At 38.7% G+C, this 67,513-nt stretch overlaps 1 protein-coding gene and 1 pseudogene across 2 annotated transcripts; both read left to right on the forward strand.

The window, feature by feature from the left end:
* The window catches only part of LOC127980948 (complement C3-like), a 30,474-nt pseudogene extending 26,628 nt beyond the window's left edge, over positions 1–3,846 (forward strand).
* An 18,208-nt stretch (positions 3,847–22,054) lies between these two features.
* Positions 22,055–60,579, forward strand: LOC127968308 (CD209 antigen-like protein C). 2 transcript variants are annotated; one of them, XM_052569431.1, is made up of 5 exons: positions 22,055–22,435; positions 22,520–22,765; positions 27,220–27,347; positions 51,834–51,940; positions 53,284–54,187. In XM_052569431.1, exons 1-5 carry the CDS (start codon positions 22,312–22,314, stop codon positions 53,411–53,413), a joined length of 735 nt encoding a protein of 244 aa, XP_052425391.1. In that variant the 5' UTR covers positions 22,055–22,311; the 3' UTR covers positions 53,414–54,187. The 2 variants fall into 2 exon arrangements, with proteins under 2 accessions (XP_052425391.1, XP_052425399.1); XM_052569439.1 differs by lacking the exons at positions 51,834–51,940; positions 53,284–54,187 and adding an exon at positions 60,304–60,579.
* The last annotated feature ends 6,934 nt before the right edge of the window (positions 60,580–67,513 follow it).

Genomic DNA, 67,513 nt, shown 5'->3' on the forward strand with positions numbered 1-67,513 from the left:
AGTTGGATTCCCATGATAAACACGGACAAAGTTTCAAAATTAAGTTGTACGTTTGAAGGAGTATTTTTGTTCCCAAAATACTCCTTCCGGTTTGTCACAAGTTTCAGAAAGTTTTTTTCGAGTATGGCTCTGTGTGACGTTAGAAGAAGCGGAATTTCCTTATATGGGTCCTGAGGCACTTCTGCCGGAAGAGCGCGCGCTCCCGTATAGCAGAGCACTGAGAGCACAGACATTCATCGAAAAAAGTCACAAAAGAAGTGTGTTTTTGGTTGCCAGGGCAAGACAACCCTGCACAGATTACCAAAAAAAATTAAGGGACCAGTGGATGGAGTTTATTTTTACAGAGCATCAATGGAGTTGTGCAAGTGTTTGTGTTTGTTCCCTGCATTTCGAAGATGCTTGTTTTACAAGCAAGGCCCAGTTTGACAATGGATTTGCATATCGTTTATTTCTTAAGGATGATGCAATCCCAACGAAAAAGGGTCACGATCGTGTGTTGGAACCACAGGCGGTGAGTAAAACTGCTTAAAATATCTCTGCCTCCTTGTTAGTGCGTCCCCTCCCATGCCGGAGACCCGGGTTCGAGCCCCGCTCGGAGCAAGTCGTTGCTGCTGCTGCTCTCCTTCAGTTTCAGCCTCGGGATCTGATTCTGGATCATAAATAAACGGCTGAATCTGACTGTTAGCCATGGTTTGTTTTGGATGAAGGTTTTTTTTCCTCACGGTAATGTCACAGCTTCCAAACGCTCTCAACGCAAAAGCTTACTGGCGCTCATGATTCTTTAGCTCCGCCCACACGTCACGTCTCCAGCCGGTTGTGTTTTTCCGGGAAAAATCGGTACAGACTATCTTTCTCTTATGAATATAATAAAACTAAAGACTTTTTGGAGTTATGAAGGATGCAGTACTACTCTATAGGTACTCAAGATTAACAGGATATTGAGTGAAAACGAACATTTCACCCCCCCTTTAAGTACAAGCCTCATAACTCACACATGACATCAGAGTAATTCTCCATCATAAAAGTGCTGTATGTCCGAGACACTGAATCACACTCCTTAAAGGAGTTTAGCGTTCAGCGCAAATCCCGCCCTGCAACTGATTCTAAGGCCGGCGACACACTGGATGCGTGGCGGGAGCGTGGCGTTTTTGCTGCATGTCAGTTGCTTCGCGTTTTTTGTGCCTTCACACTGGCAGTTGAAATCAGCTCCGATACGGCTACGAAACGACTGGAAGTCATTTATTTCCTATGGAGATTCGCAGACCGCATGCGAATGGCTACGCACCGGGTCCGTACGAGTGCGGTGCAGAAAAAAATTGTGTCCGTTGGTCATCCGGATTCTTTAAAAAAAAATTGAACTCTTGCGAAAGACTACGGACGGTTCCTATCCAACAATTCCAGCAGAAATTGGCGTTGCTCTGGTACTGATAAACAAACCTGAACTCTTACATTTTAATAAAATAAATGATTTTATAACGATATGTTGTCATGGCATTTTTTTATTTTCATGATTTTCTAACATTATAAGGGCAGTTAATACAATTAAAATGAATAATTAAATATTGTGGCCCCCCGCTCTCAGACACACTCAGTCTCTCTCGCTCGAGTTTAGGGTTGTTGCAGCCCTTTTTACCACTATATCACATTTAGCTGACCGGAAATGCACATTCAGATACATACAATGTCAATCGTTCTAATCTCTGCGCCATTTTTGTTCTACTCGCTTCCGAAGCTTTCCGATGCTTTTCAACGGTGTAGTACTACGTCCACTGGGTGATTATTGCGTATCATGGAGCTGATTTCAATTGCCTGTGTGAAGGCGGCGTTACACACACGCTGTTGCTGGTGTAGGTGACATAGAGGAAGACCGCCGACAGACCAGGCTCTTGTGTTCACGATAACAATATCTATACTTCATGTTGAGCATAAATATAAAGCCTACTGATAAAGGACACCGTCAACTGACGGCAAAATGGACTATGTTTGACAGGTGCAATATGCCAGTGTATCACCGGCCTAAGGTTTTCAAAAGGCATCATGCGAGTGTGAACACTCTACAACTAGGGGGAAAAAACAATTGTAATTCAAACGCAGCTCCCATCGGCATTTAAACAGACCTTTTGCTCTTAATTCTGATCGGTCCAACGCAATAACGAAATCTGAACAGGTCTAAAAACTGAAACTGCTGATGCTGCACTGTACACTTTGGAAAAGTTATATATTTTTTTTAAATATGAGCAGGCCTACAAGCTGGGATTGGTAATGCTGCACTGTAATCATAGTTATTTATTTAGATTTTTCATTATATTTTATTATATGATATTGGTTTGAGACAGAGTATTTTATTTAGTGGAGAACTTTTCAGCAGTATTTTATTTCTTTTTTTTATTATAAATTATATTTTATTAAAAAGTATTTTTTTTAAAAAGTGTAAACAAATTGTTAAAGTTTATAGTAATAAACAACCTGCAGTTTAATGTTTGCATTTCTTTCCCTTACTGTACCGAAAATGAACCGAACCGTGACTTCCTTGCAGTGGTATGTTTACTGAATAAATAGTTTGTAGAAGCCTTCAATACCAAAAATATTAGCAGGAGTCTCATTTTTCATGATAATTTATTCAGATTTGAAATAGAAACTCATGAGACATGTTGCTTTCAAACCATTACTTTTCTAGATTGCTCCAGGACTCATTTCATGTATTTTATATCAAATAAAAAAATATTTAAGAGTGGTAAAAAATAATTCAAGGCACTTCAGTGTCTAGAACTTTTAATCAAATCTGGTTGATAAAGCCCAAAGGGTCTTCTTTCTAAAGACACCAAAATTATGTTTGTAACACTGACGTAGGAAACTATTACAATTATAATTCAGGTAGAGCACTTTCAGCTGTGAGTCCCATAATGGGGGGTTGCTGGCTAACAGATTAATGGCATTTCTTAAAGATATCTTTCCAGTATTTTTGAGACCTTTTCCTCTTCTTTTTCCTCTTAACTGTCTGTAACATAAACCTTAACTACTACATTGTCCATTTATCATTAATCTATTTCTAATCTATTTCTACTCTACTTATACTCTTTCTACTCTAAATCAGTCAATAAATACATTGACATCATCGGGAACCCATGTGTAGGGAGGCAAGGATTCGGATCCACCCACTTCCAGCAGTGGTGAAAAGCCAAGGTCCGACACCTGGAGGAAAAAAGGTGTCTCAAGGTGACAAGGTTCTCTTTGCACTGGCTTACATCTTCGAGCAGTAGAGGCAGAAAAAGTGCCAGACCAGTACAAGGCCGAGGACATGCATGCAGTTCATCAGAGAAGGGGAGAAACCAGCAGCCCCCAAGAAGATCAAAAATAGCCTCTTGCAAGCAGCACAATCCTGGGAGATGGGGGTGGACCTGGGAAAGAAACTAGTCTTCCACCAGGTTGTGCAAACACTGCTGAGGCCGGACATGGTCTTATGGTCTGAGGAGGCAAGGAAGATCATCTTGATTGAACTGAAGGTCCCGTGGGAAGACGGGTGTGAGGAGGCCCATGAGCGGAAAGCCACAAAGTATCAGGACCTCGCTGAGCAGTGCAGGGCCAAAGGGTGGCAGACCTGGCTATTCCCAGTGGGTTTCCCGGCACAGTCTGTGTGGAAGACACTCACTGCTTTGGGTATAGCAGGAAGGGAGAGGAAGGCAGCTGTCCGAAGGTTGGGTGAGGCAGCAGAAAGAGCATCTTGTTGGCTCTGGAGTAGGAGGAAGGAGTTGGGCTGGGGGCCAGGAGGAGGAGGGCAGTGACTGGCCACCACTGCCGACCCGCCAACTGGAGGGTGTTGTGGTTCAGGATCGAAACACCCCATGAAAGTTGGACGCCACCTGATGAAATCTTAAAGCAAAAGCAGTATTACTACTTAGTAGAAAGCTTAGTTTAGTTTAAAGAAAAGCAAGCATTAATCAAGACAGTACAATTATGCTGACTGATTTCATCCTAACATCTTTAAGCTACGATACTTTTCAACATATTTTTTAAACTTGCTATATTTTGCAAAGAGCATATATATATATATAGGGCTTAAAGTATTCCGGCACCGTGCCGGATCTCCGGCGTGTGGCCGTGAGGAAAAAAAATTATATTTGAGAGCCTGCGCATGCATTTGAGCAAATTTATTTCTTCTACCAATCATATGAGAGGAACGCAGCTTTAACTAACGTTGCAAGCCTATCAGAAGCAGAGAAGGGCGTGTTCTTGCAACACAGTATGATTGACGCCCATACATCAATATCACGTTAGCGTTGTCGGAGAAAAAAAAATGGAGCGCAAGTTTATGAAGCCTGGGGATGCTGTCCTAGACTTCTAGCAATAGATAAAGGACTCAAAAATAAATGGCGCTTTTTGGCAGTTGGTGCAAGAAACCGAGAGCCCTGGGCTTGTTTCTGCATTACTTGTTCGAGGAAGCTTCTGTATGCCGGCAGCGGTAAGAAAGTGCTTGCTCGCTATGATTTATGTTGCGTTCCAGGCAACCCGTTACCCATGTTTTTCCAACCTTAAACCCGGGAAAGTGCACTGGAACGGCAGTCAAATCCGTGACTTCCCATCCGTGAACTCGTACTAGATCGATGTACTCTTGGTTTTGAACTCACAGCACGCGAAACAACAGTGACAGCCCCTACGGATGCAGTGTTTATGCAGGTGGTACATGTTGAAAATTACATTTTAGGACACTGTAACGTTGCAATAAAATTAATAATCTAGCTAAATTTCCTTGCGCACAGAAAGTTTGGCGTGACTTGCCTGGAATGGTACAAAGTCGTTAGTCGTGGTTTGAAATAGTGACGAGCTCAAAAACCTGGCAGGAACGCAGCACCAAACTCCGGTCATAGAGCCGCTGCCTGTGCACTCAAACTTACCACGACGTTCTCCCGCTCCCGCAGCAAAATCCCGCGGGTAAACGTATAGTCTTAGACTTAAACGTATAGTAAAGTCTATTTTATTTTATTTTATTATAAATAAAGGTCTATTTGTTTCTAGTTATTTTATTTTGTTAGATATTTCCACTTTGAGGGAGTCCCGCAAATAATTTTATTTTCCCGCAACCCGCACACAATAATATCTTGCCGCCCGCATCCGCATTCACCCATCAATTATTGTCCCACGCCGCAATCGGTGCACTGGGTCCCGCGGGGGTGCAAGTCTCTAGCCGGCAGCAACTATTAGCTGACACACCGTTGTCTATGACTGACCATGTCTGCGATTAAAAAATAAGTTTGTGCACATTTATACCAGAACATGATTTGTCATTCAGAATTTCGCAGCCACTGGTCACCCTGTGTATAAAACTGGCAGAAGACAAAAAAAAAGCGTTAACTAGCCTGATGGGTTCAAATCAACATGCGAGTTATCCCAGAAAAAAAAGTGATAATAGCCTGGATTTCACTTCTAATCTTCAGTTTAGCAGTTCAGTTCTTTAGCACTTTGAGCACTTCATTATTTAAGCACTTTAAGCACTTGTTATTGTTTAGAAGATAACACTTTATTTGACATAGTACTTTTAAATAAATGGTGCCAAACATAATTATTGAAGAGATTCATGTCTATCTCAGTCTGTTTACCATTTTTTAAGCACTTTAAGCTCTTGTTACTGTATCTGTGTTATTATCGTCAATATTTGAATGGAGTCTGTCTTTGGAGTTTCTCTCCAAACACCCACCAGCCCACCCCCCCCCAAAAAAAGTTCAGGCTCAGGATTATTTTTCCGCTTTAACCCCTGTATATAGTACCATCATGCATCAGTAAGTTGTTATGAAACACATCCATATAGTTCCAATCTTGTTACTGTGCGAATTACTGGTGTTTTTACTATAGTTTGGATATTAATATCCAGTGCAGATTTGATGTTAAACGGTTCGTTCAGTGAATCACAGGGCATCTCAATGATCAGTCATGAAACAGTGATTCTGTTCAAATTCCCTTTCAAATCTTAAATTATTCCCTTTGAGCTAAAGTAATGTAATTGAAACATTAAATTTATTTTAAATCATTAAATTTTCTCTCTCAGATCATTTCATATGATCATTATTTCTAGTATTCTCTTTGGGGCCTAATTATTTTAAGATTGAATAAGCCTTGAACTTTGGAAGTTTAAGTAAACCTATTCTACCTAATTTATTTATTACCCATCTGAATATATTCTATTCAGACTTGTACTTAATGCGTTTTACCCCTCTTTCTTCCTGTTTTCGTTATACACTTAACCACTATTGTTTTATTTATTGATTTCCTCTATTTAATTTCATTTTCGCTTATTTTGCCCATTTATTACTTTTTAATTTTACAATTTCTTTCCTCTGTGTATCCTAGCTTGGTAACGACACACCTGAGACCTAAAAGCAGACATTGTTATCCCTCGCTACGAGTTCAAATAAATTAGAAAGCCAACTCTCTTTCACTTAAAGTTGATTTAGTTTGATTAGTTGTGCAGCAACTAAAACAACGCTCTCCTAATAGTTGAGATAACCGCTACTGAGACTTATCTGTCTCCGTCCCATCTCTCCTTTCCTTTCCTCTTCATTTTTAACATTTGTAGTGACATGTAAGAACCATCAATCAATTTTAAGTGTATGAAATACACAATCATTTCAAAGACGACGAATCATCCTTATGAATTTGATTGTAATCAACTCCTCCTTTGTTCTTCCTAACCTGCCAACATTTGGAAACGCAATTCAAGTTTTAGCATCTCATCCAATGCTGAGATCAATTGCCTTCGCAGCCTATCTGGTGATCGGTCCAACTGTAAGGTGTATGGTGTCAATCCTGTCAGACTAAGGAAAGAGATATCAGCATTATTATTGTATTCTTTTGTCCAAAACAAGATATTTAATAATATTGTTTACCTTTTTGATAACATTTAATTGCGAAAAATTAATTTTCCTAATTTGAAAAACATAAATTTTTGCTTGTCAATGAATTTGCTTTTCACCTCTTTCTCTCTTTTCCTCTTCCTCATTAGAGTGAGAAAGTCTTCGCATCTCTAGTCTACTTAGACACCCTTAGCCCTTTAACTGCCTGCTCAACCAAATGGTTGATTTGTCACTTTATGGTAAATGTAGAAAAGCTAAGCTAATGTTTTCAGATAATCCTTTCTGCTGTCAGAATGTACTATTTGCTGAGAAATATAACTTTCTGATCATTCATTATAGTTCATATTTTCTGATTTCCATAGTATGTGTATGAATTCCGGTACTTTTGCCATAAAGTGACATATCAACCATTTGGTAGAGGCCGATATTTTAAAATTTATGGGACGTGTTGAAAAAAAAATACATTGAGTAAGGTAACTAATGACATAAGGAGATAAGAAATGCAAACAAAACATTTTTCAAATGCTTTTTTCTTGGTGGGGCAGTTAAAGGGTTAAACCAACACCATCATCACCACTCTTCACTAGTGGTTCACAATCACTGATACAACACTTAGTTGTCCCACAACACATAGGCTTTTACTCCACACAGATCTGTGTCAGTCTCTCTTCTCCCCAGCATGCCAACATGCCGCAGACTGCAGACCCCATTGCCCATGGGGAAGATGTGAACACTTGGCTGAAGGGGCATGACAGACAGCCTCACTCCAAAGACATTTGAACTGTTATTATTTAGTAATAATCATTATCCTGAGAAGATTCCTGACACAAGATTCAAGCCAGAACAACAACCACGAGGAGCTAGTCAAGATCACCAGCTCCCAAAGCTGTGCCTTTGTAGCCGGTTCGACCTGTGTGTCCCTGTTACCACAACTCGGCTACGACTCCGCGTTGTGTTGTGTAATAAATAAAAACTGGAGTTCAATGGCTAGTTCAGAGGTTCTTTATCTGCATGAGTTGAAAAATACAGTAATCATTTGTTGCATTCAATGTAGTGCATATTTGATCAGCCTTCTCCTGTCAACAGCTCGCTCTGCTCAGACCTCCCGCGGACTGAAGCTAGAGCTCACAATGCACACTTACTCATTTACAATAATAAAGAATATAAAGAAAATAGTAATAATTAATATCACATTGGGTGTATCAACGGTCAGTGAAATAATACAATATGTATTTATATACATTGACACTAACCAAACTCATAAAACATCTCTAAATCACCCACATTCCAGCATTTTATATAACCAATTAGGTTGAACAAAGAAATCATAAAACCAATACATAAACATACCTGCATGAGTTGAAAAATACAGTAATCATTTGTTGCATTCAATGTAGTGCATATTTGATCAGCCTTCTCCTGTCAACAGCTGAACATTAGATAAAAAGAGATCAGCAGACACGCTTCACAGGCCAACATTCACATTAACATACAACATAACTTAATACTGCATTCACTCGGTTAAACTCATCAATTCATGCAGGAAAAACAGCTTTAACAGGCAAGATCAGATACTTGTGCATACTCATCAACATTTTAACAAAACCGATCACTTAATTAGTGATTATTTCACTTATAATACTCTTTTGAACAGGAGCGCACACAATACATACCTCGCTCTGCTCAGACCTCTAGAGCTAGAGCGCGTGCAACACGCCAATGATGTCACAACTGCGACGAACGCAAAACTAAAAAAAATATTTATTTTCTCTTCTTACAGATATAGCAGAAAAATTTGGATTTTGTGTGAATTTAAAATAAACACAAATTATAATTAAAACCTGTTACACCTTCACAACCCAGCTGAAACTGAGTGACAAGCACATCACCCACCTTCAAGAGGAGCTGACATGTGCTCAACATCCCATAGACAAGCTGGAAGTAAAAGTTCAAGATCAACTCAAAGCACCCAGCGAGAGGGAGCGGGAAACAACGGAACAAGTTAAGAAGCTCCAAGCAGCCCTGGCAGCAGCTCAGCTCGACCAGCAACATGCAATGGCTGCTCAGAAAGACCTGGTAAACAGACTCCATGCTGAACAGCTACTAGAGAAAGCCAAGCTAGACATCAGAAACAAGAATTCTGAAATTAGTGCTTTGGAAGAACACCTTGAAAGGTACAGAACTGAAACTGACAATCTGATCCAACAACTAGATCAGGGATCTTCAAATCTGGACCTCGAGATCCACTTTCCTGCAGAGTTTAGCTCTAACACTAATCAAACACACCTGAGCATGCTAATCAATGCCAATTAATGTCTTTGGGATCATTAGAGAATCCCAGACAGGTGAGGTTGATCAGGGTTGGAGCTAAACACTGCAGTGCATTGGACCTCCAGGGCAAGATTTGAGGAAGGGGGAACTAGATGATACCAACGATGAGATCTACGTTGTCAGAAAAGAACTCCAATACGCTTACAAGCAGAAAAAAGAGCCAAGGAAAGAGAAACATCTCTTAGCCTCATCACTGCTGAGCATAGCAGATTCCCACGTCCAATAACTGGCATACGACGAAAGAGCGAAGGGCCACAACCCAAAACCTAACCTGCCTTCGCCACACAACCATTTCCTGCCAACGAAAGAAAGCCTCCCATCCAAGACCTTGGAGCTGCACATGGGATGACCATCAAAGACCTCAACAAGCTGTCTGAAAACATCAGCAGGTTCAAGCCGAACTCAACAGAGGACCACGACATCCAGGCATACCTGCAAGATATTGAATTTCATCTGGAAATGAGACCTCAAGTGACTGACAGAGACCGGTTATACTTCCTTAGAGCCTTATCGACTCCTGAGGTACGAAACTTTCTAGAACGACAGCCCAGTCAAACTACCAGAAACTTTGTGAGGCCCTGTTTAAATAGTTTACAGACCCAGAGTCTGAACATGGACTGTTGACTGCCTTGGAAACCAAACAAGGTCAACAAGAGACTCATCAAACGTACTACAACCAACTCCGACAAGCCTACTTTGGTGCACACAACAAGCCTGACCTTGAGGAGGATGTGAACTTCAAAAGCCTCTTCCTAAAGAATATGCACCCGGGGTCATTCACCATATAGGCGTCATGGCCTGTCCACGCTCCATGACCATTCAAGAGTTGCTTGACCTAACACAGAAGGCCTATAACAAGCAGAAGATGGCCTCAAAGAAAGGTAACAGAACCCCCAAACTCTGGAACTCTGTTAACAAAGACTCAAGCCTTGCACTAGACGACACCCAGTGGCATCACAACACTAGTCTTCCTACAAGAGCACAGAGAACTTGACACCCATGTACACAACCGTTTTCAGCCCAAACGTTCTAAAAATCCATGGGACCAGCCACACTTCTCAAGAAACCAAAAGGATAAGAACAACTGGAAACCTAACCAGACATCCAAAGGTAATCACCGGACTCATCCAAGAGCAACTCGGGTGGGTAAGCGACAACAAAACCCACCTCAGCGCCACTCAGACACGCACAGTGTTGAGTATGCACAAGAACATGACAGCTTACAGTCACAAGCCATGAAACAAGTCATGAGACAACTGAAAGAGTTCCTTCAAGACCAGTTACATGCATATGACCAGAAAGTTGAGTCATGCTCGCTATGACCAGCGACAGAACTGAAGGACGGTGATCATCTGGTACACCACATCAGAGGTGACAAGCACCTGTTCAACAACCACCAGGAACGAACAAGTGTTTCACGGCCAACCGTTGACGAAAAATCTGATGTACTAAAAACAACACCTCAGTAACCCAACGCTCCCTAACAAACTGTCAAATGAACTCCAACTCCAAGAACCACATTCCTGTCTGTGCAACAGCAACCAACAGAGCACAGAAGGTCATAAAGTCTGCTACAGCCAGAAGGCATCACAAGAAGTTTTGCAACCCAGCTTCACACAGCCATGCCAAACTGCCTCCGACTGTCTGCTAAAGAACTTCCTGTCTTGCTGGACTGACCCCCATTAGACCAGTGGTTCCCAACCTTTTTAGGGGACTGTACCCACAAAACACTTTATCCTTCCTGAAGTAACCCCACAAGCGCATGTGATCGATTTGGTGTAAATTTTAGGTTTGCAGAGTGTAACATCTAATTTACCTGTAAATAATATTTTTACTTCCTATAATAACTCATACTTGTCTTTGTTCAATATTTGTATGACTTTTATTTTCACATCTTCACATGTCCAGACCAATTATACAAAAACAAAGATCACATTTTATATACATGGTAGCAGCCTACTCTAAATACGTTTAGACGTGTATGACACAAAAGGACTTAATTAATGAGAAACTTGACCCTGTCTCTCACTCATAAGCTTGGTCAGTCTTGGGGGCAGTGTGGCAACAGCAGCTATCAGGCTTTGAGTCTGTTCCTGTGCTTGGACTTGATTACAGCCATGGATGTAAATGTCACTTCACATAAATATGTAGATCCAAATGGCAGAAGTTAAATCAGTGCATGTTTCCCCAAATCAGGATATTCCTTCTCCACATCACACCAGAACTGTGACAGGTTTGTTTCTGAGTACCTCATCTTCAGTCCATGGTCTTCAGTTTCTTGTAGTCTGGTTGGAATGTTGTTATCCGTACTTTCAGTCATGAAAGGATTACGGACCCAGTCAAGTTTGGCAGACTTGCTTTCAATATCAGGGAAGTAGTGGTTGAACTCAATGTTGAGTCTGGATAAATCTGTGCTTACTAGTTGCACTATAGGAGCTCTGTCAACATCACCTGCAGAAAGGTAGCTGTTGAGCTGCTGGAAACAACTTGTGTCCCCATCTTCACATTTACTCTCCCACAGTTTGATCTTCTTCATGAATCCACACACTTTATCATACATGTTTAGGACGTGTGTGTCTTTAACCTGCAAAGTTAAATTCAGGTTGTTCAGTTTGCAAAAGAAATAAGCGAGATATGCAAGGCGGGCTTCCCAGTCTGTGTTCTCCAACATAACAACAAGGGGATGTGAGTGTTCTGCAAGAAAAGCGTTTACTTCGTTGCGCAGCTCCAAAAGCCTCTGTAGTGCTTTCCCTTTCGATAACCAACATAGGTCGGTGTGAAGAAGTAGCTGTTGGTGCTCAGCGCCACTGTAATGACATAGCCTTTCAAACAGTCTGTGATTCAGAGGCCGCGATTCGACAAAGTTTATCACTTTCACTGCGTCATTCAAAACTTCATGTTACTCGGGACCCATTCTCTTAATCTGCGCTATTTATCCTTTCACCCTCCCAGTCATTTTGTGTCATTTGTGCAGCAGCATCCGTGCACACATGAATACAGGACTTCCAATCCAGATTGTGCTCTGAGAAAAAGCTGTCGATAACGTGAAACACATCTTTACCGGTAGTGCTCCCCGTTAGCTTCTTGCAGAATGGAATGTGCTCGTTAATTTCAGAAATGTCTCTGTATGGCACAAACGCAATAAGCTGAGCTTCCCCGGTAACATCGGTTGATTCGTCCAACTGCAGCACGAATGAACCAGACAGTTTTAACTTTTCCACTACTTGATCGACAATATCAACGGCACACTGTGTTATTGGACAATGGTACCGTTTTCAGTGCATCAGCTGCTTTCTTATCAATTATTGTTTCTGCAAAAATTACAGCAGCAGGCAAAATTAGCTCCTCAGCAACAGTAAATGGCTTTTTGGATTTAGCCACAATTAGCGACAACAGCATATGAAGCCTCCAACGCTTTGGATGACACTGCAGTCTTGACTTCTCTTAAATTCCGATAGTTTTCTTTAAAAAAAACTCTGCTGTCTTTCCGACACAGGAAAGATGCTTGGTATTTAGGTGTTGTTGTAAATGGGCTGGTTTCAAGCTATTATTACAGAGCACATCCCCGCAGAGGAAACAGCGGCTGAGGCGGTTCAGTAGATGTGGATGTAAAACCGAAAACGACATACTGTTCATGAAATTGACGGTACTTTGACTCGTCAGCTTTCTTCCTTTTTTCCATTGGTTCACTTGAGCTGCCGCTAGCACTGCTGCTGTTTGTAGCGGCACATTTTTTAGCCATTGATCCATGGCTAGCTAGTGTTTCTGTTTTACTCAAAGCTATACTCTCTGCCTGTTTTTATGGTTACACTCCCGCCCGGCAGCGCGAACAAGCGAGCTGAGAATCAGTTGGGGGGAAGGACAGGGTCACTTAACGGAATGGTTTCCATATTATAACATGATTATTATAATGTTTTGAGAATCATCCCACGTACCCCATGGGGACTGCTCATGTACCCCCGGTTGGGAAACACTGGATTAGACCATGGACATGCCCTCATCCAAGCCAAGGATGCAGAGATCCAGTCTTCAGTGACACACTAGACAAGGGGGGAGACAACACCGACTGAAACAGATCTGACCACGCATTCACTACACCATCAACACGCACAGCATTACCACCAAGAGGTAACCACATCTACTGATAACACATTCAACAAACGTATTCTTCTCACAGGTAGAATGTCCAACTTTAAGCATAACAAAGTTACATATACCCACTATGAAGAAACGTGCAGCCATCCTCACAATAGGTAGAACACCTGACACTAAGTTAAGGCACATGACATCCTAGCTCAATAGTAGTTGGAAGCCATGCTAGGAAAACCCACAGCAGCTTTGTTTTGTTTAGTTCTTCTTTTACCTATCCTTCTCCTTCCCCTCTTTCCTGAGTAGGTGAAACACCTAGACACACCCTGCAAGGGTCAAAGGTCTGATATTAGGATTGAATCGCCACACCTAATATCCACCAGCCACTCTAAACTGAATGGAAGCCAGAGTGCTTCATTCATGATAGGTCACTTCATTTATTTGAAAATGAGGTTAGAAGAAAACTAACGGTAAACATTTAAATTAAGACAACCTAGAAGAACCAAACAAAGTTGATTGATGAATCAAAATAAAACAACGATTTTCAAAACAATCTAAACTATCCTCAAAGTGCTAAACTACATTGATTAATTGAACTTAACCACGTGTGCCTAAATAACCTGATGCCTACACTGATACAGTAACTGTCATGGAGGTGTGTTGTCTTGATGTTTGCCGTGTTTGTCTGCTTCTTCTGCCTTTGTTTCTCAAGCGATCAACGATGTCTTCAGCTAAACACCTTGCCAAACGAAAGGGGGAGATGTAATGTATCAGACCTGAACCAGACAAGTTAAAAAGTTGATCAGGACTGTAGTTGAAACATGAGCCGAATTCCTCAGAAAGGCAACAGGAGGTTGTAAATCATTCCTAGTGCCACAATTCAGAAGCAAGATAACTTATGATATCCCAAACAAAGTCAATATCTAATTGGTCAAGACAACATTTGAGGTGTGGCCAAACGGCCAGTTTAAATACTAAGACTTTTTTTTTTATTTACCGTTTAATAACAATAGCATGCATTTGATCCTTTGTGTAAAGGTCTTCTTTTAATTTTTGATGAGTAGACTGGAGCCTAAGACTATACTACATTTTGAAATTAACTCACTGTAATTTTTTACAATGTTTTTTTAAAGATGTTACAATGTTATATCATGTTATTGTTGTTTTACTTCCTCCTTTTATCTAATTTTACAATCACATTCATTTCGCAATCTGTCCCTTTGCACCACCTGGCAGTAGTTTCGCGAAAGATTTTAACACGCAACTGACTTGCAGCTAATGGCGCGGTGGCGGTACGTGTGATGGTACTGCTCATTTAGGTTGGCCACCTACTGTATTTACACATGTAATACCTCTATTTAAACTTATTATGGTATGTGGAATTACTTTCTGATATTTTTTATGTCCATATTGGCTGACTTTTTACCTTAAAAGTTAATGGTCAAGGTAATTTTCCTATTCTTAAGACCTTGGCCATAACTTGGACATTATTAGGATTAAAAACTGATCCAATAAGTCTAATTATACTAATGTGACACTTAAAATTCATATTTTTTTTTTTTTTTGTACAATCAGGATGGAGGTTTGCAAAAATCTCTACCAACAGACCATCAAAAATCCCTGTTCCAGAAAGAAGTTCACAAATATAAGAGATTTCTACCATGAAGAAACTGTATCTTTCATAAAATATCATGAAAAAGCAAGGGGATTTTGTCTGTCCTTTGCGAAGTGCTCGTCTAACTATTTGTGTGGAGATGTCCACAGGATTTGGTAGAAAAGGTGAAGCAATTACAACAGACACTGGGATATGTGACATCACCAATATGTTTCTTTGCTCACATCTGATTGGTCCAGCTTCAGTTTGAGATCTCTAACCCAGAACATAACCTGCCCCGGAGCATGTCAGCCGTGATGTGTAGGTTACTATGGCAATGAATGCTGCTAAAAGCCATGCCATTTTCATGGTACCTAAAACCCAGGATTGGTGCAAACTAACCTGAAACTTACCTGGCTAGCCAGCTAATCTAGCTTCATGGTACAGGTAAATCTGTTACAGGTCCCGGGCAGTCGGGAAGACTGTAAGCAGTAATCAATTTGACATTAGATGACAGAGAGAGAGAGAGAGATAGAGAGAGAGAAGAATTGGTTGTTTCCTTAATGGTCCTCTTTGTTGTCTGGGGATGTGCTGCAATCGTCATGGTAACTCTACTCTCTCAACTGTCACCCAGAGTTCAGAAAATGCAGCTGAACTACACAGTGCAAACTCATCATGTATTTAAAGGGGGGGGGGGGGGTGAAATGCTATTTCATGCATACTGAGTTTTTTACACTGTTAATGTCACGATCATTACATGGAGTGCCCATGAACTTTTATAGAGGGCACTCCAATCAGGACAATTCCACACTCACCACCAGATGTCACTCGGACTCTAGCACCTCTTATCTGTTGCACCACACCCTAACTACATTTCCCATTAGTCTCTGCATCACAATCACCCTGCCACACCTGCACATCATTCCTCAGTCAATCTCCTTGCCACACCTGCACCTCATTTACACACACATATAAGCAGCACACTCGCTCTCACTCTCTGTGAAGTCTTGTTTAGCCAGTCTGATATTTCCGAGCGTTTTCCTTGTTTTTTCCTTCTGTACCTGACCTTTGGATTGTTTATACCGACTCTGATTCTCTGCTGCCTGCCCCCGACATCTGCTTGTTCCTGTTATCGATTCTGATTATCCCTCCATACCTGACGCCGTTACTGATCATTGCCTGTCTGACCATTCTCATTAAAAGTTCTGCACATGGATCCGAACCTCTCTGTCTCATCATTACAGTTAAAGAGTTGGATTCCAATGCTAAACATGGACAAAGTTTAAAAAATTAAGTTGTACGTTTGAAGGAGTATTTCTGTTCCAAAAATACTCCTTCCAGTTTGTCACAAGTTTCGGAAAGTTTTTTTCGAGTATGGCTCTGTGTGACGTTAGATGGAGCGGAATTTCCTTATATGGGTCCTAAGGCACTTCTGCCGGAAGAGCGCGCGCTCCCGTATAGCAGAGCACTGAGAGCACAACAGACATTCACTGATCAGAGCGAGAGCGTCGCGAAATGTCACAAAAGAAGTGTGTTTTTGGTTGCCAGGGCAAGACAACCCTGCACAGATCACCCCCCCCCCCCCCAAAAAAAAACAGCATTAAGGGACCAGTGGATGGAGTTTATTTTTACAGAGCATCAACAGAGTTATGCAAGTGTTTTTGTTTGTTCCCTGCATTTCAAAGATGCTTGTTTCACAAACAAGGCCCAGTTTGACGCCGGATTTGCGTATCGTTTATTTCTTTAGTATAATGCAGTCCCAACGAAAAAGGGTCACGATCGTGTGTTGGAACCGCATGTGGTGAGTAAAACTGCTTCAAATATCTCTGTGTTGTTAACTTAGCTATCGGCGCGTAAGCACATCAAGTAAACAACATGCGATGTTGTCATCAAACTGCACTTTCCGAATGTACACCTTAAAAAAAAAAAAAAAAAAAAAAAAAAAAAGACATAAAGTGGAACTTAGTCATTTTCCAAAACCGCTAAGCAATTATATACAGTTTCAATACATACCACATAGAGACGTCGTTGCTGATACTGCACTTGTTAAATTTCAGCCTCGGGATCTGATTCTGGATCATAAATAAACGGCTGAATCTGACTGTTAGCCATGGTTTGTTTTGGATGTTTTTTTCCTCACGGTAATGTCACAGCTTCCAAACGCTCTCAACACAAAAGCTTACTCGCGCTCGTGATTCTTTAGCTCCGCCCACACGTCAAGCCTCCAGGTGCTCGTGTTTTTCCGGGAAAAAACGGTACAGACTATCATTCTCTTATAAATATAATAAAACTAAAGACTTTTTGGAGTTATGAAGGATGCAGTACTACTCTATAGGTACTCAAGATTAACAGGATATTGAGTGAAAACGAGCATTTCACCCCCCCCCCCTTTAAGTAATTAAAATAAAACTTATATTTACATGTTAATAGAAAGGAACGTGTAAAAATAAAAATTAAATATATATATATAAATAATTTCATTTGTGACCCAAACGATATGTAGGGTGGTACAGGTACATGGTACATGCCCCTGATGTGGAGGATGTACTGAAAAAATATGACTGAAAACGTACTCGTATGTGACATTGAGACAGACAGTAAGAGAGACGAGACTGTGTCCCTTCTGACTGACTGCAGTAGAGTTCAGCATTGACTAGAGATAAAACTTTGTTCATTCTCAATATGAACTTTTGTAGACATGTAAAAGAAACCGAGTCAAACTGTGTAGGAATAAGTTAAGCTGCTTCTATACACTCAAGTACAGACTTCTATAAACACCAAGCGGGGTTCATTTAATCCTGAGAATTTTGCAGAGTATGAAGTGAGAGTCTGTTTTAACACTTCGACAGCACACTTCCTCTTATCAGTTACTGAATACATGTCACTTTTCACACATCATGTTTTTTACACATAACTAAACTTATAGCATCTATATACAGTCATTTTAGTGCAAGAAGAAGAGTGAATTGAGCTGTATTGCTAATATTATTGTGTGTAAATATGTCATTTGTAATATGTAAAATGTGTATACTGAATGTGCAATATATATATATATATATATATATATATATATATATAAAATGATATTTTATATGGTGTATGGGTTAAAAAAAATGGAACAAACTGTAATTTTGATTGCAATAGAAACACCAAACATCAACTTTTTGATTGACTTTCTGTTTGACCTCTGACCTCTTGCCCCTAGGGGATCGCCTTCCGTTTGACCTCTGACCTCTTGCCCCTAGGGGATCAACTTCCGTGACCTTGAGATCAGCTACATCAGTTCACCTTTCACTCCCACAGAGGAGCAACAATAACGTACATTATGTGGAAAAGAATGTGTTTTTTAAACCTTAAACCATATAAACACATCGCATTACACTAAATACACAAAATGTTCTTCTTAGCAACATATTAGCCCTTTAATATAACTCTGACTAGATTCGTCTGAAAGAAGGAAGTCATACGCCTAGGATAGCTTGAGTGTGAGATAATAATGAGCTAATTTAAATTTTTTATTTAAAGAAGTGCCCACTTCTGCTGAAAAAAAGTCAGATCTTAACTGCAGGTCAGCGGTCATTTTCTCAAATATATATCCGTTTTGAGTCTTTGTGTTCCATCTGATCATAGGTTCATGCACATTCTGCCATCAGTAATATATATAATACAAATAATAATACAAATAATTATATTTGCTAAACTGATATGAGAGGAAATCATCTATGGGTGTTGATATATTGCTTCCTAAAATTTTACCCACTGCCAATAAAATAGTACTTTGGGACATTCCCAGAATAAATGCACTTAGACCCCACCATTCCTCATTCTCTCCTACACACTGATAATGGTGATGTACTGTCAAATTTGACAACCACTAATGGAGCTCTGAAGAATCTCATTTTCATTTTCTAATCAAATTCCTTCCACATTTGACTAAAAATACCCTTATGACAGCCAGCACATATATTTTTTTCCACATCTCATCTTCTATTACAGTATTTAACTCTAATTCCCAGTTTCTTTTGATATGAAACGTGTCATCAGATTGGTCCTGCATTAACGTCCTGTAAATATGTGCTATTTGATTTTTAATAGGTAGACCAATAATATTAATAAAATAGTTGTTTATAAAATATTTCAACTTAAACCTATAACATAATTGAGTAAAATATATTATCGTCTCTACTTCAAAAAAAAAAAAAAAAAATTCTCTTCAGTGGCAATATTTGTGTAGTTGATGTTTATTTGATCTGATATTTATTAGATGTAACATTTTGTTTATTTTGTTTTCCTTAGGATTTCCAGTTCTTTGCCACTGCTGTCTCCCAAACCTCTATTTGACATTATTTTAACATTACAGCTCCAAGTGTGATTGCCCTGACTAAAAATTCAGGCCCATAATTGGGGGTGTCATTTTCTATATCATGTATTGTCAATTAATTGTGAATTTTGTTATATTTGAGAAACACGTCTCTGTGCCTTCTGTTGATAATGTACACAATGAACCTGTGTCTATAATTTAACTTCACTCCCCCTGAGAGAGATTCAGGGTGGCATAGTCAGGCTATGTTGATTGGGCATTTTAATTTCCCATAGAATTTCTATTGCCCTCACTTGCTACATTAGGTTTTGTCTCAAGAACAATCTTAAGAAAAAAGATAACATTCTTAAGAAGATTTTTAATTTGGGAATACAAAATATTCTTATCTTTTTTCTTAAGTTAGAAAATAAGAAGCAATTGGCAGATTTTTATTCTTAAGAATGTTTCGCGAATCCGGCCCCTGATCAGCAGAAGGAAGCATGAAGTGCTCCAAAATTTATTGGTAAATGGGTGCAGTGACTTTTTCAAAAAACACAATGGACCAACACCAGCAGATGACCCCAAATCATCACAGACTGTGGAAACTTAACACTGGACTTCAAACAACTTGGCCTATGAGATTCTCCACCTTTCCTCCGGACTCTATGAGCTTGGTTTCCAAATGAAATACACAACTTGCTCTCATCTGAAAAGAGGACTTCAGACCACTGGGCAACAGTCCAGTTCTTCTTCTCCTTAGCCCAGGTGAGACGCCTCTGACATTGGCTGTAGTTCAGAAGTGGATTAACAAGAGGAATATGACAACTGTAGCCAAATTCCTTGACACATCTGTATGCAGTAGACCAGACAACTAGAGACTGAAACTGCATGAGATTAACATGCAGCCTGTATCCAGATGTTGTCCACTTACACATTGAAAACAAGTGTAAACGCACTTCTGATCCAAATGTTGTCCGTTCAGCGTGTCCTGGTTCAGAGGTAGTTGAGGACGGATTGTAATCAGATCTCAGAGTAATGTAAACGCAATCCAGCCATCGTGTCTGCATTTCTAGGTTGACATTACACAAAACCCAGCCCGCTCTCTCCTGAACTGTCAGAAGAAAGATGGAGGACACCAGGCTTTGGAGCACTACTGAGATTTATACTTATATATAATGTTGTACTACATTTATACTGGTGTTGATGAGTGTGAGGGACAGGTGCGGGTGATTAAAACTCTGCTGACTGAGATCATTGTAACAGTGGAGACTGGTGATTCTGGGACACTTTCAGTATGTAAGCAGTTTTAAAATACTGTAACTTACAGTATATGTGATGTCCTGACAATTAACCATAGCAACAGTAGGCTGGTCAAACAATTATGAAAAATATATTACAAAAACAGTTGTTCCGATTCCGATACTAGTATCAGAAATATCTCCGATACCACAACAAATTCTGGCATCGGCGAGTACATGAACCCATATACCGATCCGATACCATTTTCTTACACAAGACCTAGTTATGACCGCTAGCTTTGCCTAAACGCTGCACGGTTCTTCTTCGCTGCTCAGAATGCATTGCAAACACAGGAAGTTGTGCTGTGTTGCCACAAGCAACCCCTTTAGAGCAGCGTAGAAGAAATGAAGACGCGTTAGCAGCACTGATCTATATATGACTGGATCACTCATCGCGTTCTAAACTGCCAACAGACAGTGAAGCAGCTTCTATATTATAGATCAGTGGTTAGCAGTATGTCTCTGTAGTACCAGTAGTTACAGACTCCCGAGTATATTCGGTACCTGCAGCTGTATTCAGTCGTCTCCGTGTTAGTCAAAGCGCAGGGCTCCAGACAGTGGCCGAATATATACTAGTGTCTGTGAATATTAAACTGCAAAATACTATTTAAATATTACTCCTGCAAATTCTACATCTCTATGATTGACAGGCGCAGATGCGTGGGAGCTCGCTGTTTTGTAGTATCTGCTGTGTGTCACTATATGAGGACACGAAGGCATAAACCATCTCTTCATGAGACTTTACCGTTTCATTTGAGAAAACTGTCATATCATAAACACAGTCACTCAAAGATCTTCATGGCAGCCCATCAAAATAAATGTGCGGTTTAAAGTGAGTAAATTGACAATATATTAAGCTACTGTTGTAGCCTACAGTAGATTTAGCTATGTCTCTATGTAGTAATAATACGTCTCTATTAATAATAATAATTAAGCCTAGAAGGTTGCTTGTTTTTTACTTGTTTTGTTGTAAAGAGATTATCTGATTAATATATAATTTTTTATATTCCTAGACTTATTTGTTGCAGTTTTTTATACAGTTATATTGTAAAACTAAAATACCTTTTTTAGTTTGAGGTGTTAGATTTTTGGTTGCATTTGAAGTTATTTTTCGCTTAAGAAAATAAATAATACTGTCAAATTCATGTCAGATAATAAAAATACTGTATTAAATACAGTAGTTCACCATGTATTTGTTCATGTTTTATTAAGGGATCAGTCTGAAGCACATAAAATATTTCTAGCAATTTACACAGGGCTAGTAGTATATACAGCTGGATACATACCCAGGTATCGGATCAGTACTCGGTATCGGCCGATACCCTGAGCCCAGGTATCGGAATCGGGAAGAGAAAAAGGGTACATCTTGGAACATCTCTATTAAAAATAAATTGATGGTAATCTAACTGCACTAGGGATCACTAAATATATTTTAGTTTAATAAACATCAACAGAATTAGCCCAAAATTTACACACGCAGGATCTTTAAAAAATCCACATGAACTCTGCAAAGTCGTAAATGTTCCCAAACACCAGCCAGCATCAAAATGAACAAACCTCTGAAGAATTTATACAGACACTGTGTGAATGATAATAAATGTATTTGAACATCATTTAAATAAACACAAGCAACAATCTTAAGATATTTCTGGTGACGTTCTGCAGCGAGTTGAAGTTCCTTTATGAATAAACACTTGAAACATTTCTAAAAAAAAAACAGTTCCTCTCTGCATAAATAGTGGCTTCACAAACACAGAAGAGGAACACAACACAGTCCACTATGAGAGAGAAACTAGTGTTAGATTACTGACACTGAAACTGTCAGAAAGTGGACAAAAATACAGAAAAGGGAAAATGAAGAGAGAACATGGGAAAAGCATCAATGATATCTGTGAAAATGTCTTTGTTACAAAAGGAACATCTGGAAAAAGGACCACAGACAGTCACACAACGAGAATCCAGTCATCTGAACTCACAGGTAATGAGATTGATTAAACATATTTCATCACACATAATAGTGGATAAATAAAGGTAATAAAGTAATGTTTGTGTTTATGGTCAGGAAGTGATGGTGTGATGATCAGAAGGTCCAGAGCAGCTGCAGTAGTGTTTGTGCTGCTGTGTGTTCTTCTGCTGACTGCACGCATTATACTGTGTGCCACCTTCACTCAAGAGAGACAACAGCTGCTAACTACGATCACCAACCTCACAGAAGAGAGAGACCAGCTACTTACTAAGATCACCAACCTCACAGAAGAGAGAGACCAGCTGAAATCAGAAAGAAATGATCTTCAGAAGAAGTTTGCGGGTAAGTTTCTTCAGTCTAACTGGTAACTTGCTCTAAAGCAGACTCAGATTTGAAAGTGGACTGTACTGGATCTGTCATGTGGCTAATGCTCGCATTTACTCACAGCTATAAACACAATCTCAAAACTACACACCAACTTGTACAAACTTACACTTCCAGTTCAAGATCAAATATTTTAGTCAAAAACATTCTCTTTTATTCAAAGTTTGGACACAAACCGGTCAAATACACAGAGTACTTCACTGCCAATAGAACTAGTGAGATCAGTTCAGAAACCTGCTTTTGGGAATGGATCAACGTATATGAGAGAATACAACACAAAGCAAGGGTGCAGATACAGTTCAGCAATAAGCATTAAGAAAAGTTTATTTTCCATGAAATGTGTTATTTTTAATATATTATTATTAGAGCTGTAGTCAAGTCCAGCTTTGTCGAGTCCAAGTCAAGTTCAAGTCCAGGACTAGTCGAGACCAAGTCAAGACCGAGTCCAAAGAGGTTCGAGTCCAAGTCAAGTCCAAGTCCAAAAGTTTCGAGTCCAAGTCAAGTCCGAGTCCAAATGAGAGAAAAAAGGGTCCTCTTCAAGACCACATACTTAACTACTGATAATGTTTGTGATGAGCGAGACAGCAGTGTTGAGTACTCGAGACTCAGACTCGGTCTCGGACTCGGTCTCGAGACCGTATTTTAATGGTCTCGGTCTTGTCATGGACTCGTGTGCATTTTGACTCGGTATTGACTCGGACTCGAACATATTAGGAAATCGGACTTATGCCCGAGTCCACTCGAGTCCCAATCAAAATATTTCATGATTATTACTGTATGTTAATGTTTCTTTAAATTGATGTATGATTGACACATCCAATGACTGGTGATTTTCTTGTGACGTGAGACGTTAGGCCAGCGACACACTGGATGCATGGCGCAAGCGTCTCAGCTGCGTGGCGTGTCTGTTTTTAATTCGGCTCCCATGTTAACAGGTTAGAGCTTGCAGATTGCCTGCGTGAGACGCGCATCCCAGGCGCAGCTCGAGCCGCGCGGAAAATGCGTGCATGCTAGAAATACAACCGACGCCTATTTTCACGCGAACACGCGCGTGTTGGAAGCGTTTCCAGGCAAAATAAACTAGGAAAATATGTTTATATGTCACTTGTGTCATTATGTACACAAATATAGATTAATTCATGACATTTTGATATTTGAAAGTCCATAGGTTGGCATAAATTCAGATATAAATGTAATTAAAAAAAATAAATAAATAATTATCGATTTTCAAATATTGCACCTGTCAAACATACTCTATTTTGCAAGAGCCTGGTTTTTCGGCGGCCTCTCTCTATGTCACCTATAGCAGCAGCTGCGCGCCAAGCGCCGCATGCAGGCACGCTTCTGGTGTGTAAAGACACAGAAAACGCGAAGCAGCCACCACGCTTCTGGCACGCAGCAGAGACGCCACGCAGCCAGTGTGTAACCGGCCTAAGTTACCCTCCTGCCATCCGCCTGTAGTGATCCCGCTTTCCAGAAAGCCACATTGCTACATTATTTCTCTCAACTGTGTTATTTTTACAAAGTATGACAAAATGGTCACAGAAAAAAACAAATATTGTTTAATTAAATTATATAATGAATACAGACACAGACTGACTGTCTCAACACTAAACACCTCCCCCCCAAAAAATGTCTGACAGAAGGCATTGAACATATATGGCATTTCAACCAGCTTTCTTCCCCTGGCACATACACACTTTTGCATGAAATTTTCCTGGACAGTCAGTCGGCTCTTGTGTGTATGCCCTCCGTAACTAAAAAAAACTTTGACTAGTGTGTATTTTACCCTGCATTAAAACCCACCATCCAGTGAAATTAGCATTAGATTATCCGTTGCTGTTACAGAAAGTGATGAAATGGTAACTTTTGTCAGTCCCCGCTTCCTCTGCACCAGTAGAGTGTTTTTAGTTGGGGTGGATTGATCATGAGACCACATCGTGCTTGGTTGGGTAGCAGGATGGTCTCCTCACTTAATTTTTTGAAAAGTAATTATGCCCATCTTTAATCTTCACAACATCTAAAGTGCACATAATCCAAGACATTTTCAGGATATTAGCAGTCATTAGTTAAGCTTCAGGGTTAAAAGTTATGTAAAAGCTGTTACAGTTGAACATTTACAGGTATAGTGGTACAGTAATGTTACTTGTACTAGAAGTGTTATGTGGAATTACAATATAGAGTCGTACAGTAATGTTATGTGTACTAGAAATGTTATATGGATGTGTATAGTGGTACAACGATGTTATGTGAAAATGAGAACTTAATATTGACAAGTAACAATTCATAATTCTAATAAAATTACCTTTACACCACATACTATGTGGCCCTTTTACCCTTTATTGTTTCCATCATACATTTTACATACTCTTGAAGATTTCTTTAGGTCTTGTCTCAGACCCAATCTCTCTGGTCTCGGTCTTGACTCGGACTCGACCCTTTCTGAACTCGGTCCTGACTCAAACTCGACCCTTTCTGAACTCGGTCTTGACTCTGACTCAACCATCTCTGGACTCGATCTGGACTCGGACTCGAATGAGCCGGTCTCGACTACAACACTGCGAGACAGCATATCTCCTATTCTAAGAAAATTAATTTACATTATTATTTGTAATGATCAAAAAGCATGTGCAAAGTAACAACTCTGTAGGACAGGGGTCTCCAAACTACATCCTGAAGGGTCAATGTCCTGAAAAGTTTAGCTCCAACTGGCCTTAACACACCTGCAAGATTAGTGTGTCTAGTAAGAGCTTGATTAGGTTCAAGTGTGTATAATCAGGGTTAAAGCTAACAGGGGCGTTACACAAGATCCCGAGCCCTATGCATAGGCAGTCTTGATGGGCCCCCATGGCCCCCACCCATGAAAATATCCAGGTAAAATAAATTATATTTCAGATTCATACTTTTCAAGGGCCCTCTCTTCCTTTGAGGCCCTGGTAATGAGTACTGGTTTTACCCCCAGTCCGACCCTGTGAGCTAAACTATAAAGGACACTGGCCCTCTAGAACAGAGTTTGGAGCTGTAAGGTCAAATTATTTTTATGTACTTTTTTTTTTCATTTTATTTACTTAATAATGCTGCTTTTGCTGACATTATGTCTGTGGTCAAAAAATAAAATGACTGATGCCTTGGCACAGTGCACAGACACACGCAAAGATTGGGATATGACAAATGCGCGCAGCAAGGCTAGAAGGGATACGTTTGGCTCTACTGGGCATGCGCACATAAATACAGCGATATTTTTGTCATACTGTACTAGTCGAGCGCTGTCGGAAACAATCGACTACTCCAGCATGCATTAACCATAATGCATACAAAGTGTTTGCAAGTACGACGTGAATTTTAGAATTGCAATATTGCGTGGAGCTGTTACTATATGACCTTATCTATGTTGCATGTACAAATAAAATATGTAATGTAATAATTAGGGTTGTGCCTGAAGCCAAATACCTTATTCGGAATGGCAAGGATAATGGCTTAAAAAGCGAAAAACGGACAAGGAATAATTCTGCCTGAATACTCGGCTAAAGCTGACATAGTCTGGTGTTTGCTAGATAACAGGTGAGCCAGGGGATCAGCGCCAGAAGTGAATGAATGTAAACTTTATGAGTGAAAAGAGCGCAAATCAAACACCGCATTGTTGTCGTCTCTCTGTGCAAATACTCTCTGAGTAATTTTACCTATAATAATACATCATACACGTTTTAGTATTTGTATATATTTAAAAGGCAATGATTTAAAGCTTAGGCTACGATATGATCCGAATGAATGGAATAAGCACAGCGCGCTCACCAATCAAACAGACGCGTTGCGCTTCTCAGTCTCTCAAAAAACAAATCGGTTCTCTCTCAAGAGTAGGCTAATAATCAGCTTAGATACGGATACATTGTCTACTTGTCCTACATGTTTGCATCTTTACCTTTTGCTGGTTTGCGCGGAACACACACATCTGTTTAGTGAAGTTCATTAACATTAAGACTCGCTTAAAGTGTTCTGCGTAATCAAAATGTGCGCATTGAATGGATTCAGTCGTGTTAAAATGATCACTAAACGTTTGTCATGACATCTCTCTGCTTGCACGATAAATATTATTTTAGAAATTAATAATTATTTCAGTTTAACACGACATACTTGTTCAGTGATAACTTATTACAGAATTAGCATGACGGGGAGCATGAATAAATGCATTTAGTTTCTGCATGGCATTATGAATAAAATAATAGTCCTATAATAATCACAGTAACTTATCCATTGAAATAAGAAATAAGATTAGCAATCCACAACAAAACAAATGTAAAATATATAAGCAGCATATAACAAACAACTGAAATAACTTAAACACCTCTATCATAACCTTTTTAACTTGGTGTGGATCAGAGTTTAGATTATAACGTATCTGGTTGTGTTTATAGATGGATGGAGGTGCCATCAATCCAGTCTTTACTTCTTTTCCTCTGAGAGGAAGAACTGGAATGAGAGCAGAAGATACTGTAGAGAGAGAGGAGCAGATCTGATCATCATCAACAACAGAGAGGAACAAGTGAGTGTGTGTGAGTGAGAGAGAGAGAGAGTGTGTATGTATGCTCTTGTTTTTGAGTCATATCAGGACACAACTCTGTATAATGACATGGGTATGCCAGGTATTACAAGGAGAGGGTGACTTATGAGGACATAACCCATGTCCCCATTTTCCAGAGAGAGAGAGAGAGAGAGAGAGAGAGAGAGTGTGTGTGTGTGTGTGTTCTTGTTTTTGTGTCATATCAGGACACAACTCTGTATAATGACATAGGTATGACACAGGTATTACAAGGAGAGGGTGACTTATGAGGACATAACCCATGTCCCCATTTTTCAAAACGCTTATAAATCATACAGAATGAGTTATTTTGAGAAAGTAAAAATGAATAAAGTTTCCTGTGAGGGGTAGGGTTAGGTGTAGGGTTGGTGTAGGGCATGCAACTTCAACTGGCGGCCCGCCAGAGATTTCCATCCGACCCCAGAATAATACTGAATTCAGGAATAGCCTTGTAAGAGGAAAAAGTTTAGGGCTGGTCCGAATACCATTATTTAAGTTTCGAAGCTTCGGTAGTAATTAATATATTTTTCTCTCTAATAAAGGCAGGAATCTGTGTCTGTATGTCCGTTTGCATTTTTATTATTTCGAGAACCGTTCATCCAATCGACTTCACAAGGGAGTGCAGTGTCGCATTTTGTGCAATATAGATGGACACGCGAGACGCAACACATTCAGAATTAATAAACTTTTAGTAAACTACAGTCAGAACAGCGCAAGCGGGAAGCGTCGGGTGTCTGAAGCGTGGTGGCTGCCTCGTGTTTTCTGTGTCTTTACACTCCAGAACCGTGCCTGGCGCGCTGCTGCTGTAGAGGGAGACCGTTGACAGACCAGGCTCTTGTCTTCATGACAACAATATCAACTTTTTTTACACACCTAAGCCTACTGATAAAGATTATGTTTGACTGGTGCAATATTTGAAAGTCGATAATTATTTAATTAATTTTTAAATTACATTTATATCTGAATTTATGTCAACCTATAGACTTTCAAATATCAAAATATCATGAATTCATATGTATTTGTGTACAAAATGACATATAAACACATTTTCCTATTATATTTTGCCTGGAAACGATTCGAACACGCGTGCGTGTCGCGTGAAAAATAGGCGTTGGTTCTATTTCTAGCATGCATGCATTTTCCGCGCGTCTCACGCAGTGTTGTGCATGAACACGTTCACTGAACGCGTTCATATTTTCGCCGAACGCTGAACTGAACGAATCACTTTTCATACAATGAATGTGAACAAGAGCGGCGCTCACTCTGGCAGTAATGAACAGCACGCACAGTTCACGTTCACGCTCATTTGAAAAGTCAGGTTTTACCAGGGCTTAATTTGAGCCGGAACATGTTCCGTCACCTCCGACATTGGATCCGGCACCTCCTGTGTCACTAAAATTAATTTCCTAAATGAAAAAAAAATAAAAAATAGGCTACTGTTTGTGTAGTGTTCAGTGTTTGTGACACATGACTTGCGCGCTTGTTGTACTAGTTGAGATTGCTGTTAGCCTCGATCATTTCACGCAGGGGAAAAATGTAAAAAAGACAGGAAAGTTTGCTTAACTTTTTCAAATACGCTGGACAGTCAGATCCCAAACAAGCAAAAAAAAAAAATTCGCTGATCAAAAAGGAGACCACGGTGGACACAGTAGCTTATTATCGATATCTTGTTATTTCGTTATTATTTCGACATACTAAGGGGACATTCTAATCTGCATTAAGCCACATTAAGTGTTCTTATAATGGTTTTCTATGGGAGGAAAATGCTTAACCGTTCATATTATGGGCTTATCTGATTTTTTTGTACATAGCATAGCCTATTTGTTAGGATTTGAACAAATGCCTTTCAACTTGTGTGTGCAAAATTCAGAATTAAATTAATGTGCCGAAATTTGTACAAATAGAGAGTAGGCTATGTAGGCATACTATAGGCTACTGTTGTAGACATTAAAAAAAGCGCGTTTCATATTTGTTAAAATATTATAATGTATTTTTTTTTTCCATTTATGTTGATTTATGAAAAGTGAACAGCACGACCGAGTAAGATAGGATTTTCAATATAAGACATTATTTAAGGGGTAAATATATTCTCTATCTCAACATTGTTTTTCTCCTGGCTATAATAATTGTCTCTTGTTTATTGGTACAATAATTTTGATTAGTTTTGGAGTGGCAGTGATTTGCAGCTGGTAATGGATGGTAAAGAGGTTCTATTGAGTAAGATAGTGGCCTATCTTAAAAAGAATTCAACAAATGAACGTGAACTAGTTCGTTTTTAGATATGTGAACTTAGTTAATAAAAAAAAAGAAAATGAACTATGAACATGAACTAGTTCATTATCATCTGTGTGAACTGAACTTTGAGCTAGTTCTTTTTAAGTATGAACTGGCACAACACTGGTCTCACGCAGGCGGTCTGTAAGCTCTAACCTGTTAACATGGGAGCCGAAGTAAAAACCGACACGCCACGCGGCTGAGACGCTTGCGCCACGCATCCAGTGTGTCGCCGGCCTTAGGGCTGGTTCACACCGGACGCGGAATCGGCTAAGAATGGAGGCTGCTTCCTTTCGGCTCCCATGTTAACCTATGGTGTCGTTCAAACCTATTTTTTGCGCGAGCCGCGAGCGATCCGCGTCAATTCCGGCAGGAAGTCACACCAAGAAACACGAGACAACGGTCAATTGTCAAAATATAAGCAATTTTCTAATTAAAATACTGCGAGGGACAAATGCGATCATATTTGAGTATCTAAACAGACTAGAAAAAATGAAAAAAAAAATAAACACAACACACCACATGCACGCACATGCACACACAAAGCAACAGGAGTGGGCGGACTACAGAGCAGGTGGGAGGGGGTTATTTACTTACCCATGATGTGCTCTGAATAAACAACAACTGAGCAGAAGTGCTTGTCGGCCGCCACGGAGAATATGTGTCTGGTGTGAACAGGCAGGCTCCGGACCGCGCGTGAATTTCGGCATCGCTTCTGCGTCCGGTGTGAACCAGGCCTTTATGCTCCAAGAACGGACACTGCACTAGTGATATAAAATGCACACACACAGGTCTGTTAAATTAAGCAACACTTGTAAGGTAGTCTAATATTTTTCTGACCAACAAATTGGCACAGTAAGGGTAGATTTAAATAAAGGAAAAGGAAATTTAAATAAAGAAAAAACAAAATTTAGATAAAGAAAAACAAAATTTAAATAAAGAAAAAACAAAATTTAAATTAAAGAAAAAACTAAATTTAAATAAAGAAAAAATGAAATTTAATTAAAGAAAAAACAAAATTTAAATAAAGAAAAAACGAAATTTAAAAAAGAAAAAACGAAATTAAGTTAAATTAAAAACGAGATTAATTTAGATTAATAATAACGGGTAAAAATGCTAATACATTTTGTTTCTATTATTCCACAATGTCAAAGCAACGAAACACAAGCTCAGATATGTACTTCGGTCCATACAAACTCCGCTGTTCTGCGCTCTAGCCAGAGAACACTCCCGTTGCTGGAACACGTGTGCAAACCCCAACCTGTTAAATATGGGAGCCGAAATAAAAACGGACATGCCACGCAGCTGAGACGCTCACACAGTGTGTCGCCAGCCTTATTCAAGGAGGAATGAGAACCGTTTCGCGGGGGATCCCAGGTGTGCAAAAAAAATTAATAAAAAAAATAATAATATTAGAATGTCAAATTTTCAAATCGAATACAAACCCACCAAATGAATGTTCGGGTCCATTCCATACTTATTTATTTTTAAATCTAACGAGAAAAAAAAGCAAATGAGGCACACAGGCACAGCATTTCTAACAGTAGGCACTATGAATACGTACTTATCAGTCCATTCTTCATTAAAACTATGGTTCTCTGAATCAACTTTTCACTTAAGGCTCTTTGAAAGTGCCATTTTTCATTTAAATATATTGAGAAGGCCTTTCTATGGTGTTCTCCACAAACTACGACCTGCATGTGACAGTGATGGACAGCTTTACAGCCTCACAAATATGAAGCATAAAATATCGCTATCGCACCCTGGTGGCTCGCTGCAGTACAGGTAATATGTAAAAAATTACATAAATTTGGAATTAGAATATCAAATAATAACATATTAGGATACAATTCGAATTTTATTTTATATCACGAGTATCTGGCCCTTACAGTGTCTGCAGAGAAAAATTCTGGCCCTTTGACAAATATAGTTGATGACCCCTGGTGTAGGGCCATAGAATATACAGTGTGTACAGTATAAAAACCATTACACCTATGGGATGAACACACTTTACATAAAAACAAATGTGTGTGTGAGTGAGTGTGTGTGTTCTTGAATATATGGTTCATGAGGACAAAATGTCAGGTAACTCACCAGCATTACAAGGATATTTGGTTTATAAAGACATTTCGGTGTCCTCGTAATTCTGGAAGCTATTATGTTGTTTTCGGACTCAAAATAATGCTCCCTATTATGTTTTTAATAATAAAAAAGACCTTATATACCACAATGTGTATGTGTATGAATTTGAAGCATGTCCCGTTTAACCAATATGTGCCATTTTACACCTATACAATCTCGCGGGAAATTTTACAACTGTTCGCGGGGAAATTTTTTGAAATGTATTTTTTGCAGCAAAATTTTGATGACTCAATATTTAAAATAGAAATGTATTATTATCTAATAACCTTATAGATTTCGCTGAATAATACAGTGTGTCTGCTTTAGCCTACATGAGGTTCTTTTAATTGGTCAGTTTTGTAAACGCCGTTCGTCGGACTGGACCATTTTCTCCTACACAAGATATTTTCAAATTAAACAGTCAAATTTGAAAAAAGAATAAAACTATAAATAAAAAGTGATTACAGGTTGGGTGCTTTTTTCCTCATTGTGATTGACAACACTACGGACCAATGAAAATGCGGAGGATGGTTGTTCTGGGATGTCAACAATTTTTTTCCGCAAAGACATTCAGACTGCGTCAGAGACATACCAAGTAAGTAATCTGTGCCTTTGAAAAAAAATACTTTATTTATTTTAAAAACCTTAAAATGTATATACGTTGTCTTACATCATTTTATATGTCTATGTAATATCGTCTTTGCATTTTGAATACATTAATCTACTAAGTTTTGTAAAGTGAATAAAAAAGTTCCAGCATTACTTACCTCAGTTGAAACTCATATGAGCAAATAATAATTTAGGTATTTAGCAACCACGATTGAAGACTTCCTAAATGTATTGTCTCCATTTAAACCTATTTGGAAATATATGTTTCTTTTGTATTAAGAGGTGTGTAATGATGGAGATCGATCGTTACAGGCCAGCGCTTCTCCTCAGCGCGCTCGGTGTGTACAGCACAGTTCTGACCACACGTCTGTCTGTAGAAATCAGTATTCTTGGTCATATTAAAGCAACCATTTCATCAAGTACGTGTTAGAATCTGAAACATTGATGCCTAATTTATGAATGAGTCACCATTTTGAGGCGATTCTTTCCATTGCTTCAGTTAAATCATCATTGATTTATCTGAACTGTATGATTTCAGTCTGATTTCTGTCTTTTGTGGGAATATATCGTTCCACCAGCATGTTTTTTTTTCTTCTTTTTTTTTTTATCAAAGAAACATTTTCCCTAAAACTATCCAAGTTACGTTACATGTCAAACTATTTTCTCTCTAACTCTATGGAGCTCAGAAATGCTGCTTTATCGGGCATTAACAGTTATATGTAGCCTAAGATGAAATGAAAATGACATTGAAAATTCTGAAGAACGTAATGTTCATATGATTGTTGTTAAACTTTTAACAAACTGACGTGAAATTTTATAAGTTTCATGATTTTAATTAATTAGACATGCTTTTTGATTAATATAAACTTGATAATCACACAACATTACTGATCTAAATTACTTTCTTCTAACTAACTGACTATTAAATGTGTGAATTTGAGTGAACCGCAGGAAGAGCTCCAGAGGCAGGGCTTACTCCTCTTCAGGATGCTAAAACACACATTCATCCAGGAAGAGATAAACACACCCTTCTTTCAAAATATACTGATGGAATTAAAGGTAAGTTTGCCACTTATATGTAATGCTTAGAAGAATAATGTAATCTTTATATTAATGTTTTATTAATTTATAGTAGTAGTATGAAAAATATTTTCAGCCCGGCAAAGTTCATATTATGTAATTTAGATTGTACCATTTATTTTTACTCATGTATTAATGAAGTATAACCATGCTGGCAGTGTCTGTATAAAAAGTGTAATTGCCAGGCATTCTGTCAGTGTGGTGTGAAAATGGAAACAAAGACAAATAGGCCAAATTAAACACAGGAACCAACAGATATTCAAAACAAAAGAACATACATGTGGCAGATAAAAAGTGTCTTAAGCACTATTCGGACGGGACTAGTTTTCTAAACTACGTTTGAGTTTCGATTCTTACCACCTGACGTCTGTGATTTTCATGTACCAATTCGGACGGGCCTAGTATCTCCGTGTTTATTACAGAGGTGGGAGGGTCTGATTTGTGCATCTGGGCGTCACAGAGATCACGCGCTCATTGCATTCATTCAGAATGATTGCCTTAGTATTATTACACAATAAATACTAAATGGCTAGTATAGCAAAACCATGTTAATGTGTGGTTCCTTTAGATTAACTCGTTTTCCTTTTTTTTTTTTTTTTTTATTAAATGTAATTAAAACATTATGTAACTGAGTATATAAATGAACGCGAGTAATCTTACCTGATGCTGATATTACAATAGCCGGTATTAACAGTTTATGCGATCTTGTTCTTGATTTTATTATTTGTATTATTTTTGTATTATTATTTATTTGCCGCTAAGCAAATATATCAAACATCCGCGCGGTAAGAGCATCTACGGTAATTCGCGTTGGCCAAAACACACAAGGAAACGCGTTGTGAAATAAAATATCACCGGCAATCACAGACATTCACATTCGGACTGGATTAGTTTTCTCAGAGGATCACTGAGTTTGCTGAAAAACGGTAGGTAATTTGCTCTGGAATTATCACAGAGGTTGTGTGAGAAAAACACAGACGTGGCAGATTCGGACAGGATTAAAATCACCAAGTACGTCTGTGAAACACATATTTCTCTAACCACCCCCTGTAAAACTAGCCCCGTCCAAATAGGGCTTTAGAAATCAACTTAGGTGGGCAGAAAGTACAATTATGCAGATTAATATAAGGCCTAAACATTGATGAGAAAATTGCTTCTGAATAAATAGCATTTACATCACAACCCCCCCCAAAAAATGTCCTGGACAAGTAACTTTTTGACTGATTTAGCACATTTCAAAGCTTAATGTTGAGCCCTGAAGTTGCATCTAAAGTGATATTTAGGTATCCTTTTTTCAGATTTAGGTTTAGTGTAGCATAGAGATGGGTCAAAGCAAACATAATTTAAGTTTTGAAATTTGTGCTGCATTTTATTGTCATGCTGAATTTCTTATTCACTTGATTGTCTATATCAGGGATGGTGAACGTCCGTCCTGGAGAGCCACAGCCCTGCAGGGTTCAGCTTCAACCCTAATCAATCACCTGAACAAGCTAATCAAGGCCTGAAGGGTTATTAGAAAGCTACAGGCAGGTGAGTTTTAGTTAGGGTTGGATCTGAACTCTGCAGGGCTGCTCTCCAGGACCAGAGTCTACGATGTGGGTAAATGTTATATAACTTTTTAAAGAAAAATGTTTCCGTTTTTTTTTTTTACAGCATTGATGCATCACATGATGATGATTCATGGGGTAGACTAATGCGAAAATGTTGAAAATAGAGACGAATGGCAATCCAACCTCTGATTGCAATTTAACATATTTCTGAAAGCCAAGAGATAACCTACGATTACGGAGGAGCTGACCTTCACATTCACATTCAAAGGTAATCAGAATACATACTGTAGTCTGGTAATATGAGATGCATGTTTTAATGATCACAAATATAGTGTAATGCTTCTTAATTAAGAAGACATTATTTTGTTTGATGTGGTAGAATTAAATTAGTATTAATCATATTGTGAGCCACTCACACATTTGTATTGAAAATAACTACGTTGAGTTCTGTATGTCCCAATTAAAGTCATTTTGGGGGAAAACTGTAAACTTATTGTTGCTAAAAAGAAAGCACCCTTTCAACCCAAAAATGTAAAAGAGTGCACTTAACAGACCATGTTTTTGAATATGCAACCTGATTATTATTTTTGTTGTGCACAGTATAAAACTAATGGCATAACTGACAACATTTTTTTCCTCCAAATACACTATAAATTTAAATAATATTAAAATTATAAATAATTTTAAACACACTAAAATCAATCATTTTAAATTCTAAAAGGTGTATGTAGACTCATAGCAGCTACTAGTTCAAAAAGTGCAAAATACACTTGATAAACTACATATAAAATAGCTACCAAAAAAAAGTTGACTTCGTCAACTAAACCTGGACTAAAACTATGAAAGACTCAAATGACTAAGTGGTGACTAGTAAGCATTTTTATCTCAAGATATTTTTACTTTATTGATTCGTGAACAAACTCCATCGCACACCTGTAAGTGATAGGTGCGTAGAAAATAAAGACCAGGTGGGTCGTATCAACATATAAGGAACTCCCGCACACTATCTTAACTTGCAAATAAAAAAAATTTAATCACACCAACGTTTCGGTCACACGACCTTCATCAGGAGTATACAAATGTTCAAATTCATCTCTTTTAAAATAAACACATGACCAATTATGAGAGCTCCATCTACACAGAATTAAGCTCATTTGAAACATAATTAGCAACACATCATAAACAATTATAACAATCAAGATCCCCCTATAGGTTAACAAAATCATCCAAAAAACACCATCAACACATCGTCATCAAACAGCATCAAATTGTAATTCGAAACCAGTAGTCAGGCTCCATAGTCTCTCAAACTCATCGTGAATACATGTCACAAGGTGACGATCTTTAGGGGCGGAACCAAAATTCGGGAAGTTTGGTTCCGCCCGGAAGTGTTTCCGCCCGGACCAGAAAAACAGAACACCGGAACTTCCGGTAGCGCCGTAAGAGGGAAAATCAGGGAATTCGATGCACCTGTGCCTAGTTAGGGACAGCGGTTGGTGATTGGAGGATACGCTGGACAAGGCAGTACTTAAGGCCAAGTTATTTCACAGTCTGGGAGCTCTTTCTGGTGTGTGTGAAGCACTGTGTCGTGCCCGTCTTGGTGCGCTGCTGGTGGCTGTCTAACTCTCTCTCTCTCTCTCTCTCTCTCTCTCTCTCTCTCTCTCTCTCTCTCTCTCTCTCTCTCTCTCTCTCTCTCTCTCTCTCTCTCTCTCTCTCTCTCTCTCTCTCTCTCTCTCTCTCTCTCTCTCTCTCTCTCTCTCTCTCTCTCTCTCTCTCTCTCTCTCTCTCTCTCTCTCTCTCTCTCTCTCTCTCTCTCTCTCTCTCTCTCTCTCTCTCTCTCTCTCTCTCTCTCTCTCCCCCTCCCTCCCTCCCTCCCTGGAATTGTATGATTGTGAAGATATCGCGAACCTTAAAGGTTGAGAAGTGAACGGATTATACGGCGAATTGAGACGACGTGAAAAAGGGGATTGGAAGCGGCATTGATGTGAGTACTAAGAGCAAGCCGAAAGTGCCCTGTATATTGACCTGGCGTTGTGTAGATCTCCCCAGGAGGAGGAGGGCGGCCCTACCCCTAATATAGCGTGGTGGGAGAGCCGAAGGAATACTTATTGAAGTAGTCAAAATGACAACATCACTAGCTAGGCCGCATATTCCATCGCCAGATCCGAACCAAGCGAAGTGAAGGAAGACGGGTGTCCTTTTCGTACACTGAGTGTGGTGGGTGAGTCTTCGTGCTGTGAAAACCTATAATTTTGACGTGGTGCTGTATATTGCTGTGGGTTGCTGTGTATTGCCGTGTGTCCTGTCAGATAAACCCCCGCCTTCACGCCGTCGCGGGAGGACAAGGAGACTGCTGGTTCTAGCCTAGTTCAGTACAGTATATGTTGTGAGCGTGCTTCAGATCTCCGGAGATAGCACGGTACGCTGTGTTCAGCCCAGAGGTGGGAGCTATTCAAAGCAAACTAACTGTGCTTTGTGTCCAATCTGATACCTGTGGAGAGAAAAGGAAAGAGAGAGTGAGTAACACAAGGAGAAACAGAGGAAACCTGTACTTACAGTACGCTGTGTCCAGCCCAGAGGTGAGAGCCATTCAAAGCAAACTAACTGTGCTATTGTGTCCAAGTTGATACCTGTGGAGAGAAAAGGAGAGAGAGTGGGTAACATGAGGAGAGACTGAGGAAACCTGTACTTACAGTACGCTGTGTCCAGCCCAGAGGTGAGGGCCATTCAAAGCAAACTAACTGTGCTATTGTGTCCAAGTTGATACCTGTGGAGAGAAAAGGAGAGAGAGTGGGTAACATGAGGAGAGACCGAGGAAACCTGTACTTACGCCGCTGCCTGTGGAGAAAGAGAAAGCGAGTGAGCACCCAAGGAACGAACTGTGTGAACCAGTACTTACTGTGAGCTGCAATCAGCGAAGAGGTGAGAGCAAAACCAAGCCGAATTAACTGTGCCTTTGCGTCCCAGCCGTTGCCTGTGGAGGAAGAGAAAGAGAGTGAGCACCCCGAGAACGAACTGTGTGAACCAGTACTTACCGTGAGTTGTATTCAGCGAAGAGGAGGAAGAAGGAGGGAGCTACGGATACCTAAGACTCTGGCCGGGCCCCGAGTCCCACGCCCCGGATCCCCGTGGCCCCTTTGCTCCCTGACCTCTTCCCGGCCATAGCCCATCTGGAGGGCCGAGTCAGAGTTTAGTTTTAATTACCCTTTCCCTATTCCCCAAGCTATTTTTAAATATTTAAATAAAGATTGTTTTATCACTTACTTGTTCTCGTGTTGTTTGGCCATTGGGTTGGCTTTGGGGACCGCCTCGAGGTGGAAGTTGAGAAGGGGTGTGGCTTAGTCAAAGCATAGCCGCCCCTGGGTGTGACATACGCAGTAAAAACAACACCTCATTCAAAACAATTGCATGACTATAACATTACATTAAATAATGCTTCATCGTTCATACCCATAGGTGATAAAGTTTGAAGGGTGTAAATCCTCATGCATCTCAGAGTTTACTTAGTCCTATACAGGAGGGCAATTATCGTTGTGGGAATTGTGCTCAGTGTAACAATACTTTTAAAACATCATTTTTTTGTCATCCTAGAACTGGCAAAAAATATAGCATCAAATCTGTGATTACTTGTGTTTCCACTCATGTTGTGTATTTGATCCGTTGTCCTTGTGGTATAGGCTATGTGGGAAAAACGTCACGTCAGTTGAAACAAAGAATTAGTGAACATAAGAGTTTGATCAGAAGAAAAGATCTAAATTATCCAGTTGCGGCACACTTTTTAACTTTGAATCACGATGTAACCTCTTTACGCTTTTGTGGGATTGAGAAAGTAACTTTGCCACCTAGAGGTGGAGACATCGAATCTACAGAGACTTCTACAGAGACGCAAACTGTTTTGGATTTACACCCTTCAAACTTTATCACCTATGGGTATGAACGATGAAGCATTATTTAATGTAATGTTATAGTCATGCAATTGTTTTGAATGAGGTGTTGTTTTTACTGTGTATTCACGATGAGTTTGAGAGACTATGGAGCCTGACTACCGGTTTCGAATTACAATTTGATGCTGTTTGATGACGATGTGTTGATGGTGTTTTTTGGATGATTTTGTTAACCTATAGGGGGATCTTGATTATTATAATTGTTTATGATGTGGTGCTAATTATGTTTCAAATGAGCTTAATTCTGTGTAGATGGAGCTCTGTTAATTGGTCATGTGTTTATTTTAAAAGAGATGAATTTGAACATTTGTATACTCCTGATGAAGGTCGTGTGACCGAAACGTTGGTGTGATTAAAAATTTTTTATTTGCAAGTTAAGATAGTGTGCGGGAGTTCCTTATATGTTGATACTTTATTGATACAAAATATTTTTACTTTATTGACATTTGAAAAATTAATTGACAAAGCACTACAGCACTAAATAATTGGAGTAGGGTTGGGCGAACAATGTCTACAGTTTTCCATTTAAAGCTGCAGTAGGTAACTTTTGACGCTCTAGCGGTTAATAAACAGAACTGCTTGCGTCTTGCGGAAGAACATTGTAGCTGGAACTACTTCTCTCTGTTTATGTCTATGAAGAATCACAAAGGTACTGGGTTACTCCGCCGCGGTACCCCCGAAGCAATCTAAAATAGTCTGAATATAAACACTTATTATAGGTGTACCCTAGTGATTCAGGACAAGCTAAAAACACGGTTTGGAAAATGGATTCATGGTGTACTCGCTTAATATGTTCATTTTTCTACATTTTGAACACAAACAAAGTTACGGACCGCAGCTCTGATTGGTTGTTTTTTACCGGGAGCGCACGACTTTCTGCAAATGGCAATAGGACACTGGGAGGAGCCAGAGGAGCTTGATTTTTTTTTTTTCACAGATTATCTGTCTCATATTCTACTGTCAGGACATAATGACAGGTTTAACAAATATGTAAAAAATATTTTTTTACAAAAGTTCCCTACAGCACCTTTAACTTATAAAGGAAAACAACTAACAAATCCTAACATTGTGTCTACAACAAATTTAGGCCTGACGCAATAGTCAATAAATCAATTAATTGCACAAAAAAATTAGCTTGATAATTTTTTCGTCCGTGATAATTTATTTTTTCAATTTTTATTAAAAAAAGTAACCTTTCATGATGTGGGGTTAGTCTGGAGCGCAGCCTGTAGACAGCCTGCAGTAGAAAACACCACCCACCATGGCACAGATGTTGTAACGCTATCCGTTACAACCTGTTTTTATACAGTCTGTTACAAGGAAACTCTGCAGTGTTTGGGTGAACCCATTTTTCAAAAACAACGGGTATTTTCACCCTGAAGGAAGCTGATTGCATGACCCTTTTAACATGACCTGGTGCGCTTGCGTCATTCTGAAAAGCTGAGATGTTTTTAACTAGATGTTAACGCGCCTGGAAAAAACGGCCTTGTCGCACCGCATGCACGTTGCAAGCGCGTCCCTTCCATTATGAGCACGTATACTACGCATGAAATAACGAACTCGAGCACAAAAAAAAGACGCGATATGTGAACGGCCCCTTCATCGGTCAAAATGTTTACTTTCGTTTAACGGATAAACGGACAATATTATCGTTTATCGTGATAATTTCTTGGACAATTTAACGTCCATCTATCAGTCAATAGAACTCATTATAATTAGTGATGTGGTCTAGACTGAAAGCATGACAACACAAATCCCTGACAGTAAACTGCTGTGTTCTATTTATGATGTGCTGACACACATTTAAAATGATTTTCAATGGTTGTGTCCAGTGTTGAAGTCTTTAGGTGATACGAGACCACACGACTACTGTTGCGTCCAGTGAAGACATGGTGTACGGAGAGATGTCTGAGGACAATGGTGAATGATTTGCAGATTGTCAATACCACTCTGACCAACATCTTGTAAAATGTGTGGTAAGAACTGCCATTCCATAGTATAAATAGAGTTTATCACGAATCTTGAAAGTGACTTATCTTTATATAGCAAGATGGGTTATCAAAATGTAAATGAGGGAGTGCCAGAGTACATCAGGGGAGACGAGGGTAGGCCTGGATGATATGATATATCCTAGTCACAGTATAAATTTTCCAACAATCAGATGCAATCTGAACCAAATCATATCATAACACGATCTGGTAATGCATGCGTATATGAGAGATCAGTGTTCCTGCATGAAGAATTTCAAAGTGGCTGCCTTTATCAAATTTTGTACCACCTCTCACTGTCAACAAAACTGAAACTATGTGGCAACGTGCAACATGCTAAATTAATCTGTCATTTTTATATTCTCATATTTTTAACATCCACTCCATTTTATTTGTTAACATAGCTTCACTGAACACCATCCAAATATCAATAAGTTTTTATATTTACATTTATTAATTACTAATTCCTATGGAGCTTTTATCCAAAACTACTTACAAATGTCAGACATTGATACAACAATACAAAGTAGAATAGGGAGGAATTAAGTAAGTAGTGGGAGGAATTAAGGAAGTAGTGGAAGCCGAGGTTTTTATTTATTTTTGTTTTTGCAGGATTCAATTAAGTGTTCATGGAAGAGGTGAGTTTTCTAGAATATTGTCAGGGATTTGGCGTTCCAGATTTGGGATCGGAAGATCATTCCACCAGCTTGTAATAGTAAATACAATTTTTCTGGAAATAGTTTTTTTTTTGCATGTCTGTACTTGTACCACAATGTGACACTTAGTCACCGACCGCAGGTTTCTGGAGGGGATGTAGACTTAAAGAGCAAGGGGAAGTAGGAAAGTGTAGAGCCATGGCTGTTTTCTATGCAAGCATCAGTGTCTTGAACCTGATGTGAGCTGCAACCAAAAGTCAATGACTAGATTTGGAAATGTGTGCCGTGGGATTTGGGCTTGTTGAAAACCAGTCATACTGTTGCCTTCTGTATCATTTGGAAGTGCAGCCAGAAGAGCATTGCTGTAGTCTAGTGCTGGCACTAATGACTTTTTATTTTTATTAATCTATCAAATAATTTATTGATTAATCAATCTAAATTATTAATTTCAGACAAAAGAATTGGATTTGCAGATTTTAGAAAGCACATAACTAAAAGTCTATTGACTGTTGTCATTGCTTTCATATTGCACAAAACAAAGGTGAATCTTCATAAGACAAATAATGACTTCATGCATGACATTATTTTTATTCCGTCAGGCCTAAATCTGATGTAGACACAATGTTATTTGTTAGAATTAATGTTAGTAATTCGTTAGTTGTTTTCCTTTATAGGTTAAATGGAAAACTGTAGAAATCGTTCGATGCCAAATTTGTATACATCGCCCACCCCTACTCCAAATATTTAAGTGCTGTAGTGCTTTGTCAATTAATTTTACATTACATTATTTTTTTTACTATTGATTTTTCTATATTAATAAACTAAAAAGTTGTATTTTTTGGGGGGTGACCGTTAGGATTCAAGACTGCGATTTTCACAGTTCAGTTAAATGTTTGCATTAACTATATTTTGATTGCATTTGATCCTTGGTCTCTGTGCACCACTATTAGTAAGACTATTAGCGCAGCAGATTGCTTCAGTTCATCAAGGTAAAGCACACAAGTTGTGAAAAGATTAGATTTCAAAGATTAATAAAAACGCAACATAAAAAAAACATATAAATCCCCTTGATAAAAACCTCTGTGTTCGTCTTCTGCTGTTCTGTGGCCATGGATTTATGGTTCTTTTCTTTTTCCCCTACAGATGACTTACAGTGAGGCTGGGACGATAAACACATTACCCTATAACCACGGTACTTAGATGCTGACCGCGGTGATGAATTTTTTTGCTAGTGAAAGTTATATAAATGCTTATGTCAAAAGCATGCTCACAGAAAACAACATGGATCAAAACAGGACCCTGTATGTTATGGTACTTCATTAGATTTAATCGTTTAACCACCACAGTGTCTACCCTCCATTGGCAACAATGTAAAATCGTAACATTTTGGACCTTATTGGGGACACTTGTTTAGAAAAGGTGCATGTCAGAAACGTATGTAAATACAATGTTTAACTGGCAAGGCTTTAAATCTTATGCAAATAATGTAGTTTTGTGATTGTGAATAAGTGCAGTGTCCCGTAAGTGTAACTCTACTGCTGAGTTAACATTTGATGTGAATGTTTGTCCCGTTGTAATTGTACTAGAAAACAACACTTTATTGTATTTATCTGCTGTAAGTATTTTGGTTTTGCCCTTTAAAACTGAGTTTTGAGAGGCAAATAAAATCTGATCGTGCTTAATTGTTAATATGCCATGAAATTTGGAAAAATTAGTCTATAAAATGTTTTAGTTAAAGGAATGACTGGTTTTGTTCAAACTTGGCATTGACCACTTTTTCTGTATATACTGGATTAAACTACAGTGGGGCTCGAAAGTTTGGGCACCCTTTGCAGAATCTGTGAAAATGTGAAATATTTTCAAAAAATAAGAGAGATCATACTAAATGAATGTTATATTTTATTTAGTACTGTCCTGAGCAAGATATTGTACATAAAAGATATTAACATTTAGTCCACAAGACAAAAAAAATGCCTTATTAAAATAACCCTACTCAAAAGTTTGGGAACCCTTGGTTCTTAATACTGTATTCTGTTACCTGATGGTCCTCGACTGTCTTTCTGTTTTGTGATGGTTGTGCATGAGTCCCTTGTTTGTTCTGAACAGTTAAACTGAGCAGCGTTCTTCAGAAAAATCTTTAAGCTCCTGCAGATTCTTCAGTTTTCCAGCATCTTTACATATTTGAACCCTTTCCAGCAGTGACTTTATGATTTGGAGATGCATCTTATCACACTGAGGACATTTGAGGGACTCAAACACAACTATTTAAAACGATTCAAACATTCACTGATCCTCCAGAAGGAAACAAGATGCATTAAGAGCTTTTGAACACAATGAAGATGGCCAAATTTGTCTTATTTTGTTGAAATATAATTTTTTTTCCATTTAGTCCTGCCCTTCGTAAGCAACAGAAGATACTTGTATGTTTCCCGGTACACAAATTAAGTACAATTTACATTGATCTTCAAATTCCAAAAGTTTTCACCCCCCAGTTCTCAATGCATTTTGTTTCCTTCTGGCGCATCCGTGAACGTTTGAACCTTTTTTTAATAGTTGTGTTTGAGTCCCTCAAATGTCCTCAGTGTGATAAGATGCATCTCAAAATCATAAAGTCACTGCTGGAAAGGGTTCAAATATGCAAAGATGCTGGAAAACTGAAGAATCTGGAGGATCTTAAAGATTTTTCTGAAGAACGCTGCTCAGTTTAACTGTTCAGAACAAACAAGGGACTCATGCACAACCATCACAAAACAGAAAGACAGCCGAGGGTCATCAGGTAACAGAACACAGTACTAAGAACCAAGGGTTCCCAAACTTTTGAGTGGGGTTATTTTAATCATTTTTTTGTCTTGTGGACTAAATATTAATATATTTTATTTACAATATCTTACTCAGGACAGTACTAAATAAACAACATGCATTTAGTATGATCTCTCTTATTTTTTTAAAATTACTCATATTTTCACAGATTCTGCAAGGGGTGCCCAAACTTTTGAGCCCCTCTGTATGTTGTGTATTTGTTAACTAACTGTATTTTTTATAGAGCTTGACAAGCAAAAGAAAAAAAGGACCTATGTGAAAAGACCATGGTCCATGTCAGAGGTCAAAGGTCACTAAGCAGTCTCTGGAAGCACATCCGCAAAGGAAAACTGGCAAGTTCACCAGAATGTGAAATTGCAAGAGGCAGAGCACCCCATTCTTGTTTCTTGCACAACAAAAAAACATACAAGACTTTGTTCAGAACATGGGTATGGCTCACACGAGACAGATTGTGTTTTTAAATGTTTTCTCTTTTCTATCCTCTTTCACACAATTTGACTGGCACAATCAAATCAAACTTCTGTCTTGTTTAGACAGTTTAACTATTGCTGCAGTTTTTGTGTATTTTTTTTTCTAACCAAAAGTTCTGCAGTGCATGACACACTTAAAGGGATAGTTCACCTCAAAATTTAAATTTACTTACCCACTAGTTTTTCCAAACCTGTTGGATTTTCTTTCTTCTGCTGAACACAAAAAATATCTTTTAAAGATTGTGGGTAACCAGTTTCTGGTACCCATTGTGAGAATGCAGAGCACCCCATTCTTGATTCTCAAACAATTCAAGACATACTTACTTTATGGAAGTCAAAGGGTACCAGAAACCATTCAGTTACCCATGTTCTTCAGATCTTTTTTTGTGTGTTTAGCAGAAGAAAGAAACTCCTGCAAGTTTGGAACAACTTGTGGGTCACATAATTTTCATTTTGAGGTGAACTACCCCTTTAATGAATGTGTCTGGACATATTCTGAAGCATAAAGCAAACAGTGAGTGTTTTGGATTCATTCTTGTGTTAAGTAAATCTTATTGTGCAGTGTTTTGAAGCCCAGTGTATTTAACAGACTGTTTGATTGTAAATTTAAACGATATGAGATAACCAAAGGTTCAGTAGTGTATGGCACACTTAAAGGGATAGTTCAGCCAATAATTAAAATCATGACATCATTTATTTACCCTCATCTACAGCGATATCATTGACTTGATTGCAAATAAATGCACAGACACTATTTAAACTGAACAGAGATGACATCACTGAATTCAATGATGAACTGCCTTTAACTATCATTTTGCATTATTGACACTGTTTTCCTAATGAATGTTGTTCAGTGCTTTGACGCGATGTATTTTGTTTAAAGCGCTTTATAAATAAAGGTGACTTGACTTGACTCGAGTTGTTCTAAACCTGCAGGAGTTTCTATGATCTGTAGAACACAAAAGATCTTTTAAATATTGTAGTTAACCAAACTGTTTCTGGTCCCCACTGTGAGACTTCTGGTCTCCATAAAAAAAAAAAAAATAATAATAATAATAATAAATCTCCTGGTCAGTAAATGATGAAATCATTTTCATTTTTGGTTGAACTATTCCTTTACTGAATGTGTCTGGACCACCGATCTATATATGACTGGATCACTCATCACGTTCTAAACTTCCAGCAGACAGTGAAGCCACCGGAAGTGTTCGATCCGCCATCTTACTAAACCCTACCAGCAGAGGGCACCATTGAGACACATCCAATCTGCTGTCCTAAAATCACTCGATTTGAAGCATATCAGTAAAACGGGACTCGTTGTTATGTGTATGCAAATTAATGTTTACTTCAGGTGTTATCTGCAGTGTTTACGGTCTTTTGGGGCAGTAAGTGATATATTTAAATCGTTTAGGTGATGCGCGCTGATGACACCGATAACTGATCCAACACAAAATATACCTTATGTCTTTATGAACATTATTATTCAGGAATTATTAAACATGAATCTATTAGTATCAGAAATGGATTTGATTATTTATGATTTGATATGTTTATTAACGTTTCCATGTAAACTGTTGTATGCTAAATAAATAGTTAATTTAACCACCATTTAAACATTACCTGCTTCAAAATTAATGCTTTTAATGAAATATTGTTAGCTACTGTACGAATAAAAACACTTTAACTAAATTATATAAACAATCAATAACTGTGGGCTCACCACCTGCAGGAGGGAGCGTAAGGGGCCGGTGCATAGAGGATCGGGCGACAGTCGAAGGCGAGACCACCGACGACCCGATCTCTGGACACGGAATCTGGCTTTAGGGACGTGGAATGTCACCTCGTTGGCGGGGAAGGAGCCTGAGCTTGTGCGGGAGGTCGAGAGGTACCGACTAGAGATAGTCGGGCTCACCTCCACGCACAGCTTGGGCTCTGGAACCACACTTCTAGAGAGAGGCTGGACTCTCTACCACTCTGGAGTTGCCCATGGTGAGAGGCGGAGGGCTGGAGTGGGTTTGCTTATAGCCCCCCAGCTCAGCCACCATGTGTTGGGGTTCACCCCGGTGAACGAGAGGGTCGCTTCCCTGTGCCTTCGAGTCGGGGATAGGTCTCTCACTGTCGTTTGTGCCTACGGGCCGAACGGCAGTGCGGACTACCCGGCCCTTTTGGAGTCTCTGGGAGGGGTGCTGGAAAGTGCTCCGACTGGAGACTCCGTCGTTCTACTGGGGGACTTCAATGCTCACGTGGGCAGTGACAGTGACACCTGGAGGGGCGTGATTGGGAGGAACGGCCTCCCTGACCTGAACCCGAGCGGTGTTCTGTTATTGGATTTCTGTGCTAACCACGGTTTGTCCATAACGAACACCATGTTCAAGCATAAGGGTGTCCATCAGTGCACGTGGCACCAGGACACCCTAGGCCGGAGGTCGATGATCGACTTTGTGGTCGTGTCATCAGACCTTCGGCCATATGTCTTGGACACTCGGGTGAAGAGAGGGGCGGAGCTGTCAACTGATCACCACCTGGTGGTGAGTTGGATCCGATGGCGGAGGAGGAAGCTGGACAGACTCGGCAGACTCAAGCGTACTGTGAGGGTCTGTTGGGAACGTTTGGCCGAGCCCCCTGTCAGAGAGATCTTCAACTCCCACCTCCGGCAGAGCTTCGACCGGATCCCGAGGGAGTCTGGAGATATTGAGTCCGAGTGGACCATGTTCTCCACCTCCATTGTCACTGCGGCTGCTCGGAGCTGTGGCCGTAAGGTCTCCGGTGCCTGTCGAGGCGGCAATCCCCGAACCCGGTGGTGGACACCGGAAGTAAGGGATGTTGTCAAGCTGAAGAAGGAGTCCTATCGGGCCTGGATGGCTTGTGGGACTCCAGAGGCAGCTGACAGGTCAATCTCCTCAATCCCACCGACTTGTGTTCCGTTAAGGAAGCAGTGGCTGGGGACTCGGAGGAGGACTCATCCATCACCCGGGCTGAAGTCATCGAGGTAGTTAAAAAGCTCCTCGGTGGCAAGGCACCGGGGGTGGATGAGATCCGCCCCGAGTACCTCAAGTCTCTGGATGTTGTGGGGCTGTCTTGGCTGACACGCCTCTGCAACATCGCATGGCGGTTGGGGACAGTACCTCTGGACTGGCAGACCGGGGTGGTGGTCCCTCTTTTCAAGAAGGGGGACCGGAGAGTGTGTTCCAACTATAGGGGGATCACACTTCTCAGCCTCCCCGGTAAAGTCTATGCCAGGGTACTGGAGAGGAGAATTCGGCCGATAGTGGAACCTCGGATTCAGGAGGAACAGTGTGGTTTTCGTCCCGGTCGTGGAACACTGGACCAGCTCTATACCCTTTCCACGGTGCTGGAGGGTTCATGGGAGTTTGCCCAACCAGTCCACATGTGTTTTGTGGATTTGGAGAAGGCATTCAACCGTGTTCCTCGCGACATCCTGTGGAGGGTGCTCTGGGGTCGGCGGCCCCCTGCTTAGGGCTGTTCGGTCCCTATACGACCGGAGCAAGAGCTTGGTTCACATGGCCGGCAGTAAGTCAGACCTGTTCCCAGTGCATTTTGGACTCCGGCAGGGCTGCCCTTTGTCACCGGTTCTGTTCATAATTTTTATGGACAGAATTTCTAGGCGCAGCCAAGGGCCAGAGAGTGTCCGGTTTGGGGACCATGCGATTTCGTCGCTGCTTTTGCAGATGATGTTGTCGTGTTGGCTTCCTCAGACCAGGACCTTCAGCGTGCACTGGGACGGTTTGCAGCCGAGTGTGAAGCGGTTGGGATGAGAATCAGCACCTCCAAGTCCGAGGCCATGGTTCTCAGTCGGAAAAGGGTGGATTGCCCACTTCAGGTTGGTGGAGAGTTCCTGCCTCAAGTGGAGGAGTTCAGATATCTTGGGGTCTTGTTCACGAGTGAGGGAAGGATGCAACGTGAGATTGACAGATGGATCGGTGCAGCTTCTGCAGTAATGCGGTCGCTGTACCGGTCTGTCGTGGTGAAGAAGGAGCTGAGCTGTAAGGCAAAGCTCTCGATTTACCGGTCAATCTACGTTCCTACTCTCACCTATGGTCATGAGCTGTGGGTCATGACCGAAAGGACAAGATCCCGGATACAGGCGGCCGAAATTTGCTTTCTCCGTCGGGTGGCTGGGCGCTACCTTAGAGTTAGGGTGAGAAGCTCGGTCACTCGGGAGGAGCTCAGAGTAGAGCCGTTGCTCCTCCACATCGAGAGGAGCCAGCTGAGGTGGCTCGGGCATTTATTTCGGATGCCTCCTGGACGCCTTCACAGCGAGGTGTTCCAGGCACGTCTCACCGGGAGGAGGCCCCGGGGAAGACCTAGGACAAGCTGGAGGGACTATGTCTCCCGGCTGGCCTGGGAACGCCTCAGGGTCCCCCCGGAAGAGCTGGAACAAGTGGCTAGGGAGAGGGAAGTCTAGGCGTCTCTGCTTAGACTGTTGCCCCCGCGACCTGGCCCCGGATTAAGCGGAAGATGATGGATGGATGGATGCATAACTGTACAAGGAATAAAAACATAAATCTTTTTTCAGATTCCACAATGAGCACTTTGTCGTTTCTTATATGTGTTGAGGTCATGTCTGATGTTTATCATGCTCATGATGCTCGTTACTGTAATGAACATAGCTTTTTAATAAGTAGGGGAAATTCCCAACCTTTAAAATAATAACTGTTTACATGACTAGGGTGTTTGCATTGTAATAATTTACAGAGATACTTCAGATTTATAAACGCTGACTTGTTAGGTGATGTTTTCTCATTAAAATCAATTTCCTATTAATTGAATATAACTTTTACGCACACTAGGGATTACCAATATGGCGAAGTGGCAGCTTCACTTTAATGACGTCATGAGCAATCCAGTTCTATATTATAGATCAGTGGTCTGTACATATTCTAAAGCAACTTATTCATATTCCTACTGGCAAAACAGTGCTGTCAGTTCAGCTGTCAGTCAATAGAATACTTGTTTATATTTTCATTTCATGAGTTTACTCTAAGTCTGTTAGTCTTTTGGATTTATTCATGTGTTAAATAAATCATATTGGGCAGTGTTTTAAAGCAACGTGTTTTTAACAGACAGTTTGATAGTATTTTTAAATGATATGAAATTAGTTGATGAAAGGTTCTGTGATGAATGGCATACTTAATGAAAAGGGAGGAAGTCTGTAATGTGAAAATTTTTTTGAGTCAACTAAAATATAATGTTACCCCGCTGCCTAAAGATTTTTTGTTATCTTGACAAAAAAAATTCTTGTTGAAACAACTTCATATTAGAGTGGAATTAGTTCAGTTAATATTTCTTTAAGTTGACTTGACTATTATTTTCTAGTCCAGTCTATTTTCTAGTAGATTTAGTCAACTAAATCATGTTGTGTCGACAGGAATTTTTTGTTTTTACTTCGATCAATAATCTTAAACAAATGTTACCCCACTGGCTTACTTTTTTAAAGATGACAAAACACTTTAATGTAATTTATTTAATGATAGAGACAACACTTTCATTCACATTTAAATTGAACAAGCAATTTGCTGTCAACACATCAACTGATAATTGATCAAAAAAAAAATTTGCAAAATACAAAGACATGTCTAAATTAAGAGGTGTAGCCCTGAGTGTTTATTGTCCCTTTAAAAGACACATAAACATTGCCCCTTTAAATTTTGATTTCAGTAACGGAGTTCTGATGAAAAGAATTACAGTGACATTTGGTGATAATACTGTTGTGATGTATTTTTAGAACAAGGGTTACCGTTGTGAAACTCAGCTTCACCAATAGAGAGCTCCCTAAGCTGTACACTCGGATGAGGATTGGCAGAGACAGAGACATGTCACTTCCTCAATCCTCAATACATATATTTAAGGAAAACCCGTAACGGCAAAGATGGCGGTTGTGTGCACATGTCCCGCCCCCTCCGGCTGGAAAGCCAATCATATGCTTTTAACAGTCAAGCCGGGAAACATTTAAGCCTATCGTCTGGTTCCTCTGACGTATGCGCACAGTTGAGGAACCCTTGCGCATGCGTAGTAAAGGTATAATCTGTGGGGAAAAGGCATTTTAAAAATTATTTTTGGGCAAAGTCATCAAATTATTTCAGCGATTTTTATCATATTTCACTGCTGTTTCTATACATGCTGTTTTTATGTCCCGGTGACCAGTGAAAGTGCAGTTCTGACTCTCTACCCATTCATTTAGATAGGAGCTGGTCTTGTTATTCTGAAATAGCTGCCCGGAGGCGTTACCAAGATGGCGGCCGAGTGGCACGACTTGCCTGAAAGGACTTTGGGATTGGTCACTGACGCTAGTAGAGTGAAAGAGCGATCAGTATGTAATGAGTGAGTTTGCACACGCTACAGAGAGTGTTGCCGATCTAAACTGTCTTTCTCATACTTTCATACAGAAATAACTGTGTTGCACAAAAGAAGAGCACTGCCTCGTCTTTGAAAACTGTAACAGAGGCAACAAATCAAGTACATTGCTTTGTGTTGCTTTTCTTGCTACATGAACTAAAGCAGAAAATATGACAGGCTCCAAACCTTAAAATGTAGAACCTACTGTTCCTAAAGATGGATTACTCATATCAAAATTACTGTCTATCAGTTTTTTTTATGAAGTTCTTAGTAAACTATGCTAGAAAAATGTGAAAAATCAGCTGATACATTTCCATGATTTTATGGTAAAAACAACAATTTTAAGTGAGATGTATCCTAAAGAGGCCATATAACATTGTTTAATATATTGGTTTCTTTAAATATTGATATTTTAATAGATTGGTTATTGGATGTTAGGAAAGGGATGTCCCTTTAAACCACAATGGTTTCATGCTGTCCTCATAAACACTATATACCTGTGTGTGTGTGTCTGTGAGTGTGTGTGTGTGTGCGTGCGTGTGTGTGTTTTTAATAAATCATGTTATTGTTTGACTTCTCAGGATTTTGTGAAGAATATTTGTGGTTCTGATCATTTCTGGATTGGTTTGACTGATATTGAAGTGGAGGGCAGATGGAAATGGGTTGATGGCAGCACACTGACCTCTGGGTGAGAAATGACTGAACTTAACTGGGCCCGGTTCCCCAAAACGTTCTTATCGCTAAGTAGTTCTTAACCTATTCCTTAACCTCTCTCTTAACCTTGTGGCACGATTCCTGACACGTTCGTACGCTAAGTATATCTTCTGTAAGTCATACTTTCGTAAGGTTGGTCTGGACCATTCGTAAGCTCTCTCTTAGCGTTGTTTGAGCTCAAAACGCTACTGTACAGCAGTCTTTAGAAACCAGCGCAGCGCAGTACAAGTCAAATTAAGACTTGTAATAAATTATAAATTCGCAATGGATTCAGGCCTATTTATGAAGTTGACTTTATGTGGTATCAGAACGAATATGGTGGTAATTAGCCTAGGCTTTTTCGTAATGTAATTAAAGCGAATTGGCAATACATTTTTTGATAATTAACATCTGGCAAACAATTTGGCTCTAAATGGCTAAGATCTATAAATGGCAGACATCCCAAGTCTCCCGGAAGTTCCGGGAGTCTCCCGCATATTGAAAGCTGCTCCCTGAGACCCGCAAATTAGTTAAAATCTCCCGGAATCTAGACTGAGCGAGCAAAAGCGCACATGGGAAACAGATACTGTGTTTCAAACCGTGTAGCGCGCGCACGGCAGAAGGGAGAGGAAGCGAGAGACCTTTCGTGTGTGTGCTAATGTGCGTGTGTGCGAAGCGCATGTCAGACAGAGAGCATCCTGATTGGCCTGTTTCTGCAAATCAACCAATCAATTGTCAGTGTGGGCGGGCTTTTATCTCTTCTCCCCCCAAACAAAATTAATCAGTTATGTCTATCTAGAAACAGGAGCACCATGGCAGAGGGAGAGTGCCAAAAAAAAAAAAAAAAGTACCCGTCTTATAGATGTAAAACATAATGACAGTCTTGCTCAAGCATTGCCCATGGCGGGTTATATGATTGCAAAAGGCATGTTGAGGTGAGCTGACAAGTTTCATTTCATCTGCGTATTATTCAGGCTAGTTGCCAAGGCTACATGAAAACAAAAAAAACTCTTTAGACCTGTTTAAAGTTGCAATGTGTAAAATCGATTCCTGAGCAATCAATGCCAACTAATTCAGCACCCTCACTCGGGACAGCGCTCTTGTAACGTCAGACGTAAGAGGCAGCGTGTTAAGAAGCTTCCTAAGGGACACTTCGGGGAACACACTTAGGAACATAAACAACTTTGGTAAGATATATCTTTCGAGGTCTTCTTAGCACGCTAAGAGTGAGCGTTATCGGGAAACCGGGCCCTGATTATTATCTAATAAATGATTGTCTCAGTCAGTATCATATCACTCAGAAAGCAGCTCTGATCTAACTCTGATCTGTTGATGCAGCTTCTGGGCGTCTGGAGAACCAAACAATCAGGGAAACGAAGACTGTGCTAATACTCATTCATCAGGATGCTTTGATACTCCATGTGATAATAGTGTTAAATGGATCTGTGAGAAGAGTATCCTTAAATGATAAATTATAATAAAAATTTACATATATGCATTATGAACATATAAATGTCAGTCATTTTACCTTTTTTTTTTTTGTTGTTGTTGTTAGTTTTTGAATGTCACATTAATTAGGTTATTCTGTAAAAACAAATAAAAAATAAATAGAAAAAAAACATTGTAATATAAAAATTTCCATATAAAACTTTAAAATCATTTTGTTTTTAAATTTTAGATAGATTTTTAGAGAGAGCGAGAGCTTTGTGAATATCTGTGTCATGATTCAATCTGATCTGTTTTTCTTGTCCGTCTTTGGATTTTTCTAGTCTGGATTTATGTTTGTCTTGTTTCTTTGAATAAATGTTGGTGACTGCACTTGGATTCTCTCTTTTTCTGAAGCAGCTGCGTTACAATATATCTGTTTAACATCAAGTCTTGTGTTTAGTCATTTTGCAATTCAGGTTTATTTGAATTGCACTTAGATTAGATTATTCAGTAATAAAAACAAACTATGGTAATATTTCAACTATTTAAAATCACTTTGTTTTGAATGTTCAGTCAAAATTATTCATATTTTAGTTTTGATCTTCAGATCTGAATGTGAAAAACAACAGTGATGTTTCTACTAACTGAAATAATATCAGTAATAAACTGAAATAATAGAAATGTTCACATGAACAGCATTGATCCAAAATGATCATGATTTTAGTTTTATTATTCAGGACATCAGTAAAGTTTATTTTGAACTGTGTGTCTTTGTAATTTATTGCAGCTTTTTGTAACAACTACAGTATGACAATAAACCTAATTGATGATGATTTACTTGTCTTCAATAATTAGCATAGATTACATATTTCCTGAACCATGTGATGAATATAAATGGAAATTATAAGCATATCACATAAAAAACTCCTCTAATATTTCACTCAGAATATGAACAATATTCTGTTTGTGGAAATCAGGATATAATTTATGGATGAGTGACAATTTTGTGTATATATTTTTTTATTAATAAACAACATCATGTAGCTCAAGTACATTCTAGCATAAGTAAATATGAATCATTAACTAAGACTATATGAAACAATTACATGCGTCAAGTATAAATTGTTGTTTTTAAATATTTTTATGACTGTTGATTGTCAGCTATATGCTTGTGATATCAAAGTTTGCTCACACCAAACAAGTCCAGATTTTACACCCAAATGATTAACAGTTCCTTTAAAGTCCAGCCTCGTTAAAGTCAGTGAATAATGGACTGAAGGAAGAGCATCAGATGCAGTCGCTGCTAAAACCATCAACTGTTCAGCCGTCTTACCTTCTGATGTAACAACCTGAAGCACATCATGGCAATCCTGCTTCATGTGTCTGTTCATCGTCAAAGTCCCCGTTTTTTCTTCATTGCAACATCTTCCAGTTCAATAGCTTTTGAAGAAAGATACTGACTTACCCAGTACAAATATTAATTGTGCATTAAATAACACACTACAGCTTTTGAATGTACTATTATTTGCTCTATGTGTACATTTGACACTGCAAGTGTGTTGCATTTGATTCTTCTATCATCCAGTTCATTTGCTTTCAAAAGGCTCGATGGACTGTTCTAGAACATGGTGGAAAACCTTAATTTGGCCCTACTTAACATACTTTAAGTCTTTATTTTGCAATCATTTGCTTTATATGGTCAATAACTACTCCTAAATGATAAATTATTCAGTTCAATGGCTTTTCAAAGGCTCTGTGGACTGTTACAGAGCACGGTGGATTATGTTTGTTTTAACCTGAAGAACTACAACTCTTCAGTTGACTATTATTTGCTTTATATGTTCTATTACAAGTATGTGTTACAATGGTTTCCATCATTGACGTATTACACAGACTAATTCTTCTGGGACAAACTGTAAAATGTTAACTAAATTGAAAGGACATACTACTACACATTACTGTACGAGTTATTGCTTTATATGGTCAATTTAGGCTCCCAACGTGTTGCATTGGTTCCTTCATTGACACCTTACACAGTTTAATAGGTCTGGGAAAAATAGATCAAGTCATCCAAGGAAGATGGTAAAATCTTTATTTAGTCTCAAAGACCATGCCACAAACCTTTATTGTACATGTTTTTGCTTTATATGTTCTATACCTATTACTGACATTTTGTATGGGTTTCTCCATTGACACATGATTCACTTCAGTAGCTTTAGAAAGAAGTGCTGTAGTGCTCCAGAACGAGTTGGAAAAATGTTTATTTCACCCTATAGAGCAGACTACTCTTCAATGTACGTATGTTTGCCTTTTATGTTCTACTTGTATTAGCCATGTGTTGTAGTTGTATTTTTCTCAATCACATATCATCCACAACAATAGCTTTTTAAAGGAGTGACCGTCTGCTATCAAACAAGTTGGAAATCCAGGAGTTTATAAAACAAACTGTCTTTTCATCTGTTTTTGTAGTTTTGTGTGATACAGAGTTGTGGGGAAGTTGTGGCCTAATGGTTAGAGGGTTGGACTCCCAATCGAAGGGTTGTGGGTTCTAGTCTCGGGCCGGACGGAATTGTGGGTGGGGGGGAGTGCATGAACAGCTCTCTCTCCACCTTCAATACCACGACTTAGGTGCCCTTGAGCGAGGCATCGAACCCCCAACTGCTCCCCGGGCGCCGCAGCATAAATGGCTGCCCACTGCTCACAGTGTGTGTGTGTGTGTTCACTGCTCTGTGTGTGTGCATTTCGGATGGGTTAAATGCAGAGCACAAATTCTGTGTATGGGTCACCATACTTGGCTGAATGTCACTTCACTCACTCATGATGTATATAACACTGTTGTCCAGGTGCTGAGTTAACAAAAATATATTACTCTGTTATTTGTTTGTTGTTTTCAGTATTCATCTAACATTAAACTCACTTAATATTATAATCCACGCTCACTGATTAATATTTACAGTCTTGCAGAATTGTCACTGTCCATGGTTATTAATTTTACAAGTTATTGAAAAATTTGTTTTGGAGATTTTGTAATTTGATAAAATGCATAAGATGCCTTCCTTTTTATAGCTGCCCTAAAACAAACTCTATATAGTACAATCAAAACCTATCACAAAAGGTCAAAGCATCTCTAGCAGAAGTGACAGTGCAATGTAGCAGATGAACAATTTCTTACCAATGTTTCAAGAACAAGCTGGATCCTCGATGACTCTACAAGGGGAAAGAAGAAATGGTTTACTGAAAAGTTCTTAAAAAGCAGGATTTCATATTATACCATTTCTTTAAACCACTGGTTCTCAAACTTTTTATACCAAGTACCACTTCAGAAAATATTTGTTATTAAATGTTAAGTTGCACCATAATGACCAACAGTAAATTTCAGCAGCGTAGTAGGCCAAACTATTCAGCTACAGCTCTACAGTTAAAAAATGAGGCAGTTTTATTCTAATAATAATATTAATTGTTGACAGACACAGTTTGAACATTAACACTACACTGTGCTTATGTACAGGTAAATGAAAAAAAAAAGTAATTATGTGACAAAAGTTACAAAACTGTACTGTACATTAACTGTAACATACTTAAATGTGCAAAAAAAAAAAACTTACTCAAAGATTAAATTAAAATGTATTAACATTCATTAGTTTAATTTAGTGATTCACCTGCGTTACAACTAGCCTGACACTTTGAGAACCATGGTTTTAAACAGTCCTATTTTGTTTTTAATTAATTTTCATTAATTCATTAAAATTATATTATTTAAATACAGACATTTGCACTTATATGTTTCAAAAAACACTTTGAAACTATTTTAAGAATACAAACATATATAACACACCTAATGCATGGGATTCATATCAGGAAAATATGGGAAAATCTCTAAAAGACAGACATTAACACATAACATACCAGCAACACATTGGGTAAGCATCTAACTTGATCATCTGTGATAAAGCAATGCAAAAATAGACACACGGGTATTTATTTATCTGCAGGTTACATGTCCTTTAAGCTACCCATTTATAAACTCTGGTTATACTTTACTATTTTCAAAAGATAATAAAGATAACGTTAGCGATTTTCTTACTTCATTTTGCCAGTATGTTTTCAGGACCTCGCAGAACACATCTGACCCTTCTTGTGTTCACAGTTTTTGTTCTCCATTGACATGTCACGACTCAAATTCGCTCAAAAAAAAATAAAAATAAAAATAACAGGCAAATATTAAATAATTCGGGACCGACCGAGCAGTCAGTTATAACGAGCAGCAGCTCATAGTTAGCCGCCTCACTCACAGAAAGACGACAATAACGGTCATATTTTTAAATGTAGAAAGGCGCGAACTGATTCATTATCCAGTTTCCTGAATGACAGCCAGATTAACCAATCATGATAGAAGTAATAAAATAAAACTACCAATGGGAGTTGTTTCAGTGTGATAAAGCAGCGAAATGTATATATTTTTATTGTTGTTAATGATGATAATATTTAACATATACCTTTAGATTTTAGAATAGGTATCATGACTAAAATATTTTAAAATGCTATTAAAATAATAATTAATTTAAATAATTTAATATAAATAATTTATAAACTTGTTAACCTTTTTCAACAATTTAGCATTAAACATTTTTAACGTTTCATTAAAACGACTGACCTTATTTCATCCATATTTCAATGTTGAAAGTTGGTCATGTGCTGGAAGTTTTTCAACCGTTCATCTGTAAACGTTGAATCAACGTTTTTTCAATGTTGAAACCAAAACTGACCTTATTTCAACCATATTTCAACGATGAAAGTTGGTCATGTGCCGGCTGGGTAGTCATTATTTGACAAAAATCATTGTTATTTGTGATCGTGGGTGTTTGCGGAAGGCTCTAAGACCAAGCAGAATCCTCTGTTCCCGCCTCAGGCCGGCGACACACTGGATGCGTGGTGCAAGCGTCTCAGCCGCGTGGCGTGTTGTGTTTAATTCGGCTCCCATGTTAACAGGTTAGAGCATACAGACCACCTGCGTGAGACGCGCGTCTCAGGCACGGTAAACACGTGCATGCTAGAAATAGAACCGACGCCTATTTTTACCGCGACACGCGCGCGTGTTGGAAGCGTTTCCAGGCAAAATATAATAGGAAAATGTGTTTATATGTCATTTTGTACACAGATACATATGAATTCATGATATTTTGATATGTGAAAGTCTATAGGTTGACATAAATTCAGATATAAATGTATAAGTCATAAGGCGTATACTTAGGTATGGCCCCGACTACACCACTGATGCTACTACTTTTTATGTTCATGAATTTTCTATAGTTTTCTACTCTGCAGGCCAGACGGACGATAACACATACGTCATGATAAGTCGTGACAGCACAATTGACGTGACAGAGGTCACCTTCTCAGTCATACCTCCAAAACAAACTGCTGCAGAAGCTAAAATTAAAACAATGCACCCAGATCAAAAGGTATGTATAATGTTGAAATATTTTAACCACTACCAAACATTCACTAACTGCCATTTCATTGATTTTTCCTAACAGTGAAAACATACAGACACATTCGTGGTCTTTTTGTTCACATTAACTATTAATTGTAATTATCATAGTATCCCAAATGTAAATTTTCCTTAAGTTGAATACTTATAAACACAACTCATGTGGTGAAGTGCTCCTTTTTTTAAGTTTGATCCTCGCCCCATGAGTATTTAGTGGGCTGTGGTTGAACTATATAAAGGGTAACCCTAGAGCATCAGACAAACGTACACCTGAGTGTCATGGTGGTCGGGGTTCGTGTGCTTCAGTGTGTGAGCTGGTGACTGTCTGGAGGTGCGGATCGTACTGCTTGAGGGTTTTCCTTTTCCTATTTTATGTGATCGTGGGAGTTCCAGTTTATAACTAGACAAATTAGTTTGCACGTGTAACCCGGCGGGCTGGGAGTGACTGCTGTTCTTCTGCGTGGTAGGTCCATTGTATTATGTATATGCGAGTGTGGGATTATGTTTATTTTGCATATGGATGAGGCGTGAATTCCTTTGTGCAGTAAAGGGAAGGCGGGGACTGTTTGCCCGATATTTGAATAGAAGTCCTGCAGATCAGTATGTAAAACCACTCATGTCTCTATGTCTATTTTTAAGTAGAAGTGTGTGTGTGTGTAATGTGTGTGTAATCCTGTGTTTGTTTCTTTTTTGTGTATCTTAGGCCATTAAAGTGGGTGCTTGATAGCGACGTCATTTCACCTCGATGCTGCTGTTTCGATTTGATTTTAGTGATTTGGTTGAGTTACTAATTACTCATTACTGTTATGATGCTAATTTAACCGGTCCAAAACCAAATGGCTTAAAGGAAATTTGTACCGTATGAACTGTCGTCGACTTGCTGCGCTAGTGTCAAAATGTCCAACACAATTTCACTGATTACATTTTTCAAAACATTCCGCAAAATCGTTTATTAATAATTGTTTATTACCGTCGACTGTGAGTGACGTCACTTCCCAATGCAAACACGCCAAAAAAAAATGGCCCCACCTGTCACTTGATTGACAGGTTTCCGTGTCGTCGGTTGTTTTGGCAGTTTAGATGCGCAGTCCCGAGAGGATGAAAAAGCAAATGTGGTAATTAATATTGCTTTTTAAATATAACAGGCTCGTAGTTTATAAGACATGAGAAATGCATTTGCTAATGGACTTTTTATTTGAAATTTGGCACTCACTGTGTGTTTGCAAACGGTAATGCAAGATTTGCAATTGCATTTGGATAATGTCACAATTTATGCGTCCACATTTTGAAAACTCAAATTAAAATACAATTTGCAATTCCATTTGAAAATACTCTGGAAAATCCTTCCATAGACATCTGTACAACGTGCATTGTACAGTTAGTGTTGTGAAACTATAGTTATATTAACAATAACCATTTCTATTTAATTTGTGTTTCAGGGCAATTCGTGAAGGCCGAGAGACGTTGTGATGACCAGGACAGTTCCTCCTATCACTCCAGACTCTGCTGTATATGATGCATGTCCACTAGCACAGGACATTTTGGTGCAGGAGACTCCTTGCAGAGAACATTTTTCAAGGACAGAATTACAACACATTTTAAGGCTTAAAATTATTGTGGGTGGGAGTATAATGACCATAATATGATTGTTTTAATTAGAGATTTTTTTTAAATGGTCCCCATCTGTTTAACGTAAAAAAAATTCAGGAAATCAACTTTTTGAGATATATATATATATATATATATATATATATATATATATATATATATATATATATATATATATATATATAACACAACAAAGTAATCCTTTGATTTCTGATTTAAATATCACATGTAGCGTACTCTTCTGAAACATTTAGGTGTTAAAATTATGTAATATATAAATGTTTAAAATCATAAAGTAAAGTGCCATAATGTGACCATATAAAATCTTACATGGATTTATTTGAGTGATATTTCTCACTGGAGCATTGACAGAAACTGCAGTTTAAATAATATATTATTATGAATTAAGTTTAATATATTTAAATAGATAATAGATTTAAATGTAAAAGATTTAACACATTAAATCTTATATATATTATATATATATATATATAAAATATGATATCTATTATATTATCATCATTTAGATAATAATAATATCATATTCAATAATAAATATTTAACACAGATTTAAATTAGTGCTGTCAAAATTAGCGCGTTAACGCATTCGATTAATTTGAAATATTTAACGCGTTAAAAAAAAAATTACGCAATTAACGCGGTTGCAGTTTTTTTTATTTCCGGTTGTGGCCTATGTGTGTTCAACGTGCAAAGAAATATGGATAAGACCAAGGAAGGACTTTTAGACGGAAACGGAAAGTTTCAGTATAAAACTCTGCCGGATTACTCTTCAGTCTGCCACAAGAAACATTACTCTTCATTCAGTCTGCCACAAGAAAGAGCAACATTAAAATCATGAACTCAAATGTCATTGTTTAAAAAAAAAAAAAAAAAACGTTACCGCTAACGTTAATAAGCTTTAACGAAAATAACGAAATAATTGTGTAGCGGAGTATTTTTTGTACACAGTGCCGCGAACTGTCAATCACTCCTGTACGCGTGCATCACTGTCCTCCTCCAGCTGCAGCAACTTGCGCTCTCTTCATCAAGCTTTAAAACAAAAAGGGGACAAAAAGATCATATTGTCTTTGTGCATAGGCTATAGATTAATTAGATAAATGAATATCTAAATTTGTGTCTTGCCGTCTACGGTATTTTTTTAGAACTTAGAAAAAAGATGCTGCAGCCAATGAGCAGCCAGCGGGGGCTGGCTGCAGGATGACTCAACCTCCGCAGACAGTTTTTAATGTTTATCAGACAATAAATACTCAAGATTTTGCTTTAGTAAAATTTTCGGGACAATTAGGGCCAGATTCGGGAGTCGGGACAACAGTTTAGATGGTCACCCTTCCTGAAAGAGCTGCATTACTTCATTAGCTTGAGCCTGCAGTGATAAGATTCAAATTTGGTGAGGTGTCAATCAGCGAATCATCTGATTCTGATCTTGTTCTTGCAGTATTCAGAGTCTGAAGCCAAGAAAACATATTAAGTGTTGTTGTTAACTGTATTTGATTTTTAACCGAACCGAGTGTGGTGTACACTCATAACGAGTTTCACACACCTTCTCCGGCCACGTTGAGTTGTTGACACTTAACAGTGGGAAAAGCGACACATGCGCTATTCACTTGTATAACTTAAGGGTGTATGGGTAATGTAGTTTCTGCTCTGGGTGGGATGAATTAGGAAGCTTGCATTGTGAAGGGCGCTCTGAAAATCGGCAGTGCAGGTAAAAGATTAAAGCCTCTATTAAAACAGATGTCCAAATGAGCGTACCGGTACGCTAAAAGCACGTTCTGGGCGTACGGAGAGGTGGCAGTATGCTCAAGAGCTATATTTGGAAGTGGCGGTACTGAGTACTGGTGCGTACCGGCCCACTTAAAGCACTGGCAATGACTATACTTTGGAATTTTTTTGCAGTCCACTTAGAATTCAACATGGAAATCGTTTTTTATTGGCATTGATTGTTTTGAAATTCAAATGGCACTTACATGCCTGTGTTTTTATTTCTGTAAAAAATATGGCTTTCAAGCCAACAGTTAATTTGGAGGATATTGATGGTTTATTGCAGGTATGTTGTTTACATGAGAAAATCTGTGTTACAAGTTAAACAAAAATTCCAATAAACAATCATATTTTAAAATTTAAATAGTTTCTTTGTCTTGAGTTTACATTAATTATTTACATTTATATTTACATATCCAAAAAGTTTCAGTCTTTTAATTGCGATTAATCGCGATTAATTTAAAAAAATTGTGCGAATAATTAGTTAATTTTTTTTAATCGATTGACAGCACTAATTTAAATTGAATGAAATAGTGTATTTAAATGTGCGCTGGCCACGAATTGGTTAACGTGATGTTAGATTAGATTAGATTGGATTCAACTTTATTGTTACTGTACATGTAAGGTACAAGGCAAAGAAATGCAGTTAGTATCTAACCAGAAGTGCAATAAGCAGTAAGTACAGAATATACAAGGTCTATAATATGTACAATAACTACACAGAAAAGTATTATGGACATAATTTACAGATTTTAAATACTATTAGCATGATATACAGATAGGTGTACTATGAACACACTATACAGATGGATTATGTAAAAGTATGTACACTATAGGCAGAACTATGAACATCATTTACACTAGTGCAATGGACAGTGCATAGAAAATATTTCAGTGTGCAAATGGATTACTCAGTGTTCCTGGATGAACAGACAGCAGTGCAAGTAATAACAAGTTCACCTGTCAGATGTAGTGTTGAAGAGGGGGAGGAGTCTGTGTGTGTGGTGTGTGGGGGGGTGGTGGGGGGGGGGGGCAGAGTTCAGCAAGGAGACAGTTGTAGGGAAAAATCTGTTCCTGAGTCTGCTGGTCCTTGTCTGGAGGCTCCTGTAGCATCACTGTGGTGTCCCAGTGATGCGTTGGGCAGTTTTCACCACCCTCTGCAGTGCCTTGCGGTCAGCCACTGAGCAGTTCCCATACCAGACTGTGATGCAACTGGTCAGGATGCTCTCGATCGCACACCGGTAGAAGTTCACCAGGATGGTTGAAGACAGCTGGTTCTTCTACAGTGTCCTGAGGAAGAAGAGGCGCTGGTGAGCCTTCTTGACCAGGCTGGAGGTGTTTTAGCCGAGCGATGTTACGTAAGTGATGTAAACGTGATGGCAAAAAAAAAAAAACTTAACCTTGATGGCGCAAACAACCACGAAGATATAAGAATAATTCTGTTTATTACAAAATACTGAAGATATAACTACCACCATCTTTTATTTATTTCAACGTTGAGGACACTTTATAAAACCTACAGAGATACCAGACCAACGAAGGACCTACACAACGGGCCGGATTCAATTCAATTCAATTCAATTCAAGTTAATTTGTATAGCGCTTTTTACAAAACAAATCGTTACAAAGCAACTTTACAGAAAATTATGTTTCTACAATATTTAGTAGTAGCTAGTAGTTTGTGCACATTTGACAGGATTTTAGAAAAAATTTTAATAATAATAATAATACAAGACGTAGTCAGCTAGACGATGAACTATCAATATTATTAATTAAGTTATTATATGATTCAGTCACACATTTAGCAATAATTGTTAGTTCTGTTTGTTGATTCAGGGTTAGCATCATCTGAGGTCCTCTGAGGGTCAGCATCATCTCTTCTCAGGTGTTCTGGATCCAGACTGGAGCTTGTGTAAATCCTAGTTACCACGGGATGTAAATCCCATGGCAAAACATAGAAACAAAATACAGACATCATTATCATAGCTGCTGATCCAACAAAGTAAAATTAGTTTAACCCAAGCTAATGAATAAAAAAGCACCTTTGATCAGATGCAACTACACTCACAATTTAAAAGATACATTATTGGAATGCTTGGCGAAAGAGATGTGTTTTTAATCTAGATTTAAACAGAGAGAGTGTGTCTGAACCCCGAACATTATCAGGAAGGCTATTCCAGAGTTTGGGAGCCAAATGTGAGAAAGCTCTACCTCCTTTAGTGGACTTTGCTATCCTAGGAACGACCAAAAGTCCAGCGTTTTGTGACCTTAGGGTGCGTGATGGATTGTAACGTGGTAGAAGGCTAGTTAGGTACGCAGGAGCTAAACCATTTAGGGCCTTATAGGTTAAGTAATGATAATTTGTAACTGATACTGAACTTAATAGGTAGCCAGTGCGGAGACTGTAAAATTGAGGTAATATGATCATATTTTCTAGCTGCTGCATTTTGGACTACCTGTAGCTTGTTTATTGACGAAGCAGGACAACCACCTAGAAGTGCATTACAATAGTCCAGTCTAGAGGTCATGAATGCGTGAACTAGCTTTTCTGCATCAGAAACAGATAAATTTAGCCGGAGCTAAATTAACGTTACTTGTAAATTCACACAGAAACGGTCATCTGTCTACTGGTGTTGAGCCAAAGGTAAACACAAATGTGCTTTTATTCATCGTTTTATCAATCTAATGTTAAATTTCACTTCAGATTAATATTTCAAATGATTTATTTGGATTAGAAAGATTATATATTTTCAAATTCCTCTTTTTGTAATTGTACATATCCCTGTTGGTTTATTTGAGGTGGTTCAAGTTACAGTCTGAGGTGAAATTATGTCTATCCATTTTAACTTAGTTGTTAAAATTGGTCACTAAAACAGGTAACTGTAATTTTTCTTGACCCAATAAGAAATGGTTGTGTTACTTTTTTTTCTACTTTTAAGGATGGCGACAGCAACAAAAGTTTAACTTCTGCTCCGTAATCTACACACTCTAATGATAAGTGTAACACTACTGACTGGTTAGTTTTAGAACTGCAAATACAAATACATTCTGTCACTACATGTGTTCATTCTCGTATTAAAACAGCCTTTGTGGTGTATCCTGGATGCACACGTGAGCCTGTGAAATAAGGCAATAAATCATGCTTTGAAATTATTCACTAAAGACTAAAAATCAGTCTTTTCTGATCATATGTTCATCACAAAATGAGTGCTGTGAAGTTATATTTATAATAATCATTATATTTATTTGTGTTTCAGGGCAGTTTATGATGAGGGTTCTCTGCTGTATATGTTACAACATTTTGGTGCCAGGGACTCCTTGCACAGAACATTTTTCAAGGACACCCTCAGAAATACAAAAAGGGTATTTGGGTGGGAGTATAATTAACATAATATGATTGTTTTATTTATTTATTTATTAAATGGTCCCCATTTTTAAATAATACATTTGTTTAATAATACAGCACAATAAAAGGCTAATTTGCACCAGGCCAGGAAAATACACAGTTGCATCAGTGTATAAGACACATTTTCCTATTAATTTCTGAAATAATTAAAATACTGATAAATAAAACAAACATTAAGAAACTTAAAAACTATAACACTGTAGAGATGTATTTTATTTTCCCTCACTTCAAATGATTTATTTAATGATAAAAAAAAAAACAGAACAAGCAGCCTATGTATAAAATAAACAAATTCAGGTGCCATTAGTTACAAGCAGTATTTCTTTTGTTAAATAAAGAAACCTAACAAAATGCACTTGCTATCTCAGTTTCTGTGAACCTGAAAATGTAGAAACACAGTGGTACAGACCATATCATTGTGTATAGACAGACTTGTCACACAAACATGAGAACTATATTTAAACTGTAGAAACCTGTAAGTGCCCGCTTATAAGTGTTTATGTTTTGCTTAGGCTTTTTGACATAAAATTAATAATATACATTACTTTGAAATAATTCAGCACATCTCAGACTTGGAGTCTGAAAAATATGGTATAATTTATTTTTTCGGACCCATTTGCTTTGGTCCTGAAAACCAGATTTAAAACCCTTGCATTGTAGCATATTGTGTTCTTTTCATTATTGTGAATGCAGATAATATTTGAGGCACATGAACACTTGACTATTGCATGAATAAAGAATACCATCTTTAAGAATTTTATGCTAATTGCTGCTGAAATAGAAATAAAAAAAAAATCTTAAAAGGTTAAGCTCCAACAGGTGAACATAATGAATGGACTCAACTAAAGTAAATAGTTTGTTGTTAATTGTTATCCACTGTATAATAAGTGAAACTTCTTTTATTTGTATGTTTTTTTGTGTGAACACACTGTTTCTGTAAGTTTATGTACAAGTAAAAAAAGAAATTGCATTGAAAAAACATGAGTTAATTGAAAGCAGCCTTAGAGTGTTTATTTTGTCCAAAAACAGTATAAATTACATCTAAGTTAGACCTTTTAAGACGTTGAAAATACGTCCACAATAACCACAACTGAACTATATTTCAACTTTCTAGAGATGTTCTGTGGACCTCGATATTGAACGCCCAAAAGATGTTGTAAAAAGACATCATAAAAACTTTCAAAGATGTTGAAAAGATATCGTTTGGACGTTCTTTTGCTCAGTGGGATGTACTTACATCGTTTGGACGTTCTTTTGCTCAGTGGGATGTACTTACAAAGGTTGTATGTATGTGCCACTGACAAACAAGCAGAAGAAAGAAAAGTAGAAAACCTTACTGATTGTGAGTGAGATATTGAAAATATATGTATGAACTAAAAATATATGCTATTTTCAGCAGTCATTGCTCACTAAAATGAGCACGGACAATCATGAATTTTAGAAGAACAACCTATTTCATATCTTTAAGGAACGATGACTCAGATTCATTATGCTAACATGAATGTCAAAGATGAAGCTAAATTAAAACTCTTAAAAATATGAAGTTAAAATAAAAACTGCTTATTGCAAGTGAATACAACTCATTTATCATGAGCCCATCATTTGGCAAGGCAGAAAAACATTCAGTCTACCTGAAGGAAGACTTATTTCATTGTAAGTTAATGGTGTTAAATAGAGAGTAAAAAAAAACTTTAGTGTAGGCTATTCTTACATGTAGAGCTCATTAAATAGAAGTACAAATCCTACACCAGAAACAACCTACGCTGTTTTATTAATAAACAAATGTTTTCTTGTCGTCTGCAAGATTAAATTCACAGTGCTGACTCTCTCCACATGGATGCGCCTTTAAATAG

This window comes from Carassius gibelio, chromosome A4 (genome assembly GCF_023724105.1).
Source record: "Carassius gibelio isolate Cgi1373 ecotype wild population from Czech Republic chromosome A4, carGib1.2-hapl.c, whole genome shotgun sequence".
NCBI classification, from domain to species: Eukaryota; Metazoa; Chordata; class Actinopteri; order Cypriniformes; family Cyprinidae; genus Carassius; species Carassius gibelio.

Bases quoted from the DNA above. Each gene is read 5' to 3' on its own strand.
- LOC127968308 (XM_052569431.1), top strand. From the start codon at position 22,312: ATGAAGAGAGAACATGGGAAAAGCATCAATGATATCTGTGAAAATGTC. The intron at 22,436-22,519 runs GTAATGAGATTG...GTTTATGGTCAG, and splicing joins CCAGTCATCTGAACTCACAG to GAAGTGATGGTGTGATGATC. The intron at 51,941-53,283 runs GTGAGAAATGAC...CTGTTGATGCAG, and splicing joins GGCAGCACACTGACCTCTGG to CTTCTGGGCGTCTGGAGAAC.